Source organism: Lutra lutra, chromosome 7, assembly GCF_902655055.1.
Source record: "Lutra lutra chromosome 7, mLutLut1.2, whole genome shotgun sequence".
In the NCBI taxonomy this organism is placed as follows: Eukaryota; Metazoa; Chordata; class Mammalia; order Carnivora; family Mustelidae; genus Lutra; species Lutra lutra.
This window is the reverse complement of record NC_062284.1, coordinates 57,784,780-57,856,868: the sequence shown is the minus strand read 5'-3', so window position 1 is coordinate 57,856,868 and position 72,089 is coordinate 57,784,780. Positions and strand designations below refer to the sequence as shown.

General features: G+C 39.3%; 2 protein-coding genes, 1 non-coding gene and 1 pseudogene across 16 annotated transcripts; all 4 read right to left on the bottom strand.

The window, feature by feature from the left end:
* Nucleotides 1-37,276: 37,276 nt before the first annotated feature.
* Nucleotides 37,277-52,596, bottom strand: TMCO5A (transmembrane and coiled-coil domains 5A). 14 transcript variants are annotated; one of them, XM_047737682.1, is made up of 13 exons: nt 52,517-52,580; nt 51,904-51,971; nt 51,699-51,818; nt 50,476-50,550; nt 49,931-50,054; nt 49,487-49,537; nt 48,690-48,761; nt 45,451-45,507; nt 45,005-45,064; nt 44,510-44,574; nt 43,345-43,402; nt 41,088-41,128; nt 37,277-37,703 (listed from the first exon to the last, which is right to left on the bottom strand). In XM_047737682.1, exons 2-13 carry the CDS (start codon nt 51,936-51,938, stop codon nt 37,505-37,507), a joined length of 957 nt encoding a protein of 318 aa, XP_047593638.1. In that variant the 5' UTR covers nt 51,939-51,971; nt 52,517-52,580; the 3' UTR covers nt 37,277-37,504. The 14 variants fall into 14 exon arrangements, with proteins under 14 accessions (XP_047593638.1, XP_047593635.1, XP_047593634.1 ...); XM_047737679.1 differs by having other exon boundaries at nt 37,278-37,703; nt 50,476-50,625; nt 51,904-51,948; nt 52,517-52,596; XM_047737678.1 differs by having other exon boundaries at nt 37,278-37,703; nt 50,476-50,625.
* LOC125105927 (small nucleolar RNA U13) lies at nt 40,605-40,705 on the bottom strand. The gene has a single exon (XR_007129166.1). It is a non-coding gene; the product is annotated as a small nucleolar RNA U13 (small nucleolar RNA).
* Nucleotides 52,597-66,142: 13,546 nt separating the features above from the next.
* Nucleotides 66,143-67,253, bottom strand: LOC125104710 (hsc70-interacting protein-like; annotated as a pseudogene).
* Nucleotides 67,254-69,509: 2,256 nt separating this feature from the next.
* Nucleotides 69,510-70,101, bottom strand: LOC125104436 (tropomyosin alpha-3 chain-like). Its single transcript, XM_047737059.1, has one exon. It carries the CDS (start codon nt 69,993-69,995, stop codon nt 69,510-69,512), a length of 486 nt encoding a protein of 161 aa, XP_047593015.1. The 5' UTR covers nt 69,996-70,101.
* Nucleotides 70,102-72,089: the final 1,988 nt, after the last annotated feature.

Sequence of the window (72,089 nt, the reverse complement as noted above, 5' to 3'; positions counted from 1 at the left end):
GAATAGAGAAGCCAGAAATAGATGCACATAAATATGTTGAACTTACTTTTGGCAAAGGGGGAAATCAATTCAGTGGAGGGAAGATAGCCTTTTCAACAAATAGTCCTGGAGTGATTGGTCATTTGTAGGCAAAAAATAAAACTTAATCTAAGTCTCCTATATGAAAATGAACTCAAAATGGATCATGGAATTAAATATAAAATATAAAACCATAAAGCTTTCAGAAAAAAAAAAAAGAAAATCTTTAGGACTTAGGGCTAGGTAAACAGTTCTTAGGCTTGGCACTAAAAGCATTACCCATAAAAGGAAACTTTGATAAATTAGAATTAATCAAAATGAGAACATTTTTTTTTTCTCCTTAAAAGAGCAGATAGATGGGACGCCTGGGTGGCTCAGTTGGTTAAGCAGCTGCCTTCGGCTCAGGTCATGATCCCAGCGTCCTGGGATCGAGTCCCACATCAGGCTCCTTGCTCATCAGGGAGCCTGCTTCTCCCTCTGCCTCTGCCTGCCATTCTGTCTGCCTGTGCTTGCTCTCTCTCCCTCTCTCTCTCTCTGACAAATAAATAAATAAAATCTTAAAAAAAAAAAGAAGAGCAGATAGATAGAATGAATAGGTAAACTACAGACTGAGAGAAAATATTTGGAAACCATGTATCTGACAAAAGACTAGTATCTAGAATATATAAAGAACTTCTAAAAATCAGTGGTTAAAAAAAAAAATCCAATGAGGGAAAAAAGCCCATGAAGATCCATTTCACTAAAAAGGATATATAGGTGGAAAATAAACCCATGAAGAAATGTTTAACATCAGTAGCCATTAGGGAAATGCAAATTATAACCACAAGGAGGTATCACTTACACCCATCAAGATTGGCTAAAATAAAATGACATCAGCAAATGCTGGTGAGGATGTGGGGAAACTGGATCATTCATTTACCGCTAGTGGAAATGTGAAATGTCACACTCAGTCTGAAAAATATTTTGGTGGTTTCTTAAAAACAAACAAACAAACAAACAAAACCCCAAAACTAAGCATGCAATAACCATATGATCCAGCAATTGTACTCTTGAATATTTACCTCAAAGAAATGAAAACTTAAGTTCACATAAAAAACATACATGAATGTTTATAGCAGCTATATTCATAATAGGAAAAAAAAGTTAAATAACCCATATGATTTTAATGGCTCATGGTTGAAAAATGGGTCAATAGATGAACAGGTACATCCACTCCGTGTAATACTATTTAGCAATCAAGGAATGAACTATTGATATCTTCAACAACATGGATGATTCTTCAGAGAATTATGTTGTGTGAAAAAAAAACCCAGTTTTTTAAAAGGTTACAAACTATATAATATCTTTTATATAGAATTCTTAAAATGACAAAATTATAAAAAAGGAGAATAGATCAGTGGTTTCCAGGGATTAAGTAGGAGCCAGGGGTGGGAGAGAAGTGAGCATGACTATCGTGGGGCAATATGAGAGATCCTTGCAGTGATGGAACTCTTCTGTATCTTGATGGTATCAGTATTAGTGTCTTGGTTCTGATACTATACTATAGTTTTGCATGATGTTACCATTAGGCAACACTGAGTAAAGAGCTTATCTTTACTTGGTTTTCTCTGCATTGGGTTATTTTTGGTAATCTCTGTATTATGTCTTAAACTGTATGTGAATCTACAATTACCTTAAAGTTAAAAGTTTAATTTAAGAAATTAAACTGTTTTGAAAATAGACTCAAAATGGATGAAGGACCTCAATGTGAGAAAGGAATCCATCAAAATCCTTGAGGAGAACACAGGCAGCAACCTCTTCGACCTCAGCCGCAGCAACATCTTCCTAGGAACATCGCCAAAAGCAAGGGAAGCAAGGGCAAAAATGAACTATTGGGATTTTATCAAGATCAAAAGCTTTTGCACAGCAAAGGAAACAGTTAACAAAACCAAAAGACAACTGACAGAATGGGAGAAGATATTTGCAAATGACATATCAGATAAAGGGCTAGTGTCCAAAATCTATAAAGAACTTAGCAAATTCAACACCCAAAGAACAAATAATCCAATCAAGAAATGGGCAGAGGACATGAACAGACATTTCTGCAAAGAAGACAGCCAGATGGCCAACAGACACATGAAAAAGTGTTCCACATCACTTGGCATCAGGGAAATACAAATCAAAACCATAATGAGGTATCACCTCACACCAGTCAGAATGGCTAAAATTAACAAGTCAGGAAATGACAGATGCTGGCGAGGAGGTGGAGAAAGGGGAACCCCCTACACTGTTGGTGGGAATGCAAGCTGGTGCAACCACTCTGGAGAACAGCATGGAGGTTCCTCAAAATGTTGAAAATAGAACTACCCTATGACCCAGCAATTGCACTGCTGGGTATTTACCCTAAAGATACAAACGTAGTGATCCGAAGGGGCACGTGCACCCGAATGTTTATAGCAGCAATGTCTACAACAGCCAAACTATGGAAAGAACCTAGATGTCCATCAACAGACGAATGGATAAAGAAGATGTGGTATATATACACAATGGAATACTATGCAGCCATCAAAAGAAATGAAATCTTGCCATTTGCGACGACGTGGAGGGAACTAGAGGGTATCATGCTTAGCGAAATAAGTCAATCGGAGAAAGACAACTATCATATGATCTCCCTGATATGAGGGAGAGGAGATGCAACATGGGGGGTTAAGGGGGTAGGAGAAGAGTAAATGAAACAAGATGGGATTGGGAGGGAGACAAACCATAAGTGACTCTTAATCTCACAAAACAAACTGAGGGTTGATGGGGGGAGGGGGTTTGGGAGAAGGGGGTTGGGGTTATGGACATTGGGGAGGGTATGTGCTATGGTGAGTGCTGTGAAGTATGTAAACCTGGTGATTCACAGACCTGTACCCCTGGGGATAAAAATATATTATATGTTTATAAAAAAAAAAAATAGTCACAAAAAAAATCAATTAAAAAAAAAAAAGAAATTAAACTGTTTTGAGTTCGCCAAGAGAAGAGAGTAGAGAAGGGCATTCTAGAGGATGGATAAATGGAACTGTAAGTAGGTCAGCAAAACTGGATGGAGTGTAGGACATGTGCTGGGGTGGGGGGTGAAATAAGGCTGGAGTGGTCAGGCCAGGCCAAATTATAAAGTTAGAAAGAATTCTTTGTCTAAAGGATTTGAAAATTTTAAAATATATGAAGAGCCTTTGAAGAATTTTAAGTAGGAGTGTCACACAATCATATTTCTGTTTTCAGATAGTTGAAGATGATAGGAAGTCAGACAGACCAGGGGAGATGTGGGTTTAAAGGCTTGGAGGTATAGATGAAGTATAAGAATAGAGACAGAGAATAAAGAGTAAGAAAAGGTGGAAAGATACAATTTGGAAGTGGATATGAGGCTTTTGGTTTAAAAGGTGGAATGGTTTTGGAAATAGCAAAGAATTGGATTTGGAATAGCAGTAGATTGCTGATACAGAGTGGAGGTCAAGGAACTGTGATGTCAGGTTGTGTAGGAGGACATCAGATTCACCTAGATCTTTGAATGACAATAGCACCAGAGAAGAAAGGAAGGTATTGAGATGATCCAGGTACTTAAATCAGAAAGAAATACAAGTAGTAACTAGAAAGTCAATAATAACAGTGGCAAGGGAAGGAGTGGGAGCTACAGACAGATGATATAACCCTCAATGGAGGTGTGTTTATACAAGGGTGGAGGGATAATCGTCTGAAGGCAGCAGGGCAGAGCAAGAAAAATGTGATGGTTATCCCCATCTGAACAACCCAGGATTGGAAGTGGAAACAAACAGCTGGAGGGAGTGTTGGGGGGAAAGGTGGAAACTCAGGTGGTTGACGAAGAATAAGGATCCTACAGAGTATCATGAGAAGGGCTGATGGATTTGTCAATAATGGGAGGATGAAAGGTGGATTTGGGGTAATAGAGAACTGAACTGGGGAAGGAGATCAAATGAAAGACAAATGACCGGAGGAGTTTACACTTTGGGTCCTGGCAAAGGATGACAGTTAGTGACAGGCATGGCTGAATTAACTGGCATCCAGATGCTGCCTGGATTTCTGCTATCAAGTGGCTTTTTAGACTGGCAGAGGCATTAGGCCCTGGTGGTGTCTCAGACAGGATGACATCTGGTGTTTGTGTCCCAGTCAGTGGTTTGTAGCCTTCAGAAAGCAGTTTCTGCTGTAGTAAAGCCTAGTCCAATGACGGGAAGTGCAATTAGGCCAACATGAGACTGAAAAGAATTACCAGCCTTGGTAAAACTCTGGCTTTAGTAGGAAAGGTTGCTGTGGTTAAGCTTATCCCTAACATTCGAGGGACCTGGAACAAAAGGACAAATGAAGATCCCTGGCCTGTGGTTTATCCTGTTGTCTTCTTAGCCCTGATTTTGCTCTGCCCCAGGAGTCATCCTGGGGAATCCCCAGCCCATGCATCCAAGTTTTGTCCACTAAATCCTGACAGCTGTCTTGTGGCTGCCATTCAGGCCCAGAGGCGAGGACACTGTTGGCCTGGTTTTTGCTCAGGAGGTTTGTGCTGGGAAATCATCCAGGCTGTCTGAGTACCCAGAACCTCAGAATTCTGTAGTTAATGGATAGTATAGTCTTCCAAATGTTTGCATATGTTGTACAATAATTGCTTTTTAAAAAAAACATAAACATATCATCGCTATGTTTATCAGTTGGTAAGCATAGACATAAATGTATTTTAAATAGTAGCACAATTTTTGCTAAGTGATGGGGTTACCATTATTTATTTAACTAGTGTTAAGATTATTTCTACTTTTTTCACTATTATAGTGTTGGAATTTACCCATTCATTTCATATATGCTTATTGAACACCTACTGTTTTAAACTATAATGAACTTTGTATCCTTTTAGCAACTGAAATTTTGGCTCTTACCTGTTATAGCAGCTCATACTTCCCTAATGTTTTTAGTTTTTTAGGCAGATAATCATATCATCTGGTAAGAGTATTTTAATTTTATAAGAAACTGCCAACTGTCTTTTTTTTTTTTTTTTAAAGATTTTATTTATCCACCGGCCAGAGAGAGTGAGCACAGGCAGACAGAGTGGCAGGCAGAGGCAGAGGGAGAAGCAGGCCCCCTGCTGAGCAGGGAGCCCATGTGGGACTCCATCCCAGGACGCCAGGATCATGACCTGAGCTGAAGGCAGCCGCTTAACCAACTGAGCCACCCAGGCGTCCCTGCCAACTGTCTTCTAAAGTGACTGTACCATTTTGAATTTCCACCGATTACAAATTAGAGTACCTGTTGCTCCACCCCTTTACCAGCATTTGGAGTTGTCAACATTTTTTGGATTTTGACCAGTCTAATAGGTATGTGGTGGTATCTCGTTGTTTTCTAGTCCCATTTTGACCCTCTATATTCTAATCGAAAACTGTCTTTGTCTTGAGACTCTTTACTCTAGAATTATGTATTCCACTTTCCTCCTGTCATATACTGAGATGCAGAATGAGAGTAAGGAAACCTCGTAACAGAGGGAAATACAATAAGCAAGTTTAGGCTTATGGGGCAGGTGTGTGTGTGTGTGTGTGTGTGTGTGTGTGTGTGTGCATGCTGAATGGGCATTGCACCTCTGTTCATTAATTCAAAAATCCCTCTAACTCTTGGAAGACAGTTCGAATATATAGAGGTTGGTAGAGTGAGGGTCTGTGAGAAAACTTGTCATTAGAGTTGGTGAATTCATAAATTATTGTATCATCTCTTTTATTATTTAATGAATAGGAATTACAAGGAGGGTGAAAGTTAAATGAGTTTCTTAGGAAGAGTAAGAATAGGGGGACTGAAGAGAAACCAAGGGTATTTGGTAACTCATTATAACATCTTGAAAACTGGGTAGGTAGATTTTGAGACCCTTTTATATGAGAAAATATACATGAAGCAAAAATCAGGTAATATTCAAGAGACTTTAATTTTGTTTTTTTGTGTGTGTGTGATAGTATGATGACCTCCCAAAGATATCCATGCTTTCATCTCTAGAACCTGTGAATATACTATGTTCTACTGCAAGAGACTTCAAAGATGTGATTAAATCAAGGATCTTCAGGTGGGGAGATTATCCTGGATTGTCTTGTGGGTCTACTGTAATCACAAGAGTCCTTGCAGAAGGGAGGAAAGAGGGATGAGTTAGACAGAAAATGAGAGGCCAAGAGCAGAGGTCAGAGAGGAGAGATGAGATCCTGCTAGCTTTGAAGCTAGAGGAAATCACCATGAGCCAAGGAATGCAGCTCACTTCCACAAGGTGGAAAAGGATATGGATTCTCCCATAAAGTCTCCAGAAGAAATGCAGCCAGGAAAACCCATTGTAGACTTCTGACCTCCAGAGCTATAAGTGAATAAATTGCTGTTATTTTAAACCACTAAGTTTGTGGTAATTTGTTACAGCAGTAATGGGCTGTTTTACCCACAATACTTCTATCACCAAATCTGTGGGTTTTCCATACCAAGCAATTCTCTAATTCTCTGTGGACACCAATTGGGTATCCTACAATTTAATTTATTTCTGACACTAAATACACAGAGTACAGGCTGTACAGGTTTAGGGCTCAGACTCAAATACTGCTCTCCCTTCAGATGCCCTTCTCAAGTCCTAGATGCATGTACTGCAAACCAACTAGTTATAAATTGGGGGTTTCCATGACCTCCTCCTCAGGTTCAGTCGTTTGATAGAATAGACTGAACTCAGCAGAGTCCTTTACTTACTATTACTATATTTTGTAGAGGATATGATAAAGGATACAAATGAACAGCCAGGTGAAGAGGTGCATTGGGCAAAGTCTAGAAGAGAAACCAACAAGGTAATTAGAGCATTGGAGCTTCCAGCCCCATTCCTCCATCTCAAGGCAGGGGTGAGCTTCATCCTGAAGCTATCTAGTAGCCCACCAGGAGTCTCCTCATTAGCATTCATTCAGGTATGGTTACTGGAGGGCTGATTGTGAATAACAAAAGATATTCCTCTTACCTCTATTGCTCAGGAAATTCCAAGTGTTTCAGAAACTCCTGTGCTAGGAAGGGGGATGAAGATATCTATTTCTTATAATCATAGCATCATAAACAGCATAAAGAATCAAGTAAACATCATTTTAAAGTTTGGTATCTGGCAAAATAAAATTGAAAAATCTATTAGTGTGAGCTCTTGGAATCTTGATAAGTATATTTTGTTTATTTGCTATTTTCAGTTATTGTATGTTGAAATAATAGAATAGCTCATTGTGACTATCAAACTCAAAATAGGGGAGGAGAGGAAAAAATGAAGCAAGATGAAACCAGAGAGAGAGATAGAGAGAGAGAGAAACCATAAGATTATGACTCTTAATCATAGGAAACAAACAGAGGGTTGCTGGAGGGGAGGTAGGTGGGGTGATGGGATAACTGGGTGATAGACATTAAGGCAGGCACGTGATATGATGAGCACTGGGTATTAAGACTAAAGAATCACTGACCTCTACCTCTGAAACCAATAATATATTATATGTTAATAGATTTTAAATTTAAAAAATGGAGAAAAAATAGATTGAATTAATGAACATAGAGCGATACCAAGGCATCATGAAGGGAATCGGGTGTCTGAAAGGTCCCTAGGTGTTAGCAAGTTAGTATTGCTGAGACTAGAGCTCAATGATGACCCTGTGCCTGTTATTGATGTATTGCATCTCAGCTCCAAATCTGTCCTGTGTTGTCATGCTTGATAGCTGAGATGGATCTTAGAAGCATTTCTTTCTCTACTTCCTGGCGCCATGTTAAATTTTTTCAGTAGAGGGCAAAAGAGGAACCTGCAGGTAGGGGCTTCTCTTCCAAGGGCAGATGTATTTTTGCTCCTCCTTGTTCCTGTGGTGCTTGGCTATCCTGCAGGACACCCCATGGAGGTGACCTCCAACAGGTGACAGTGATATCAGCTGCAGGCAGCTGCTTTCCATGTGAGTTTTGTACCACCCTAGTGCGTGCCGTCCAGGTAAGGTCTGTGGGTGCCTCCAGCAGCTTCCCAGGGAATGCCACAGCAGCCTCTGATACTTTCATTGACACCCAGTCATGGTTCCCCGCCCATCAGCCTTAGCCTAGAGCAGCCCAGCAACTTCTCTGCCACCCAGTAAGCTGCAACCACCTCCCTCTAACCAGGTCTGATTTCAAACCTGGGGGAGGGGACCCCTTCCAAGTATGTTTCTTCCTTGGGTTCTCTTCACTGAGACCTCAGGTAATCTTTAAAGTTCTTTTGGTAGAGGAAATTAGCTACCATAGTTAATAATTATTTATAATAATTATTTATATTAAGCCATCCCTATTCAAATTTCTGTAGAGTTTCTATCTCCTTTGATATTAGGACACAAAGCCAAGAAAAGATTTCGTGTTCCACATGGGGGTGGGATAAATTGACGCTTTATCATCTCTTCTCTTCAGAATCCTTATCACGATATTATCTTTCCTTTGGATATTTTTGTTGTCATTCTAACATGGATTTTGATATTGTTTACAAACATTTCCCCAGTACATACTGTATACTTCCAAACTAGTCAGAGTGTCTAAAAGCAGTGCACAGTGAGCCACAATACACACACACACACACACACACACACACGCAATCACTGCGTTAGGAATTGAGACAATAGACCCAATTCTGACTCTACTATCACAAGAGTATCAGAAAGTGTGAGAGAGAAATCTGAACTTTTTTTCTTAGAGGGTCGATTAGGCAAAGTTAAGATATTTTCAGTTCAGGCCACCTGGGTGGCTCAGTCGGCTGAGCATCCGACTCTTGGTTTCTGTGTAGGGCCTGATCTCATGGCTTCTGAGATCGAGCCCCCAGCTGGGCTCTGCAGTCAGTGGGAGTCTGCTTGGATGTTCTTTCCCTGCCATTTCCCCCACTCCCTTTCTCTCTCTCTCTCAAATAAATAAATTTTTTTTTTTTTTTAAAGATTTTATTTATTTATTTGACAGAGAGAGAGATCACAAGTAGGCAAAGAGGCAGGCAGAGAGAGGAGGAAGCAGGCTCACCGCCGAGCAGAGAGCCCGATGCGGGGCTCGATCCCAGGACCCTGAGATCATGACCTGAGCCGAAGGCAGAGGCTTAACCCATTGAGCCACCCAGGCGCCCCTCAAATAAATAAATTTTTTAAAAAAATTTATATTTTTTAAATTTTAAATTTTAAATTAAATTAAATTTAAATTAAATTTAAATTTAAATTTAAAAAATTATATAAAAATTTATGTATAAAAATAAATAAATTAAAAAAAATTTATTTGAGAGAGAGAGAAAGAGAGAGGGAAAGAACAGACTCCTCGCTGAGCAGGGAGCCTGACATGGGACTCGATCCAAAAACCGCGAAATCATGACCTGAGCCAAAGGTAGACACTTAACCAACTGAGCCACCCATGTGCCCATTAAATAGATAAATCTTTTTAAAAAAGGATATTTTCATGAAGCTCAAAATTTCTATGATATTTGATCTAAGTGGTATGAATATTTGAACAGTAAACCGTTAGTGAAACAAAAGGACAGTTTTGAAAGCTAGTCACAGATTTCAAGACTGGAGAGAGACACATGTGACAATGAGACACAGGGAATAAATATTAAGAATGAAAAATGTTCTGGACTGGAAGCTGTTCTTGTGCCAAATTCACGGAAATCTAGAAAAATCCTCTCATTACCACCATGGCAGGTAGAAGCCATTCCTAGGCAAATACAGAGCAGACAGTTTTTTCAGAGTTGGAAGAGTTACATAGAAACACATGGGAATGATGTAAAGCTACAGAAATATGGTTGATGCTTCCCTTTTATTTTAAAGTCTGTGCTGAGCATTTGAAGACTGAAAGACTGAGAATTTTAAAAATCACCAGTCCTACATTATACAACAAGCAGACCAATGTGAATTAGATGAGTTTAGTGTTCAAAAGTTCAGCTGATGATGGAGAGCTTTGAAATAAAAAGATTTCAATAATTATTCTGGGCGGTTCAGGGTCTTAGACGTAGTGAATCACTTCTAGAACAAAGACAATCCAGCAAATGTAATGGGATGTCACTTCTGAGATTAGGTTTAAAAAGATGTTGACTTGGATCTCTCTCTCTTATCTCTCTTCTGCTCACTCTGATGAAGTCAGCAGCCATGTTGTGTGCCGCTCTGTGGAGAGAGACATGTGACAAGGAACAGAGGGCAGCCTCTGACCAACATGCAATGAGAATCTGAGGTCCTCAGTCTGGGAACTTGTGAAGAACTATATCCTTACCCATGCCTGCAGATGAAACCAGAGTCCACACCTTGATGAGAGCCTTGTGAGAGACTTTGAGTAGTGAAACAGCAAAACTGTGCCTAAATTCCCGATCCACAGAAACTGTGAGATAACAAATATTTTTTGCTTCAAGCCACCAAGTTTTGTTATGTGGCAATGGAGAATTGATACAAATATATAACAACAGTGCAGTTTCCTGTGTTTCCATAGTCTCCTATGGCTGCTGTAACAAATTACTAGAAATTTGGTGACTTAAAACAACAGAAATTTATTCTCTCACAATTCTGGAGGCCAGAAGTCCGAAATCTTTATCACTAGGCAGAAATCAGGGTGTTGGCAGGGCTGCACTTCCTCTGGAGCCTCTAGGGAAAAATCCTATCCTTGCCTCTTCCAGTTTCTGGTGGCTGCTGACATTCCTTGGCATGTGATCCTATTACTCCAGTCTTAAGGCCAGCACCTTCAAATCTCTCTCAGCTCCATTTTCACATTGGCTTTACTTGAGTGTGCGTGTGTGTGTGTGTGTGTGTGTGTGTGTGTGTGTGTGTGAAGAGTCTCTCTGACTCCCTCTCATAGGGATACTTGTGTTTGCATTTAGGGCCCCCTCAAATAACCCAGGTAATCTCCGCATCTCAAGCTCCTTAACTTAATCACATCTTCAGAGATGCTTGTTCCATATAAGGTAACATCTCTAGGTTCCAAGTTTTCAGATGTGAGTATCTTCGGAGAGACATTTTTCAGCCTGCTACAAATAGCTGATGTTTAAAAACCCTTATTATGTAACAGATACCATGGTAAACACTTTACCTGCATTTTTATTTACATGCACTTCATTACTGTGTACTATTACTCCTCAGTTATACACAACGAAACTGAGTCTCAGAGAGTTTGAGTGACTTGACTCAGGTCATATAGCTGGTAAGTGGTGAAGCCAGGGTGAACCCAAGAAGTCTCACCTCAGAGCTTCTACAGCTCAGCTGGATTGTCTCCCCACAGATTCATACCCTTAACCTAACTAATTAGAAGACGGTATATCTGTTTCACTGCGTATAATATGTGCAATGAGCTCCTAGTAACAGTGTGTCTTTTGATATCTTTATAATTTCCAAGTTAAGATAAAAACCTTTTAGTTATAATTAAGAAGAGACATTTGAACTGAGAAGAATTTCTGTAACATTTAGAATCAATATCCTATTGCCTAGAGCAGACAGACCACGTAAATAGCCTTTCTTACAGAATGGATCCTGGATAGGTTCTGTTCCTCTTTGGGTGTGCCACATTTACATAAGCCGGGTCTCTGGTGTGGGAGTCTGAAGAGCCAAGCTGGGCTCTTACCTGCAAGGCTCTCCAGGAGAACTGATTGCTTTGAGCACTTAGAGGCACTTCTCCATAATTTGTTTTGGATGGATTTATTTTATCTTTCCTGGGAGAGTGGGTCTAGAGATGAAATCTGAATGGAGGTAGAAAAGAGGTGAGTCTTATATCAATCAAAAGTTCGAAATGAGAATGTGTATAATGGATTCCAGATTAAGTTCTGCTCAGCATTTGCTATGCTATTTCTTTAACAGTTTGCTGATTTTCTATGTATGACCTGGTAGTCTAAAAATTCAGCTCACACAGTAACTTCAGCCCTGTGTAGGTTTAAGCTTTAAGTTTTTGAATCTCTTCCATATGTTTCTTTATGGAAACAGATTCCAAGTTTAAGGAAGTAACAGTGTCAGAGGCCTTAGAGCTATTTCCTGAGCTTTTGTTTTTATTGCCACTGCATTAATGATGGCAAGGCCATCCCTGCCCCAATGTGACATGCCTGAGCAGGTGTGCAGATGGCTAAAGGGCTGGGGAGATGGGACTCAGATGGCAGATGGTGATGCCTTGTCAGACTTCCAACTACACTTTGAACATTCTGTCCCTCCTCCGACATGCATCACTTCAGATGGCAACCTCATTTGGAGGTGAATTGTTCTTTGCGGTTTTTTTTTTTTTTTTTCCATGTTGGAATTGACCTCATGCCTGGCACTGTGTGAAATGCATTGGCCTAGTTTCTGCCCCAGAGAGGACAGAGGCTTATTGATATTTAGTGTATGCTTTGTTGTATTGATTTTAGAAAATAAAGCCTGAAGAGATCTTCTGATTTTATCAAGATTACCCAGTCACTGGCACTGTTGTATTTACCTTAAAGCAGTATCTCTCCAAGGACAGATGCTTCATGTATAAAGGAATTCCTCAGTCAGATTAGTTAGGATGATTTGTGGAAGAAAGCATTTTGAGGACAGATGAGGTGAGAAAATATTGATTTTCATCCCTCCCCCACTTTTATTGTCAATACTCACACCTTATCTCTTCAACCCCTCTCTGAATTTAGTAGATGTTTCTGGAATGTGAATAGCTTATCTCTTCAACCCCTCTCTGAATTTAGTAGATGTTTCTGGAATGTGAATAGCTTCCTACCTTGAGCTGGCTCTCTTCTTTGTCCAGGGGCTTTCTTTAGCACTCTGGGAACTTCTGGGCTCCCAGCAGGTACAACCTGGAAGTGTGGGACTGTTCATACCTTCAGGACAACTCTTAACCATCGAGAGGCTGGAGTTAATAGGTAAATGCCTAAGTCTCCCCACTCTCTGTGGAATGTTCTGAAGCCACATCATAGTTTCCCAGAGAGTTTCCAGCAGATGAGCTCCAGTTGCTCACTGCAGTAACTTGTTCACTAACATAAGTGATAAGGTTTTTCTCATTTCCCTATCTCAGTTTTCACTGTCTCATTTGTGTTCTCTTTTTGCCTCTTACGTAAACTGCCTGTACCTGAGTTCTTGTCTGAGAGTCCGTTTTTGGAAGAACCATTCCTTTGAGTAGTCCTAATGCATAGGTTTGAGAAGTCCTGGAGTAGAGGAATTAACTTAATCCTGTTCCCTAAACTTATAATTTCATGGTTTTTTTTGTTGTTGCTGTTTTTTTAACTATGAAGTTTTAAGTATCTCATGTTCTTTACAGTAGAATTCCTGAATGACTCTGGTTCTTGGAGTATTAGAGAGAGAGGTATTTCGTAAGAGTATCCCATGAAGGAGCCCACGGATTTGCCTTTTACAGCACATTTTTGTCTTTAGGTGGATACCCTTATCAAAAACCTCAAGGTCACAGCTCTGGAAGGTACCTTAGAGTCTAATTGCCTCATTCTGTCACTGGAGAAACTAAGATCTACAGTGATTCACTGTCAGCTAGTTCAGCCATTTGAGATTTTGTAAGGAGTGTGTAGAGAAAGAGGTTTAGGAAACTGTGGCTCACAGGTAAAACTCAGACTGCTACCTTTTTTTGTGTATCAGGCAAGCTAAGAATAGTTACTACATTTTTAAATGGTTGAAAAAAATTTTTAGAGAACATTTCATGACATGTGAAAATTAATATGAAATTCTGATTTCAGTGCCCACAAATAAAGTTTTATTGGGACACAGTCACACCCATTTATGTATTGTCCGCAGCTGCTTTTATGCCTCAGTGACAGAGTTGAGTAATTGTGACAGAGGCTGTATGATCTGCAAGCCTGAGATATTTACTTTTAGGTCTTTTACAGGAAAAGTTTTCCTATCCTTGCTTTAGATTCACAAGACAAGATGAAGGGAAGTGCATAGCCAATATATATATTAGCATCAGTCCGTAGAGTGTAGCACATAAGTCATTGAGTTGGGAGTAGTGTGTGACAGTCCTGTTCCTTGCAGCACTGCTAACAAGCTTCACTGGATTTTGGATAAATGACTTTATGTCTTTAAATATCAGTTTCCTCATTTATAAAATGGAGGGACTGGACTGAAGCCCTTTAAAACTCCCTTAAGATTGAACTGTGTTTTCTTAGGTTCTGTATTTGTCTGTGTGGCATCCATTAATCACAGGTATGCAAAAATCATGTTACAAACTCCCCAACCAATCCCAAGTCCACACCTCCAACCACCTCTTTTATTATCTAATTCTCATATCCCAGGCCAATATTTTCCTGCTCTAGTCAGTCAGGGTCAGGTACCAGACAACTAGAAGACCACTCCTTATAGTCCAGAGGCTGCCAGCATTACTCAAAGTAGCCAGTCCTAAGCTACTTTCCCTTTCCCGCCTTGCCTTTTCTGTGGAAAATACAACCAAGGCTCTAGGTTGTGTTTCCCCCCATTCCTGCTTCTGCCTCCTGATCCACTCTGGTGCTTCCCCATGTGTCCCTGTGTAGTGTGCCTTTCTCTCATTTCCAGGGGAACCATGAGTATCAATAAACTCTTTTAGTGGCCTTGACTTCATTCTCTTGTCACTTAGTCAGTCACCTTTATAAATTAAGACTTGGGTGCACATCGCTTAAGCACAAATAATTTATAAATCTGTGCAGTTATCTCAGAGTTCAGTGCATATAACTCAAGAATGTGATTTGTTCCTGATGTTCAATCCAAGCCAAATCCCCTTGATTGCAGCTCATTTCTATCACTCCTCATCTGTGAGAAAGCAAACACAGACTGCATCCTTGCCACACAGAGAGCCTTTGACTATTTCTAAAGTTCATATGACTTGTTAGTAAGTCTGGTGGTTTGCCTCCTCATAAATCAAGAGCTGAGAGTCAGGAAAACTTTCTCATCCCATCATTACGGTTTTTCAGTTGTCTCTCTCTCACACACTGCTCTGAGTCCCTGGAACCTCTGTGTGTTCTACTTAGCCCAGTATGAGTTGTGCTGTGTTAATTTTTTTCTAGATACTACCTTTGATTCTGTTAGGACCATATTCTTTTCAGAAAACTGTCTTTTGGTACTTCCCCACACTGTTGGCATCATCTTCCTTTTAAGAATTTTCTCTCCATGTGCCCCCTGTCAAGGTCAGTTATGATTTACAGGGCATGGGCATAGCACTGATGAGACCAGGTTTGATACAGTAGGAGGGATGGGGACTGTGGTAAGCAAATGGCCATATAAGTCTACTGACTTAACTGTTATTTCTCAGTTTTGAGCAGTTATTGTTACATGAGAATCCTGTCTAGTGATGACAAACTTGTGTTGACAAAACTTTTAGTTCTTTTTAAAATATTTTATTTATTTATTTGATAGAGAAAGAGAGGGAGAGTACAGAGGGAGAGTGAGAGGGAGAAGCAGACTTCGGGCTCGATCCCAGGACCCTGAGATCACAACCTGAGCTGAAGGCAGATGCTCAACTGACTGAGCCACCCAGGTGTCCCAAAACTTTTAATTTTTTAAAAGAATCCTACAATCTAGACTTTAGATGGCATCTCCAGGATTTTAAATATTTACAACAAAGGTAAATTTTTAAACACCATAAGAGGAACAAAAAATGCAATTGTGAATCAAGCCTATGAGCCATTACTTTGTTATGTCTGATCTATGATAAATGGAAAAATTCCTCCAGACTCATTCTTGCTTGTACCCCAGGTCATTCCTTGGCTCTAGAGCTTACGGCTGTCAAACTCTTTGACTTTTGTTAACATGTAGTTGTCCCATATGCTCTCTTCTCAGGATCTAGCTTCTTGCTATTTCAAGGGTAAATTAGCCAATCTAATGAACTTATTCATTCTAATGGGAATTTTTCCTGGGGTCTTTCCTTCCTTCTCTGCTTCGATGTTTATTTTATGAACAAAGTCATGGGGATAAGATGCTTAGCAGTTCTTGTTTAAAGTTGGGGATTTAAACAGGAGAAAGGATCACAAGTCCCCGGCAGGTCAGAGGGGGATATTTTCATACAATGGCAAGTGGCACCTTGTGTTATCTCCCAAATCATAAGTGGTAGCAAGCTGCCAGCCTCTAGGACCATGTCTGAAAACCTTCTGGACGTGTGTCATTGTACTCATTGCTTGTCATTGTTATCAGTGTCAGGTAAGGACTGCCTTACAGAGGACCATTAACAAACTTAGTCAGTTCTCCCTTTCTAAAGCTGAGAGTGTTTTTTGGTGTTGACAGGTAGCTGTGTTTTTAAAATTGTTTTCTATACACCTGGTAATTGGTTCCATTTGGCATCTTCGATGTTGCCTAAGCAGAGTTTAGCATACTTAATGAGATTCCCCTGAGCTTTTGAAACATTTAAATGAAACATTTAGATTCCACAAGAAGAGGCAGCTGGTGAGACTCGGTCATATGATCAAGGCGGAGAGCATATTTTTGGGTTTAGAAGTCAAAAACAGATTTTGGTCTTCTCTGCCCATTGGCCTGGAAGGCACCCACACTGAACCTGTCTTTCATTCAGTGACGCCAACGAAATGTCTCCTGCTCCCATCTTCTTTGACTTTAGCAGCACTTACAAGAACCCAGTGAAGAGACTTAGATGGCTAGTTGACCAGCTCTCCCCAGGCCACCCCAGCTCCCTCTCAGGAATAATAAGCTTCTGCGCCAGCATTGCACACACATCCAACAGTCCAGCGTGAGTCATTCTCCCCCGCCCCATCAGTAAAGATTGAATCAGAGAGTTGAAAAGAATGGTGGTTTGGTTCCATTCGTTTCCTCTGGGAAGCAGGGTGGAGATGAAGATTAGGACAAACTATTGGAGATGCTTATTTGCAGAATTAATGTATAGTCACTTAGACAAGTGATGTCTAGACCACAGTGAATATAGCTTTGTCATTAATGAGAGGAAAGTGGACTGTTTTTATTTCGTTTTTGGGCAATTTTTTTGAGGCTAGCACCACCATGTGGATAAAGTAGATAAGGCTTGCATAACAGGCCAGTCTTGTGCCTCTGAAAATTTGATTTTGGTATCTTGCCTGTTTTTTGCCTTTCTTCATTTCTTTCTTTCTTTCTTGAAATGTAGTACATTCAATGTTGTATTAGTTTCAGGTGCACAAGAATGATTCAACATTTATATTACGAAGTGATCACTATGCTAAATCTACCTACCGGCTCTTGCCCATTTCTTACATCTTTTCTGAGTCTTCATAGAGTAGAATAGTTATAAAAATATTATTTATTTGTAGCTGTGTCTTACTCTGCTGGGTTTTTAAGGACCTTGTGGTTCTACAAAATGACTGAACTACAGCCAGGAAGGTGACAGTGGGAGATCCATAGAGTAGCTCTGTATTGGGCAGAGGTAAATTAGAGATCTCGTTTTCGATTAGCTACTGGGCTTTCAAGTGGAAGTTTCTGATTTGGACTCTGAGAAACACCAGAGCCATTCCTGAAGCAATTTTCTGATCTGTATTGCTTAAGAGATACAGGCTGAATCAGAGTAAAGGAAGAGAAATAAAATCTGGTTGTAGGATGTAAAAGAATTTTACCAAACCACAAGGTTTGCTTCCTGTGGGGTGGGAAAGTGAGATGGAGTTTTTTCTGACTTTTGGAAAGAAGAGAGTCCTGTAGAGATCTCCATTGACTGTGGCTTTGAGTCTTAACAACATGGTGGAGGAGTGGTTGGCAAAGATAGGAGATAGAAGTCTACTTCCATGCCTTCTTTCCTGTGTAGCTGGCATCAAGATCCCTGGCGAGGGGCAAGTCTTGCTTCTCCTTGAGGTACTGGTTGGTCCTTCATTTCTATATTCACTAGGATGTTAGGAGTAGACTGTCATAGGTAGAGGTTGGGAGAGCTGTTGCTTATAAAGATTTAGCACCGTTTAGCACCTAATAGATCACTTTTCTAGCCTTATTCTTTCTTTTGCATTGTCCCCTGACCTCGAAAGGAGAAAATATTACCAGCACTTAGAAGATGAAGCTGTGGTTGTAGAAATTGGAAGAGTCAAAAACAAATCAGGGTGTGCTAACATTTCCTTTCTTTGATGAGCTACTAAAGTGATAGGAAAATGTATAGAACAGTCCTTGCCACCTACCACTTACTGTTGCCTTTATACCCTCTTCCCATAATCAGCCTGGCTCCTACAGCTCTGGATATTTATGTGTCTGGGATTTCAGATTAGAAGAGCTTCTTGTTATTGAATATGGGCTGCTGATGTCAGTCTGGAAGGAGTTTCTAGGGTTGAGTTGTGGAAATCTACTTTGTAGAAGGCCTTTTATCAAATTTAAGTGCCACAGGAAAATAGGTGGGCTAGCTGATCTGTGAAATGCAGATTTTGGATTAGATTAGAATTAGAGCAGAGATAAAAGAAAAAAGAAAAGTAGAGAAAACCAATAAAACCAAAAGTTAGTTCTTCAAAAAGGTCAACAAAATTGACAAACCTTGGGGAGGAGTCAAGATGGCGGAGAAGTAGCAGGCTGAGACTACTTCAGGTAGCGGGAGATCAGCTAGATAGCTTATCTAAAGATTACAAACACCTACAAATCCAACGGGAGATCGAAGAGAAGAAGAACAGCAACACTAGAAAGAGAAAATCAACCACTTTCTGCAAGGTAGGACTGGCGGAGAAGTGAATCCAAAGCGACGGGAAGATAGACCGCGGGGGGAGGGGCCGGCTCCCGGCGAGCGGCGGAGCAGCGGAGCACAAAATCGGGACTTTTAAAAGTCTGTTCCGCTGAGGGACATCGCTCCAGAGGCTTAACCGGGGTGAAGCCCACGCGGGGTCAGCGTGGCCTCAGGTCCCGCAGGGTCACAGAAGGATCGGGGGTGTCTGAGTGTCGCAGAGCTTACAGGTATTAGAACGGGGAAGCCGGCTACAGAGACAGAGCCGAGGAGTGACTCTCAGCTCGGGGTTACCTTGAACCAGTCGCAGGCTCGGTCAGCTCGGAGCGCGGCCGGAGGCCAGGGTGGCGGGAGTAATTGGGCGCTGTTCTCTGGGGGCGCACTGAGGAGTGGGGCCCCAGGCTCTCGGTTCCTCCGGGCCGGAGACCGGGAGGCCGCCATCTTCATTCCCGCCCTCCGGAACTCTACGGAAAGCGCTCAGGGAACAAAAGCTCCCGAGAGCAACCCAGCAAACCTGAGCGGATTACTCAGCCCGGCCCGGGTAAGGGCGGTGCAACTCCGCCTGGGGCAAAGATGCTTGAGAATCACTACAACAGGCCCCTCCCCCAGAAGATCAGCAAGAAACCCAGCCAGGACCAAGTTCACCTACCAAGGAGTGTAGTTTCAATACCAAGGAGAGCGGCGGAATTCCAGAGGAGGAGAAAGCAAAGCACGGAACTCATGGCTTTCTCCCCATGATTCTTTAGCCTTGCAGTTAAATTAATTTTTTTTTCTTTTCTTTTTCAATTTTTTTTTCTTCTTCTGCTAAATTTTTTTAACTTTTACCCTTTTCTTTTTTAACATTTTTAAACTAGTTTATCTAATATATATATATATATATATATATATATATATATATATGTATTTTTTTTTCCTTTTTATACTTTTTCTTTATTGGTTTTCTTTTTTTAATTTTCTTTTCTTTCTGTACCTCTTTTTATCCCCTTTCTCCCGCCCCACGATTTGGGATCTCTTCTGATTTGGCTAAAGCATATTTTCCTGGGGTTGTTGCCACCCTTTTAGTATTTTACTTGCTCCTTCATATACTCTTATCTGGACAAAATGACAAGGCGGAAAAATTCACCACAAAAAAAAGAACAAGAGGCAGTACCAAAGGCTAGGGACCTAATCAATACAGACAGTGGTAATATGTGAGATCCAGAGTTCAGAATGACGATTCTCAAGGTTCTAGCCGGGCTCAAAAAAGGCATGGAAGATATTAGAGAAAACCTCTCGGGAGATATAAAAGCCCTTTCTGGAGAAATAAAAGAACTAAAATCTAACCAAGTTGAAATCAAAAAAGGTATTAATGAGGTGCAAACAAAAATGGAGGCTCTGACGGCTAGGATAAATGAGGCAGAAGAAAGAATTAGTGATATAGAAGACCAAATGGCAGAGAATAAAGAAGCTGAGCAAAAGAGGGACAAACAGCTACTGGACCACGAGGGGAGAATTCGAGAGATAAGTGACACCATAAGACGAAACAACATTAGAATAATTGGGATTCCAGAAGAAGAGGAAACAGAGAGGGGAGCAGAAGGTATATTGGAGAGAATTATTGGAGAGAATTTCCCCAATATGGCAAAGGGAACAAGCATCAAAATCCAGGAGGTTCAGAGAACCCCCCTCAAGATCAATAAGAATAGGTCCACACCCCGTCACCTAATAGTAAAATTGACAAGTCTTAGTGACAAAGAAAAGATCCTGAAAGCAGCCCGGGAAAAGAAGTCTGTAACGGACAATGGTAAAAATATTAGATTGGCAGCAGACTTATCCACAGAGACCTGGCAGGCCAGAAAAAGCTGGCATGATATATTCAGAGTACTAAACGAGAAAAACATGCAGCCAAGAATACTATATCCAGCTAGGCTATCATTGAAAATAGAAGGAGAGATTAAAAGCTTCCAGGACAAACAAAAACTGAAAGAATTTGCAAATACCAAACCAGCTCTACAGGAAATATTGAAAGGGGTCCTCTAAGCAAAGAGAGACCCTAAAAGAAGTAGATCAGAAAGAAACAGAGACAATATACAATAACAGTCACATTACAGGCAGTACAATGGCACTAAATTCATATCTCTCAATACTTACCCTGAATGTTAATGGGCTAAATGCCCCAATCAAAAGACACAGGGTATCAGAATGGATCAAAAAACAAAACCCATCTATATGTTGCCTACAAGAAACTCATCTTAAACCTGAAGACACCTCCAGATTTAAAGTGAGGGGGTGAAAAAGAATTTACCATGCTAATGGACATCAGAAGAAAGCAGGAGTGGCAATCCTTATATCAGATCAATTAGATTTTAAGCCAAAGACTACAATAAGAGATGAGGAAGGACACTATATCATATTCAAAGGAACTATCCAACAAGAAGATCTAACAATTTTAAATATCTATGCCCCTAACGTGGGAGCAGCCAACTATATAAACCAATTAATAACAAAATCAAAGAAACATATCGACAATAATACAATAATAGTAGGGGTCTTTAACACTCTCCTCACTGAAATGGACAGATCATCCAAGCAAAAGATCAACAAGGAAATAAAGGCCTTAAATGACACACTGGACCAGATGGACATCACAGATACATTCAGAACTTTTCATCCCAAAGCAACAGAATACACATTCTTCTCTAGTGCACATGGAACATTCTCCAGAATAGATCACATTCTTGGTCCTAAATCAGGTCTCAACCATTATCAAAAGATTGGAATCATTCCCTGCATATTTTCAGACCACAATGCTCTGAAGCTAGAACTCAATCACAAGAGGAAATTTGGAAAGAACCCAAATACATGGAGACTAAACAGCATCCTTCTAAATAATGAATGGGTCAACCAGGAAATTAAAGAAGAATTGAAAAAATTCATGGAAACAAATGATAATGAAAACACAACGGTTCAGAATCTGTGGGACACAACAAAAGCAGTCCTGAGAGGAAAATATATAGCGGTACAAGCCTTTCTCAAGAAACAAGAAAGGTCTCAGGTACACAACCTAACCCTACACCTAAAGGAGCTGGAGAAAGAACAAGAAAGAAACCCTAAACCCAGCAGGAGAAGAGAAATCATAAAGATCAGAGCAGAAATCAATGAAATAGAAACCAAAAAACAATAGAACAAATCAACGAAACTAGGAGCTGGTTCTTTGAAAGAATTAATAAGATTGATAAACCTCTGGCCAGACTTATCAAAAAGAAAAGAGAAAGGACCCAAATAAATAAAATCATGAATGAAAGAGGAGAGATCACAACAAACACCAAAGAAATACAGACAATCATAAGAACATACTATGAGCAACTCTACACCAACAAATTTGACAATCTGGAAGAAATGGATGCATTCCTAGAGACATATGAACTACCACAACTGCCCCATATAAACAACCAGGAAGAAATGGAAAGCCTGAACAGACCCATAACCAGTAAGGAGATTGAAACAGTCATCAAAAATCTCCAAACAAACAAAAGCCCAGGGCCAGATGGCTTCCCGGGGGAATTCTACCAAACATTTAAAGAAGAACTAATTCCTATTCTCCTGAAACTGTTCCAAAAAATAGAAATGGAAGGAAAACTTCCAAACTCATTTTATGAGGCCAGCATCACCTTGATCCCAAAACCAGACAAGGATCCCATCAAAAAAGAGAACTACAGACCAATATCCTTGATGAACACAGATGCAAAAATTCTCACCAAAATACTAGCCAATAGGATTCAACAGTACATTAAAAGGATTATTCACCACGACCAAGTGGGATTTATTCCAGGGCTGCAAGGCTGGTTCAACATCCGCAAATCAATCAATGTGATACAACACATTAATAAAAGAAAGAACAAGAACCATATGATACTCTCCATAGATGCTGAAAAAGCATTTGACAAAGTACAGCATCCCTTCCTGATCAAAACTCTTCAAAGTGTAGGGATAGAGGGCACATACCTCAATATTATCAAAGCCATCTATGAAAAACCCACCGCAAATATCATTCTCAATGGAGAAAAACTGAAAGCTTTTCCGCTAAGGTCAAGAACACGGCAGGGATGTCCGTTATCACCCCTGCTATTCAACATAGTACTAGAAGTCCTAGCCTCAGCAATCAGACAACAACAGGAAATTAAAGGCATCCAAATTGGCAAAGAAGAAGTCAAACTATCACTCTTCGCAGATGATATGATACTATATGTGGAAAACCCAAAAGACTCCACTCCAAAACTGCTAGAACTTGTACCGGAATTCAGTAAAGTGTCAGGATATAAAATCAATGCACAGAAATCAGTTGCATTTCTCTACACCAACAACAAGACAGAAGAAAGCGAAATTAAGGAGTCCATCCCATTTACAATTGCACCCAAAACTATAAGATACCTAGGAATAAACCTAGCCAAAGAGACTAAGAATCTATACACAGAAAACTATAAAGTTCTCATGAAAGAAATTGAGGAAGACACAAAGAAATGGAAAAATGTTCCATGCTCCTGGATTGGAAGAATAAATATTGTGAAAATGTCTATGCTACCTAAAGCAATCTACACATTTAATGCAATTCCTATCAAAGTACCATCCATTTTTTTCAAAGAAATGGAACAAATAATCCTAAAATTTATATGGAACCAGAAAAGACCTCGAATAGCCAAAGGAATATTGAAAAAGAAAGCCAAAGTTGGTGGCATCACAATTCCGGACTTCAAGCTCTATTACAAAGCTGTCATCATCAAGACAGCATGGTACTGGCACAAAAACAGACACATAGATCAATGGAACAGAATAGAGAGCCCAGAAATGGACCCTCAACTCTATGGTCAACTCATCTTCGACAAAGCAGGAAAGAATGTCCAATGGAAAAAAGACAGCCTCTTCAATAAATGGTGTTGGGAAAATTGGACAGCCACATGCAGAAAAATGAAATTGGATCATTTCCTTACACCACACACGAAAATAGACTCAAAATGGATGAAGGATCTCAATGTGAGAAAGGAATCCATCAAAATCCTTGAGGAGAACACAGGCAGCAACCTCTTCGACCTCAGCCGCAGCAACATCTTCCTAGGAACATCGCCAAAAGCAAGGGAAGCAAGGGCAAAAATGAACTATTGGGATTTTATCAAGATCAAAAGCTTTTGCACAGCAAAGGAAACAGTTAACAAAACCAAAGACAATTGACAGAATGGGAGAAGATATTTGCAAATGACATTGGATAAAGGGCTAGTGTCCAAAATCTATAAAGAACTTAGCAAACTCAACACCCAAAGAACAAATAATCCAATCAAGAAATGGACAGAGGACATGAACAGACATTTCTGCAAAGAAGACATCCAGATGGCCAACAGACACATGAAAAAGTGCTCCATATCACTCGGCATCAGGGAAATACAAATCAAAACCACAATGAGATATCACCTCACACCAGTCAGAATGGCTAAAACTAACAAGTCAGGAAATGACAGATGCTGGCGAGGATGCGGAGAAAGGGGAACCCTCCTACACTGTTGGTGGGAATGCAAGCTGGTGCAACCACTCTGGAAAACAGCATGGAGGTTCCTCAAAATGTTGAAAATAGAACTACCCTATGACCCAGTAATTACACTGCTGGGTATTTACCCTAAAGATACAAACGTAGTGATCCGAAGGGGCACATGCACCCGAATGTTTATAGCAGCCATGTCTACAATAGCCAAACTATGGAAAGAACCTAGATGTCCATCAACAGACGAATGGATAAAGAAGATGTGGTATATATACACAATGGAATACTATGCAGCCATCAAAAGAAATGAAATCTTGCCATTTGCGATGACGTGGATGGAACTAGAGGGTATCATGCTTAGCGAAATAAGTCAATCGGAGAAAGACAACTATCATATGATCTCCTTGATATGAGAGAGAGGAGATGCAACATGGGGGGTTAAGGGGGTAGGAGAAGAGTAAATGAAACAAGATGGGATTGGGAGGGAGACAAACCATAAGTGACTTAATCCCACAAAACAAACTGAGGGTTGATGGGGGGAGGGGGGTTGGGAGGGCGGTGGGATTATGGACACTGGGGAGGGTATGTGCTATGGTGAGTGCTGTGAAGTGTGTAAACCTGGTGATTCACAAACCTGTACCCCTGGGGATAAAAATATATTATATGTTTATAAAAAATAAAATTAATAAAAAAATTAAAAAAAATAAAATAAAAGCAGAAAGTGCCCCCCCCAAAATTGACAAACCTTTAGCTAAATAACCAAAACAAAACAAAACAAAACTAAATAACTAAAATCAGAAATGAAAGTGCGGGCATTGGGGCGCCTGGGTGGCTCAGTGGGTTAAGCCGCTGCCTTCGGCTCAGGTCATGATCTCAGGGTCCTGGGATCGAGCCCCGCATCGGGCTCTCTGCTCAGCAGGGAGCCTGCTTCCCTCTCTCTCTCTCTCTGCCTGCCTCTCCGTCTACTTGTGATCTCTCTCTGTCAAATAAATAAAATCTTTAAAAAAAAAAAAAAAAAGAAAGTGCGGGCATTACCACTGATGCTACAGAAATAAAAATTATAAGAGAGTACTATGAACAGTTGTATGGCAACAAATTGGTAGCCTTGATGAAATGGACTAATCCTAGAAACACAAAAGTCTGCCAAATCCAGACCGTGTAGAAGAAACCTGTGTAAGCAGACTGAATCAGTAATTAAAAATCTCCAAACAAAGAAAACAACTGGACTTGATGGCTTCACTAGTTAGTTTAACACACATGTAAGGAAGCACTAATGTTACTCTTTATCAAATTTTTCCAAAAAATTAAAGAGGGAATGCTGTTTAACTCATGTTATGAGGCCAATATTTCCCAGATGATAAAGCCAGACAAAGATAATACAAGAAAAGAAAGCTATAGATCAAGTTCCTTTATGAACATTGATGTGAAAATTCTCAAGAAAATACTGGTAAATCTGGGGTGCATGGGCAGCTCAGTCCTTCAGCATCTGCCTTCAGCTTAGATCATAGTCCTGGGGTCCTGGGATCGAGCCCCACATCGGACTCCCTACTCACTGGGAAGCTTTCTTTTCCCTCTCCTACTCCCCCTGCTTGTGTTCCCTCCCTTACTGTGTCTCTCTCTGTCAAATAAATAAAATCTTAAAAAAAAAAATACTGGCAAATCAAATTTAGCCGCATAGTAAAAGAATTAGGCACCATGACCAAATGGAACTTCCTGGAATGCAAACGTGATTCAACATATGAAAATTGACCAAAATAATACAATACATTAAGAGAATGAAGGAAGGGACGCCTGGGTGGCTCAGTTGGTTGGACGACTGCCTTCGGCTCAGGTCATGATCCTGGAGTCCCGGGATCGAGTCCCGCATTGGGCTCCCAGCTCCACGGGGAGTCTGCTTCTCTCTCTGACCTTCTCCTCGCTCATGCTCTCTCTCACTGTCTCTCTCTCAAATAAATAAATAAAATCTTAAAAAAAAAAAAAAAAAGAGAATGAAGGAAGAGCCACCTAGTCATCTCGACTGATACAGAAAAAGACATTTGACAAAATTCAGCATCCTGTCATAGTGCAACATTCAAAAAACTAGGAATAGGAGGAAACTACAAAATTGATGCCATGTATGAAAAACCGACAACAAACATCATACTGTGAGGTAAAATAATGAAGGTTTTTCTCTGAAAATCAGAAATGAGACAAGAACGTGGCTTTTGCAATTTCCGTTCAATATAGTATTGAAAATTTTAGCCAGAGCAATTTGACATGAAAAGAAATAAAATATATCAAATGGGAAAGGAAGAAGTAAAATTATCTCTGTTCACAGATTATATGATCTTATATATAGAAAACTCTAAAGATACACACACACACACACACCTTTTAGAACTCATAAATTTAGCAAAATAACAGGATACAAAATCAACACACAATAATCAGTTGCATTTCTAGACATTAAAAGGAACAGTTTGGAAGGAAAGTTAGGAAGCCATTTACAATAGCTTCAAAATGCTTCAAATCAGCTTAACAAAGGAGGTGAAAGACTTACACAATGAGAACTACAGAACATTGCTGAAAGAAATTAAAGGAGATGTAAATCAGTGGGAAGATATCTCATGTTCATGAATCGAAAGACTTAATTTTATTAAGATTCCAAGGTTAACCCAAAGGGAGCTACAACTTCAATTCAATCCCTACCAAAATCCCAATGATTTTTTTTTCCCCAGAAATACAAAAACCCATCCTAAAATTCATATGGTATCTCAAGGGACAATGGCTAGCTGAAACAATCTTGAAAAAGAACAAAGTTGAAGTTCTCAGACTTCTTGATGTAAACCTTACTGCAAAGCTATGGTAATCAAAACGGTGTGGTACTGGCATATAGACAGGCATATAGACCAATGGATCTAATGGAGAGCCCAGAAATAAATCCTTGCACATACACTCAAATAATTTTCAACAAAGGTATCAAGACCATTCAATGGGAAAAGTTCAGTCTTTTCGACAAATGGTGCTGAGAAAACTGGATACCCACATGTAAAAGAATGAAGTTAGACCTTTACTTAACATGATGTACAAAAATTAACTCAAAATGGATGAAAGACCTAAACATAAGAGTTAAAACTATAAAACTTTTAGAAGAAAATATAGTAGAAAAGCTTCACAACATTGGATTTGCAATGATTTCTTAGATATGCAAATATACCAAATTCATAGGAAATAAAAAAACCAAATTGGACTTCATGAAAATTAAAAAAATTTGTACATCAAAGACACTATTAACAGTATTAACAGACACTATTAACAAAGACACTATTAATAGAATAGAAAAATATTTGTTATGTTTGTCCATCCAATATCTATTAAAGAACTAATATCCAGAATATAGAGAATTCGTAAAACTCAACAGAAAATTGAAGTCTGATTCAAAAATGGGCAAAAGACTTGAACAGATGTTTTCCCAAAAAAGACATACAAATGGCCAATAAGCACATGTAAAGATTCTCAACATAGCTAATTTTTAGGGAAATGCATATTAAAATAAAACAAAAAAAAACATTGCAATGATTAGGACGGCTAGTGAATAAAAATACTAACAGAAAATTAGAGTTGGGAAGGGTGTGAAGAAATTGGAACCCTTGTACACTCTTGGTGGGAATCTAAAATGGTACAATGGCTGTGGAAAACATTATGGCATTTCCTTAGAATTAAAAATAGAATTACTATATGATCCAGCAATTTCACTTCTGGGTGTATATCCAAAAGAATTGAAAGCAGGGTCTTGAAAAGATTTGTACACCCATGTTCATAGCAGCATTATTCACTGTAGCTAAAATGTGGAGGTGAACCAAGTATCCATTGACAGATGGATTAGCAAAATGTGGTGTATGCATACAATAGAATATTTTTAGCCTTACAAAGGAAGGTATTTTGACAAATGCTACAATACAGATGAACTTTGAGAGCATTATGCTAAATGAAGTAAGCCAGTCACAAAAAGACATGATTCTAGTTATAGGAGGTAACTAAATGTTTTATTTTTGATAACTGAGTTTCTGTGATTCTCTGAATTCTGCCATCTAATACTAGTTATCTGTGTAAATTGAGGCAAATCACTTAACTTCTCTGGAACTCAATTGTCTTGGTTGCTTTATCTAGCCCTTAAACTCTATAAATTTTGGAAGCTGAAGAATTACAAAGGCACATTACTTTTTATTGATTGGTTCTTTGGTTAGAAAAGGCTCCAACCAACACATGTTCTTGCTACAGAGAATATAGTAAAATTTTGTTTAAGTTTGGGAAGATTAATATGAACTAGTAAGAAACTGAATTTCAGGATGTATTTTATTTTATTTATTTTCTTAAGAAATTAAAAAACAATCTCTACACCCAGTATGGGGCTCAAACTTAGCAACCCCAAGATCAATAGTCAAATGCTTTACCAGCTGAGCCAGCCAGGTGCCTCTCAGGACATATTTTAAATAAATGCAGTCTCAAAAACAATTTGATTTTGGAGGGGGGATCATAGGGTAGCTGGATTGAGGCCATGTTTCAATTAATAGATAAGAATGAGCAAGTCAGGGGCGCCTTTAGCTCACTCAGGTCATGATCCCAGGGTCCTAGGATCAAGCTCTGTATCTGGCTCTCTGCTCAGTGGGGAGCCTGCTTCCTCCTCTCTCTCTGCCTGCCTCTCTGCCTACTTGTGATCTTTATCTGTCAAATAAATAAATAAAATCTTTAAAAATAAAAAATGAGCAAGTCACAACTTCAGCTAGTACACATCTGAATGAACATAGATTCTAATTTAAGGATATCCAAGGTAATATGGGTTATTATTCTGCCTTGAAATTCATGTTTTCATGAATTTTTGTGATGTCTGTAAAGGTGAAAAAGTCAACTTACTTGATTATTTTCTTAAAAATAGAATGAAAAGGAATTTTTTAAATTTCTAAAAAATATTTCTTTATTCTGGTAGAGTATAGCATTTTCTATATGTATCCACAGAACTCTAAAAAAATTTTAGTATATTGCTAGAACTCCTATAGAAGCTTACAAAATTATGTACTTTGGATGAAAGAAGATAGGAAAAAATATACAACTTTGGTTCATTTGCATTTTATATATATACATACATACCACATTTTTTTGATCCATTCACTTGTCAATAAATATTTAGGTTGTTTCCGTATCTTGGCTATTGTAAATAATGCTGCAGTGATCATTGGGAGTTCAGATATCTATTTCAAATGGTGATTTTATTTCCTTGGCTATATACCCAGAAGTAGGATTGCTGGATCGTATGGTAGTTCTAGTTTTTGTTTGTTTGTGTGTTTTTGGAGAATCTCCATACTGTTTTCCATGGTGGCTGTATCAGTTTATATTCCCATCAATAGTGTAGAAATGTTCCATTTTGTCTACATTCTGACCAATATTAATCTTTTAATTTTTTGATAAAGCCATTTAGTAAGTATGAGGTGATAACTTACTGTGGTTTTGTTTTTCATTTCCCTGATTATAATTGATGCTGAGCGTCGTATGTCTTCTTTGGAGGAGAGTCTATTCAGGTCCTTTACCATTTTTAAATTGGGTTATTTGTACTTTTTGTTATTGAGTTGTAAGTATTCCTTATATATTTTGGATATTAACTTCTTATCAGATATACTGTTTATAAAGATTTTCCTATTTTGAATGTTGCCTTTTCAATTTTTAAAAATACATTTTATTTTTTGAAGATTATTTATTTGAGAGAGAGAGACAGAGATAGTGAGAGAGCATGAGCGAGGAGGAGAGGGAGAAACAGGCTCCCCGCTGAGGACCCTGGGATCATGACCTGAGCTGAAGGTAGATGCTTAACCAACTGAGCCACCCAGCCGTCTCTAACAGTTGCCTCTTGAAAAGATAAAGTTGACAAACGTTTAGCTAGACTAAGAAAAGAAAAGACTCAAATATTAACAGAAAAGGAAGAGAGGACATTACAACTGATACCATAGAAACACAAAAGATGTTAAGAAACTACTATAAATAATTACATGCCAATAAATTGGATAATAGAAAAAATGGATAAATTCCTAGAAATACACAATATACTAAGTCTAAGTCATGAAGAAATAGAAAATCTGAACAGACTAATAAGGAAGGAAGTTGAATCAATAATCAAAACTCTCCCAACAAAGAAATGAGCAGGACCTGATGGCTTCACTGGTGAATTCTACCAAGCATTTAAAGAAGAATTTATACCAGTCCATCTTCCAAAAAATTGAAGAGAGGTGAACACAACAACTCATTTTATAAGACCAGCATTACTGTGATACAAAAGCCAGACAAGGACACTATAAAAAAACAAAACAAAATTAGAGGCCAAATCCCTGGTGAACATAGATGCAAAAATCTTTGACAAAATACTAGAAGACCAAATTCAACAAGACTTTATTTTATTTATTTATTTATTTATTTTTTTGCAGGCTCCCTGCTGAGCAGAGAGCCCTATGCGGGGCTCGATCCCAGGACCCTGAGATCATGACCTGAGCCGAAGGCAGCGGCCCAACCCACTGAGCCACCCAGGCGCCCCTCAACAAGACTTTAAAAGGATCATACACTATGATCAACTGGGATTTTCCCAGGGTTGCAGGTTTGTTTCAATGTATGAAAATCAGTAAATGTGACATACCACATTAGCAAAATGAAAGATAAAAACCATATTATCATCTCAACAAGTGCAGAAAAAGAATTGACAAAATTCAACATTCATTCATGATAAAAAAAAACTCTCAGCTAAGTGGGTACAGAAGGAATATATGTCAATATAATAAAGGCCATGTATGACAAGCCCACAGCTAACATTATACACAATGGTGATGAGCTGAAAGCTTTTCTAAGATTATGAACAAGACAAACATGCCCACTTTTACTACTTTTATTCACCATAGTACTGAAAGTCTTTGCCAGAACAATTAGGCAGGAAAAAGAAATGAAGGAATCCAAATCAGAAAGGTTTAAGTAACATTGTCTCTGTTTTCAGAGGATATGATCTTTAAAGATAGAAAACTCTAAAGACTCCACCGAAAAACATGTCAAAACTATTAAATTCAGTAAAATAGCAGTATACAAAATCAACATACAAAAATCAGTTGTGTTTTTATGCACTAACAATGAATTATTGAAAAAAAGAAATTAAGATAATGATCCAATTTGTAATAGCATCAAAAAATAAAATACTTTGGAATAAATTTAACCAAGGAGGTGAAAGATCTATATACTGACAACTATAAAACACCAGTGAAAGAAACTGAAGAAAACACAAATAAATGGAAATATATCCTGTGTTTATGGTTTGGAATAATTAATATTCAAAACAATCTACAGATTCAGTGCATTTGCTATCAAAATTCCAGTGGCATTTTTCATAGAAATAGAAAAAGCAATCCTCAAATTTGCTTGGAACCTCATAGGATACCAAATAACTCAAACAAACTTGATCAGGAACAACAAAGCTGAAGGCATCACACTTCCTGATTTCAAGCTATATTATTATAAGCTGTATTATTGCAGCTTTGGCTGCAGTAGTCAGAACAGCATGACATACAGATCAGTGGAGTAGTGGAGTAGAATAGAGAACCCAGAGTTGATCCCGTACATATATGGGCAACTGATTTTCAGCAAAGATCCCAAGACTACACAATGGAGAAAGGATAATCTCTTCAAAACGTGGTGTTGGAAAACTGGATATCCATGGGAAAAACAATGAAATTGGATCCCTATTTTATACTATATATTAAAAAGCCCCAGCAACTCAAAATGGATAAACTAAAAAGACTCAACTCTAAGACCTGAAACCATAAAACTTCTAGAAGAAAACATAGGGAAACTCATTGACATTGGGCCCTTTGGAGAGAACTAAGAGGAAAGAAGAGATGCAGAAGTTTCTTCTATAATCCAGACACCACCAGGAACCATCCTCTGGCACTAGCTAAGATTACCTTTCCTGCCATCTTCCATAGACCATGTAGTACTGTTTTTTTGTTCTTTTCCTGAGGATTTCTGCAAATCTTTTCTACTTTTCCATTCTGTAACTTATGGCTATTTCTTTTTTTAAATAAAGATTTTATTTGTTTATTAGAGTCAGCGTGCGGAGAGGGAAAAGCAGACTCCCTGCTCAATAGAGAGCCTGATGCAGGGCTCGATCCCTCATGACCCGAGCTGAAGGCAGACACTTAACCGACTCAGCCACCCAAGTGGCCCTTTTGGCTGTTTCTAAAGCTCTGATTCAGCGTTGACTCAAACTTGAGTCAAACATAATTGCTTTTCTCTCCAAATCACTTGTAAGAGTCCGCAAAAGGCAACTTGTGGAGGCATATATCTACAATGATGTGTGGTAGATTTTAATGGTGACTGAAGTAAGCATGTGGGAGCATACATTGCAGGGCCAGTTAGGAAATCATCTCAAATTGGGTATTAGCTTTTCTGGTTTTCTGAAAGTTTCATGCCCATTTCCATGAACTTGGAGTTTTGGGTATCTTCATGTTATTCAGCTTTCTCTGCTTCTTCCAGATGTGACAAAAATTCCTTGTATTTTATTATTATAAAGAGCATTTCAGCTCTAGCACTTATCACTCCCCCACAAGTCACACTTTGCATAACTGAAGATCTATTAAGGTGCTCTGCTAAAAAAAGGTTCGTGTATTTCAAGTGTTACCCTTTCTTTTCTCCACTTCTCTGTTAATTTTTATAGGAGCCGGGGGAGAAATATGGAGGCTTATTTCCCCAGAGTTAAGAATTATGACTTTACCTTAGAAGATAGGAGGGTATAGTTGGTTTTGTTTTTAAATAACAATTGCAACACAATCTCCATTATGTTAGTGCCCCCCTCTAAAGAGTTGGGAAATGCTAGTTTATTAGAAGGGCCACTGAAGGAAGACATAAGAGACTAGGTTCTTATCCTGGTTCTGTCATTAACTAGTTGTGTGATTTAGGGGAGAGTACCCCACTGGGCCTGAAAGAGCAGTCTCTAAATTCCCTGCCAATTCTATGAATCTCTGAGAGCCTCCCTGGCGTCTAATTCTTCTGTAATTGCAACCATGGTTGGGATTTCCCCCCTGGCAGGTGGGTGAACATCCCACCATTCTGGACCCTGCCCCACCCCTGGCTAGCTGTCTGTGTCAATGTTTGAGGTCAGAAACAATTGAATTTTTTATAGGTTAACCTTGGAACCAGATGCAGGCAAAGATTCTGATTTTTTCAACTCAGAACTTTAGTTGTTATATTTGCTCTCAGAACCGGCTTCCTTATTTGTGTACCTGGCATAATATCTACCTTGGAAAATCGTGTTTAATAATGCAAGTGAAACACGTAGGAAAGTGCCTGACATATAATATGCCCTCAGTAAATGGAATTAATTATTTTTAAAGATTTTATTTACTTATTTAGAGAGAGAAAGAGAGCATACTAAGGAGTGGGAGGAGCAGATGGAGAGAGAGAGAGAATCTCAAGCAGACGCCATACTGAACATGGAGCCCATCTGGGGGCTCGATCTCACAACTCTGAGATTTTGAGCTAAACCAAAATCAAGAGTCAGTTGCTCAACTGATTGAGCCACCCAGGTGCCCCAGTAAATGGAACTGATGGTCATTAACATCATATCTATTACAAAGGGGCTGGGCGAGTGTCCTGGCACTTTCTGGGTTTGCTGATACATCTTAGTGTGTACTCTGGTTACTCTACAGGTTGACTCCCAGACTTTGGTTTTGCTAAGTGGTAAATATAATCTGAGTGGGAGAGCTGAATGGCTCTCAGCAGCATTTTTTTTTTTTTTTTTTAAGATTGTATGAAGGAAGAGGAAGGCAGATTGAAGAGTTGGGAAGGGGAAGATTTTGAAACGGGAAAATAAGCATGACCAAAGGGGAATTTGATTCAGTTTCTGAAAAGTGATGAGCAACAGGCTCTTTTACCTCCTTTACCTCTGTCTCCATGAATTTTTTTTTTAAATTGAAGTATAATTAACACACAGTGTTAGAGTTGTTTCAGATGTCCAGTATACTGATTCAAAATTGCTTTTTTTTAAAAAAAGATTTTATTTATTTATTTATTTATTTGACAGACAGAGATCACAAGTAGGCAGAGAGGCAGGCAGAGATAGAGGGGAAAGCAGGCTTCCTGCCGAGCAGAGAGTCCGATGTGGGGCTCGATCCCAGGACCCTGGGATCATGACCTGAGCCGAAGGCAGAGGCTTTAACCCACTGAGCCACCCAGGCGCCCCTTGATTCAACATTTCTATACATTACTCAGTGCTCATCACAAGTGTGCCCTTAATGTCCTTTATTTCACCCATCCATGAATCTTCAATTTATGTGTTTTTATAACACTCCTAGAAGTAGCACTGTGGAGTGAGATCTATTTTGGGGATTTATCAAAGTGTGGAATCCTGCTTCATGGAACCTCATGGATCTGCCTCTTCATAGGCAGAGATTATGTAAGGAAATCCCTTCACTCAAGACAAACATTCTGAAGATTTTAGGCAGATTACAATTGTAGGTAGTGCTTCAGCTCTTGGGATCGGGTACTATATCTGTGCTTCTGATGTTCAAACATGGCTGGCTATGGCCTATGAACCTGTGAAAAATGGGACAGATTTGCCATTATTCTGGATCTTCCTCTGTCTGGTCTCATCCATACTTTTCCTTTGCAAAAAGAGGACTTTTGAGATCCTGCATACCGGGGAACAGTGCCCTCTGCTGTTCCTATGGGAACTGTGCAGGCGCTGTGAAATGGTGAGGGAAGAGCTCTGTTGCACAGCCAAAGCAAGCTGCTCTGTTTTCCGCAAGGATTTGGACAGCTGCTGCACCTAGAGCCAGTCTCCGCTGTAAAAACTCAGCAGGAGAAGCAACAGCAGCTTTCCTCCCCTGTACTTGTTTTTAGGCAGGCCTCCGACCCCACATTACATATGAATGCCCCCTTTCCATTTTCACTTCAAACACGGAAGAGTTTTAGTTTTGCTCTTAATAGAAAGAACTTTTAAAACAGTGATTTTAACCATTGAACCTTGCCTTCGAAAGAACTCTACTTTCCAGTATTATAAAATAAACAAGTCGATACCACTTTAGGAAAGCATAGTTGATTGCTGTGATGAAATAAAGGCATATACCATATAAACCAGTAGTTCATAGTAAAAAGTTTATAACAGTAGGGGATCAACATATTTTTCTTTCTTCCTTTCTTTTTTCTTCCTCCTTCCCTTTTCTCCTCCTCCCTTCCTCCCTTCCCTCCTCCCTCCTTTCTAATAAAGTTGTCGAAAATACCACAGAATCTCCTACAGTAAAGATATTACATGATGAAAACTATTTTGCTGAATTTCTCTACCTTCTGAGAACAGTTATTTTTTTTTGGCTGACCTCTGAGCAGACATTTGTGCTGTGAATCCTCTCAGCTACTATCTTCTGGGTATAACGGCAAACAACAGTCAATGTTTACTTTTACTTAAACAACAAACAGGGAAATTCTGTGGACTTCAAGCTGGTGTTAGGGGTTTATGCCCTGTACAGTAACTTTTGATCTGTTTTCTCAGCATTATTCCACTTGGCTACAGCAAAGAAAATTCAGTGAACAATGAAATCTATATGAAAAAAAAGTTTAAAAAATTTTTCTTAAGATAAATGACTCTGAAACCACAATGTGGGAGAGTACTGCTTTTTTTTTTTTTTCCCCATGATTCTGAGTTTCAAATTCCTGAGTTTAGAAGGTGTGGATTTCTTGCTTTATCATGTGGTAGGACACTGTAAATGGGAGCTGGCCCAACCTTATCTTTCCCTTCTGCCAAGAATGAAATCCAGGTTAATGTGGTATAGGCCGTCCAGCGGGAAGAAACTGCTAGCTTCTACTGGATCCCAAAATTCCATTGCCATTCACTGTAGGAATAAAGTGAATGCATGTGGTGCATAAAGTGAATAAAGTGGTTTATGCAATGTAGATCTTTATTGACATGGTGGAAGGTAACTCCATTTACGGTGGTAGATAAATAACTCAGAGATGTTTGTACTGACAGATTACAAGTGTTTTGTATTTTACTGTGATAATTGCCAGGAGAAAGGTTTTTTTTGTTTTGTTTTGTTTTCTGAAGCCTGGGATTAAGAAGTAATTTATGATTCTAGGTAACTTGTCAAGAAAGAGAGTTGCTCAATTTTACGGTATTTCTATTTGGTTACTTCTATTTAAAATATCCATCTAGGGTAGAAGATGCTTTAGGTCTTTCGATAGAGAATGGCTTTGCTGACATATGGTTTATTTAGTGATTGGCCTGTCATTCTTCCTCTCAGGCTAGCATAATCCTTGGATCTGATGGTACCTTCTACTGGGCATAGGCATGGGGAGTTAATTCCTCCTTTTTTTTTTTTTTTTTTTCCTATTGTGGGACTCATCATGTATGCACGTGACTTATCTTTTATTTCTTTTTACCTTCTTTATCTTTATATCCACAACACTACACAGCAGAAGGGATTTAATTTCTTTTTCTTCCTTTTCTCTTTTCTCTTACTTTCCCTCTGCTCTCAAATTTTGAGCAGTATGAAATCATTTAGAGGAACAATTATTTTGGAATGTAGATGTATAGAGATGTTGCCCAAACAAACCAGTTAAGACCAAGTTAGAAAACCTCTTTGTCTCTTTTCTTCTTATCTACCTCTCTAGGAGATTGGATATATGTTTCGTGGATTCATTCTTGACCAATCAGAGTACTTCCATTTCTTTGGCTGCATGGAGTGTCAGGCAGGGGTAGGCACTTGGCCCCAGCTAAGGCAGTTTCTCTGAAGTTTCCTCCTGGAACTGTTGAAAAGACTGATTTTGCCAAGGCAAAATCTTGTACTGTGGGACTTAGGCTTTTGGCAATGTCTTGCCACTAAAAGGAGAATGCTAATTCAAAGAGAGAGTGGTGAAACCCCTTTAATCTTGCTTTGAGACTTCTGGATCCAGCCATGCTGGGAACCTCAGATTTTTAGTTGCACGAGGCAATATACCAACCCCCCGCCTTTTTTTTTTTTTCTATGAATTTATAAATTAGTTTAAGTTCAGGTTCATTTGTAACCAAATAATTCTAATGTAAGTAGTGAGCAATCTTTTGCATTGCAGGCAGGGATCCAGTCTTTCAGATTTTAAAGATTTTTCTAGAAAAATTGGTCAACTCTAACTTCGCTTAACATCTATGACATTATTCTAAAAATGGTTTAGTTTGTTTACTATCTGGTACATTTAGCTTATCTGTAGTCCTAGAAATCTATTGACAGAGCTTTTTCCTGGGCAAGGTCAGCCTTGGAAAGACCGCATGGAAAGAGAAGGTGATCAAGTAGACAGACCTCAAGGGAAAACTGGAGAAAACCTTTTCCCTCCACGAATCCCGCCGTCTCTTAGTCTACAGATTCAGACACCACTTGCCTTTTTTTGCTCAAGGATATTTCTTGGGGATCAGTGAGGTAACATGTCCTCTGTCTCAAGTGTGAGAGATGGAAAGAAGAAGCATCTTAGCTTCCACAGGATGTCCCTGCTCAGTATCTTGGGCAGTATGTTGATAAGGAGATCTGGATTTATAAAACTTATATGGAAAAACAAGTAGCCCAGCAGTCTGATGAAAAATAGGGTGGTGAAAAAGACATATTGAAAAATCCTGAAAAGAGAAAGTTAAGATACTGTTAACCAGAGGTTAGAAAACCAGGAACAAAATAAAACATTGCTAAATGCATGCATTACTCCTTGCTATTCAAATTGTTGTCTTTATTACCAACAACGCCTTGTAAAGGCAGCTCCTTCCCATATGCTGGCTTGCCTGTTACTCTTTCTTCCATTACCATGTTTTATTTTCTTTGAACATTTATCACTATCTGAAATTATCTTGTTCTTTTATCTTTCATTTCTGTTTTGCCATCCTGTTTTCCAAAGCATTGGCAACAATTTGTAACCATAACCATGTGAGTCCATATTTTTTCCAACACTTGATAACATCAGATTTTAAAAATTTTGCCAAATGGGCGTAAAGTAATGGTCTTAATTTGCATTTCCTTGATGAACAATGATGCTGAACATCTGTTCACAGGTCTTATGTGTTTCCTCTTGCCCATTTATCTATTAGGTTGTTTGGATTAGTCTTACTGATTTGTAGAAGTTCTTTATATGTTCTTGATATCAATCCTTTTCCACTGTGTGTACTGTGAATATGTTCTCTCTACTTTAAAACGTTTACTTGCTCTAAGGTGTTGAAGAACAAAAGTTATTAATTTTAATAAGGTCTAGTTTATCAATCTTTAATTAGAATCAATGCTTTTTGGTCTTATTTAAGAACAATTCCCTACACCAAGGCCTAAAAGATGCTCCTATTTTCTACTAACACTTTATGATAGTTTAGAATATGTCCACACATTCTTTGGTATCATGCCCTTCTAGAGACTCTTCTTCCTCAGCATGTGGCCGGGACTTAATGACTTGGTTTCTAAAGAATAGAGTATCATGGAAGTTTGTGGCTTCCTGGATTACATACTAAAGGCATTGCAGTTTGCTCCTTACTCTTAGGAGGAAGCCAGCTGTCATGCTGTGAGGATACACAAGCAGCCCTGTGGAGAGCTCCATGTGAGGAAGAGCTGAGACCTCCTGCCAATAAGCTGCAAAAGTTGCCAGATGTATGAGTAAGCTATGGAGGAACTAGATCCCCCAGCCTAGCCAAGCCTTCCACTGACTTTAACTTTGGCCAATATCTTAATTGCAACCTGGTAATAGACCATGGACCAGAACTACCCAGCTAAGTGGCTCAGATTCCTAATCTGCAGAAACTATCATATAAATGTTTGTTGCTTGAAGCCACTAAGTTTTGGGACCATTTTTTGTGTGGCAGTAGATAACTGATGCCAAATTTTAAAGTTTTTTTTTTTTGGACATTTAGTCCTTAATACATCTGGCCTCGCTTTTTAAATATTCTGTATAGTAGTGATCTAATCTCATTTTTTCCTCATCTGGATAACTACTTTTTTCCCCCTACCATGTTTATTGAACAATTTTTCCTTTCCTCTCTGGCATATAATCACTGTCATACATCACATATTGAAGTTCTATATATGCATGCTCCTATTTCATTGATTGATTTTCCTATTCCTGTGACAGTATCACTATTGTATTTACTGCAGCTTCATAGTATTCCTGATATCTGGGAACGCATATTCCCCACTCCTTGCTCTTTTTAAAAATTATCCAGGTTGTTTTTGACTCTATTCTTCTATATAGAGTATATTTTAGAATAACTGTATTTAATGTAATGAAAACCTTTAGGGCAGTTTGGTTGGAACTGAACTAAGTCCTATTTAAAGAGAATTGATATATTTATGATATTATGGCTTTCTATCCATGATCATGGTATTTCTCTTCTTTCATTCATGTTACTTTTAATGTTTCCTAATTTCTATAAATTCCTCTGTGGTGGTCCTGATTTCTTTTTTAACTGATGAATTATTTTGGCCTTGTGGTTTTACTCTGATTTGCACAAGTGAATCTCTACTTTTTCCTTTCCTGTATTACCCTAATCCAGCTGTGCTGGTCTGCCGCCTGCTGCAGAACAAATTCACTACATACCTCCTCCAACCAATGAAAAACAGCCCCTTCCCCACCAGTTTCCTGAAATTTTTCTCTAGAATTGATCTTGGTGACAGGAGGCAGGGTTTGTTATAGTACAGCATCTTGGTCAGAATTAAAATGAGAAACACTTTACAAACCTCTTCCTAGTATTCTCCTTGAAGCTAAATACAGTATTCATGAAAAAGTTTTGGGATAACATTCCCACAGAAATCTTAGGAATAATCCAGCTTTCTTATTTCTTGAGTCAGTACCCAATATACCAGTGCCCCATAGGATACTGGAACAGAGCAAGAGGAGAGACCTTTTTAGTTTGATATGATGAGCTAGACTTTTAGGATGTTGTCAGGTTCTCTTCGGGATACCAACTCTTTCAAGGCAAACAGTTCCTATCCTGGGAGCCCACATGGGCAGTTCCATGCGAGGCACTGGTGTCAAATTATAGGCTAAGGCAGCCTGGGAGTTCTAAGGAAATTCTGCTAGCTGTTCTGGGAACATTGTATTTCAGGATAGCCAAATATGTAACACTTCACTTATCTGGTATGAGGGGGTATCCCCCATAAGCAAATTTTCCAGACAACTGGAGGTGATATTTAAGCACCAATAATTTTGTTAGCCATTTTGATGGAACTCTTTCTAAATCATATTTCATACCACTTTGAATATATGTCTCTTTGTGCCTTCTTAAACACATTATATTGAACATAATCTGACCTTTTTTGGAAATGCAAGGGTTTCATTGAATGCCAGTTTATTTTGCTATCACACTGATTTCCTCAGGACTAATATCCACTTGGTTGTTTGAATCTTGAGCTCTTACTCAGCTTAACAAGTATTTTTGAACAGTTATTATGGGCTGGGTACTGTTGGGTATGATTCTCTTTCACAATCATTTTTTTTCTCTTATTTACTATTAGGCTGGGGTATATGTACATTTACAAGTTCTCTACTATTTCTAATGTAACATGTTGACATTTTACAATATCGGGGGGAGGCACATCTGACATAATAGTGTGAAAACCCCTTTCATCATCCTATAAACCACAAAAGGATCTTCCCATTCATAATCTACTGATGTTTTTGGAGAACCAGATCCATCAAGCTAATTCAGATTGTTAAAGGGAAGATGGAGTATCAGTTTGCCATATTTCTCTTAGGCAACAAAATTCCTGTTTCTGATTACTACTAGGCTATTCACTTCTGAAACTGGGAAGTTGAGATTAGGAATTGCCTTTGGACAAGGAAGTCATACATTAGAACTGAGAAACATAGTCATCAATGACACTAGTTTTTTGACTTCACTCTGGGAGTATGTGTGTATACAAAGGTCTCCTTGTCTAGAGTTTATTATTTTCATTTTTATTTTTATTATTTCCAGGATGGCTAAGTGGAACTCCCAGTTTTCCAGGTGGTTTACTCAAACATATTTACTTACCTTTTGCAGAACCGTGTTCCCTTCTTTTGTAGAGAGTGATCCTGGGAGAATAAAGGATATGGATAAATAAGCAATTTCTGGGAGTTATCATCCCTATTAAATAATATTCAGTGAGCTATTAGTTAATGTTATATTTAGATAGTGTCTTAACAATTTTTTATATGCATAACAGATGGAATTTTTAAGACAACTACATATGTGTGTGTGTGTGTATAATTTTGTATCCCTCTTTTATTTATTGGTAGAAATAAATGGAGGCATAAAAAGGTAAGATGTGTCGGGGCGCCTGGGTGGCTCAGTGGGTTAAAGCCTCTGCCTTCAACTCAGGTCATGATCCCAGGGTCCTGGGATCGAGCCCCCGCATCGGACTCTCTGCTCAGCGGGGAACCTGCTTCTTCCTCTCTCTCTCTCTGCCTGCCTCTCCACCTACTTGTGATCTCTCTCTCTGTCAAATAAATAAATAAATAAAATTAAAAAAAAAAAAAAAGGTAAGATGTGTCATACAGCTAGTAAGTGGCAGGACCAGGCTTGGAACCTGGGTCCTCCAAATCTGCATTCAGGGCTCTTTCAACTCTGCTTTTACCTCCTACTTAATCCGTAACCCTTAAAAAAGTTTATAAGCTATGAAAACCATATACATATATTCTAAGAGAAGTTTTCAGAGCTATAAAAATGTAAAGATGAGGATATATCCTGGATTTCTGTGGCATCTCTCTTCCAAAATATTTTCTCAGTTATTTCATTTTCCTTTTAGCTTCCTTGTGAGATAAAAAATGAAGAGGAATTACAGTCACATTTTAAAATTGTGAAAATGATGCTCACAGAATTAGAATTAGAAAGAAACTTTTTGGTTTACAAATTTGGTTCTATAACTTGAGCAGCATGTCAACTGGTTGGTTGCTCAGGCGGACTCTGTAAAGATTGCTCAAACATCATAGGTCATCAAACCATGATAGAACTTTGGTAATCTTGATGAAGATAACTCTGCTTTTTCTCCAATAGTTGGTGAGAAGGGATGCTTTGATGAGTCATTGGGGGACAGATGGTAGGATATATCAGGGAGCATGGTAAGCTTGGTTCTAGAGAGGTGGGGTCCAGTTAATTTCAGGAGTTTTGTTTTTGTTGTTTTTGTTTGTTGGATAATATGCAAGGTTGGGACTAGAATGACTTGTATAATATACAAGGTTGGAACCAGAGTGAACCATGACTTCCCAGTGGGAACCATGGTCACTGTGAACGTGGTCTAATATATATCCAAACATCTGGATGACCCCAAGGACAATGGTTGTTTGTGGATATTTGCTTTTTAGGGAGAGATGACTTTTTGTTTTCTGACATTATGAAGACCATATACCCAATGATAAAATTTCTGGTGAATGTCAATTCTGGCTCTAAAGCCAATATAAGTTACAAAATTAAAGTCTAACAAATGTTTTATCTTTTTGCCCTATGTACTTGCTGCGACAAGCAGGCCAAGAGGCCTAGTGCTCTACATTCAACTCTGTGTCCTTTAGATCTCTGCATATATGCTAATGGCACCATGGTGTTAAATATGAATAGACACTGAAGCTGTATCATAAAGTAATGAATTCTTATGTTTTTTTTTTTTTAAGATTTTATTTATTTATTTGACAGACAGAGATCACAAGTAGGCAGAGAGGCAGGCAGAGAGAGAGGGGGAAGCAGGCTCCCCTCCGAGCAGAGAGCCTGATGTGGGGCTCCATCCCAGGACCCTGAGATCACGACCTGAGCCGAAGCAGAGGCTTAACCCACTCAGCCACCTAGGTGCCCCAACTTCTCATGTTTTATCTCATGGGTTAGATTAGCTGGTGATGGATGCCCTGGTGCTCTGTGTAGTGAGAGATTTGGGACCATGTTGGGATCACCAGGAAAGAGCACTGTGATTCTGGGAGATGGGAGAAGTGGTATATGCGTCCTGTGTTGGCTTCCTCTCCATACAGCGTACCCTCAGTTAATGTTCCTTCTTGCTTCCACGCAGAACTCTGTGAGGTCTTAGGCTAGTTTCTTTGAGAACACATTATTTGGATGGCGCTAAGAAAGGGAAGATCATTGTTCCATAGCATCTTCTTTGTGTGTTTAGGGTTGGAATGCTTTAGAATTATGTCTGATACTATTCTTGGAATCTTAGAAAATGCACATGAGAAAATTGGTATGTGTTTGGTGGCTGATAGTGTTTTGGAAACTCCCTTGAAGGCATTGACACAGAGAGAAGCTGAAGGTAGAGTGAAATGCTTACCTTATGATTTTGGCTGTTAGACTCTTTTCTTACAAAATTCATGCTCAAGACTTTTGATCTAGGGGAAAAAGAACCAAGATAGTGACTGAATAAAGTACATACAAATATTCATACTACATCATTGTTATTTAAAAACAGTTTTATATTCTAAAGCTATACTGTCTGCTATTGTAGCCAGTGACTATATGTAACTGTTTACATTTAATGACAATAAAAAAATCAGTTCCTCAGTCACAATAGTCATCTTTCAAGTACTCAGTAGGTGACTAGTGGCTACATACTGGATAGCACAGAAAGTTCCGCTGGGCGGCCCCATTCTAAAATCTTGGCTTAGCAATGGAGCCACACTTAATATTCAGGAAGGATCTCAGGAGACTTGAAGGTGTTCTTTAGGGGCAGGGACCTCCAAGTCCTGGTATTCTAGCCTCCAGGCCACAGTGTGGACTGAGTTTACTTAGAGGCCATGTGCAGTTTAGGTCTTTTTTCTTGATCCCAAGATTCTAAAATATTTAATAAATGGAAATGCTTCCCAACTGATTTACGATTTAAATTCTAAAGAGGGTCAGGAAATGAAAGTGAGGTTTTTGGCTTTAGTTTCTCACTATTTAGACTCTTTTGATAAAATCAAGGATTAATTTTTTTGGAGGGGGCTTTTCTCTGTTATTTCTAATTTTTAATGTTCATAGTTTCATATAGTATATAATTTGGTTTCTTACTATGATAGCCCTAGTTTGTATCTACAGATTAGTTTCATGTCTATTCCATATGGTTGAGTTTCTATATATTTTGGGGAGGTAAAGGTGATATTAATTTTAAGACTTTTTGGTAAAATTTAAGGAATGCCTTTCTTTATCAAGGTCCCAGACCAGTAACCCTTTTTACAGCATGTGTTCCTGCCTTTAATATAAACCCAAATAACTGGTAATGTGATAAAATTATGAAGGAAGGTGTGTTTCTGCAGTCTTTTAAGAAAGATGGGAGGACCTGCATTTTGATATGGGTGTGGTTTGTGGGGATCAACCAGCTCACTAAGAGAAGGGAAGGTTATATGGTTTTGGGGCTCACTCAATTCCGAATAGGAATTGGTCAGAAAACTTTGCTCTGACCCAGGCTGAGATGGAGTTACCACTAAAACCAGGATGTTGCTTTGTTTGCCAAAGCTCACACTTCTCTTTCAAGGAACCGAGTCTCTAGTTCTTCTTCTATTTTCCTCAGTGTTTCCTGGTACTTCTTCAAAGGGAAATAAAAGAAACCGCAGTTATTAGCCAGAAGCTTTATGCTCTTTCTAATCATAGTAAGCACGTTTTCACTACATTGTCGTGTGAATGGTTGGTATTCCCACTGCCATTGTGTCTCCTTTCCCAGTCCCCTAGCCTTCCACTACTCCAGGTCTCTCACTGCACTTTACCACTGGGCAGGTGCCTGCGGTTATCAGGATTATAAATAGGAAAAAGTGCTCATTATTAATTTAAGAGCACAGATCTTGTGAGACTAGGGCACTAATAGAATGATTCTGGTGGTAGAGTGTCATCCTCCCTAAAAGCCTTTGTAATGCCACCTTGAAGAATTAATGTTGTTGCAGTGTTCTTTAAAAAGCCTGGTTTCATTTCATCCTGTACCCTAACAAACCCATTGCTATCCCTTTATTGAGAAACTGTACCTTTATGCAGAGGGCCTGATCCTCACAGAGCTGAGCCACAAATGCATAGTCCTCCATTACCTGGGAAGCCAAAATTCAGTCTTAAATTTTGTTCAGTAAATTGCTATAAGAACAGTAGTGTACTTGGTGCCTCGTAGGTTCTAGGCCCTAAATGTGCTTTTCTAGTTGTTCTAAATATGTATTTCTGTACATATAAACTCATATTTTTTTAAAGGATAAACAGGCTATTCTTTATGGTACCAAAGAGAATTATTTGGGGACAGTTGGGAGAAAAATAGATACTAATTTATTGATACAGATTATGGAAGATATCCTATAAAAATGTTAAAGAGAAGGTGATCTGGGAGACTGTATTCACACAGTCTAGTATATTCCTTCAAACTGTGTGACCAAGGATCAAGATTTCCTTCCTTTGGGAGAAGTAGCATTGAAGGTATTGTCATTACCTTGGCCAGCTCTTTCTCTTGGTCTGCACAGGAAGCTTCCAGCTGTTGTAACTTGGCCTATAGAAAGCAAAGGAGACTGGTAACTCAGCCAGGCAAAAGCGGGTTCCATTCTGAAATGGGATCTTCAAGGTTATTTTACAGGTCATTCAAGTGCCTCAGGACCAATTTCAGATGTCTTTTCATTGGAGGGGATTCAAATTTGAGGTGAGATGACTCTTGACTTTGAATTTAAATGGTAAATATTAGCCAAATGGAGTACTGGAAGACATATTTCCCATGCAGAGATTACAGCAAGGACCAAGACCGTGAAATAGCACAAATTGGGCATATTCGAAGAAGTTATGTGGTGGGAACCTAGGGGAGATTTGTTTAGAATGAAGTGAGGTGGGGAAAGGTAGCCACGTATGAGATTACGTAGGGGTTTATAGCTTCTAGAGAGTTTGATTCTTTATTCTAATTGCAGTGAGAAGCCAGGGGAGAGCTTGAAGTTGTAAAGACATAATTCGGTTTGTTTTCTTTCTAAAGAAGAGTTCTTTCTGTGTGTGGAACGTGTATTGTTTAGGGGTAAGTGTAAAAGCAAGAGGATCAGTTAAGAGATGCTGCTTTAGCATCCAGGTGAGGGTTTAGAGTGTTTTTCAAAAGGGTGGTAGTTACAGTACTAGTAGATAGAAAGGAGCAGATGCATTTGGGATATATCGTATAAGCAGAGGGGACATACTGCAGTCTTTCCTCCTTTCCCTTTTCAGTTCTGTTGTTCCCACTCTCATCTAGCTACCATTATTTCATGTTTGGACTCTTCTCACAGTTCCTTTCCCCTTCAGGCAATTACATCTAGGACCAAATAACCAAATGTGCTAAGGGCTGTATTTTACTTATTTTATTGTATTTCAAACAGAAAATTTTTATTTATTTTTTTTCAAAATTTTATTTAAATTTTAGTTAGTTAACATGCAGTGCAATACTATTGGTTTCAGGAGAATTTAGTGATTCATCACTTACATACAAGACCCAGTGATCATTATAACAAGTGTCCTTCTTAATGCCCATCAACCATCTAGCCCAGTCCCTACCTACTTCTCTTTCATCAGCCCTCAGTTTGTTCTCTATTGTTAAGAGTCTCTTATGGTTTGTTTCCCTCTCTATTTTTTCCCCCTCCCGTATGTTTCTTTGTTTTGTTTCTTAAATTCAACATATGAATGAAATCGTATGGTATTTGTTTTTCCTCTGACTTTCACTTGGTAAGGGCTATATTTTAAAGATTTATTTATTTATTTCAGAGAGAGAGACAGAGAGTAAGTGAGCATAGAGGGAGGGACACAGAGAGAGAGAGAATCCTCAAGCAGATTACATGTTCAGCCTGGAGTCTGACACGGGGCTTGATCCCAGGACCCTGAGATCATGACCTGAGCTGAAACCAAAGGTCAGATGCTGAGCCAGTCGGGCAACAGGGCTGTATTTTAAAGACAGTGGTCTGAGTCACAAGTTGTTGAGGTAGGCATCCTATTAAACTACTGAACTGATCACCGGCATGCAGGAGGAACAGAAGCAACAGAGATGATATATATTTCATAGAATTAGAGATGCCACCTGAGAATTCTACAAAATAGGTGGGCAGAAGGGAGTAATTCAAAGGGTTGATAATGCTCTGGAACGTTTTAGGGCTGGGCCTAGCACTGCCAGGAAAATAATGGCCATTGTTGTGCTGGGAACTTTCTATCTAGAGTCTATTGGAGTCAGCTCACCTGACGTGGCCAGTATAGCCAGACTTAAAAGTGTCACCACTAGATTCTGGCAGGCTTACATTAGCAAAACACATTTTGGGCAGAAGAAGGAAGAACATTAATCTCCTGATTGTTGCAGAGTTATGGCAAGGGTAGTCAAGGAACTTCATGTTCCTTTGTAGTCTTAGTTCCAGTTTATTCCCGAGATACACACAGAGTCCTGATTTCTTTCTTCCCAAATAAGTTTCCTGGATGGGCATGCCCAAGCAAGCTTAGTTGGTGGCTTTGGACTTCCTCTTTTTTTTTTTTTTATTGCTATCAACACTGATTTGTCCAACAGAACATAGGGCAGTAATGCTCTCTTCTTTCATTTTCTATTTTCAGTGTGTCCATATCTTTGGAGGCTTCATGCACACAGTGTAGGCTTAAGTATGGGCTTAAATGTGGGTTTAAGAAGCAAGAAAGATTGAGAAATAGGGACAGTCTGTTTAAAAGCCCATTGTATATTATACTGTTAGGTAGTGAAACATAATTTTTATCTTTATACGAAGAATTCTCTCTTTATTTGTTCTTAAATATATAAAAATAACTATCAGTTTAAGAAAAAAGAAACAAGGAGCACCTGGCTAGCTCAGTCAAAAGAACATGCAACTCTTGATCACAGGGTCGTGAGTTTGAGTCCCATGTTGGATATAGAGATTACTAAATAATAATAATAATGATAATAGTAATAATATTTAAAAAAGAAGAAAAAGAGATTAGGGAGGCAAGGACAAAGAGATAATCCTAGAGAAATGATCAAGTAAGAATTTTATCTGCTCTCTGAATAAAAAAGTCTAAATCTTGTATCTTTGATCAGATGGGTTGTGGTTGTGCTCATGTTCTTAGCTCTGGAACACAACTAAGGAAATGCTAAGCACTCTATGATTCACTTAGCAGAGGTCACTCTATACTTGAAGGACCAACTGACTGAATCCTTTTCTGGATGGGAGTCAATGACAGGATGTGTAAATTACCTAGCACACAGTAGACTTACAAATCCAAACTCTGCCTGTGAATTCATACATGTGCTTCAGCCAGACTTTTAAATAATCACCTTAAAATCATGACCCTTTAATGTTTTAGAACTCCAAAAAAGAGAATATTTTGTATATACAGTTTCATTCATTTTCAAACTGAGGCTGGGAGGGACTGATTAAATTGCCCACCTTTGCATATCCTCTGTAAGTACCTCTGGGGCCAGGATTTAAATGAGGGATTTCAGCTACCTCTAATATTAATATGTATTTGTGCATTTGTATTCTGCTCTTTTTGATGGAGAGAGAACAAAAATATATGGCTTCAGACTGAAATTCCTTACTAAGGGCAGAGGAGAATTCAGCACTTAGCAGCCAAGGCTTAAGACTGGCATGGCTGAAACTACAAAGAATTTGTCCTAACTTTGACAATTGTTTCCACTTGAAGGTTTGTTTTCTGGTCATGCAGCCCAAACCCATTCGAGGTTGCTTTTTTGTTTACCTTTGACTCTTCTGGGGATCCCTTTGTTTTGTCTTGTTCACACTTCGTTGCCTTATGTAATTTTCTTGTAAGCTGTGGGTTCAACTAGAAAAAATAGATTTCAAGTAAAAAATATATCAAATTAAAAAATGTGGAAGACAAAGATATTCTCTGGTGTGTGGGGCCAATAACTTGGTCTTGATTGAAGCTGCCAGGAAATGGTCTCTTGGTGGATACTTGGTATATTTGGGAACATCTTTGTTCTACCTCCATCTTCTCATTAGTTTTGACCGCCAAGTAGAGTCTGCTCAAAGCAGGAGTACTTCCCTGAACCCCCTAGTCCAGGCTGGATTACTCAGGGCTCCAGGCATAGGTCAGAAAGTAGGGTAATCATAAAGAAGCCCACTGTATTTTAGCCAGGCATTGAGGTAGAGGGATTACCTGGACAAAGAAGAGGTAACTTTTTGGCATTAAGTGTTTTAAAAGTCTCTAGTAAAAGTAAAATTAACCTCTCACCATAAGGGTCCCAGTCAATCCCTTCAACAGATTGTCCATTGGAATCCATTTCTTGTGATAGAATGAGGAAGCCATGGGATCACGGACTACCTGGAATACCCTATGCACTCCTTTCACCGGACACTTGCAAGCCAAAGTCATGGCACTTAGCTCATGAGGTTCAGCCTCAGGAGAGTGGAGCAGGAGTAGCAGCCATCCCCAGCACAGGTCTCTCTGACATGTGGGATTTTGCATGATCTTTTCCCCTCCCTTGCCTCTTTGATGACTAGTGGATACCCAGGAACATGAGAGCTCTTCCCCACCTTTCTTTGAAGTTCTGCTATACTGTGGACCAGAGTCTCATTCTTCCTATCCTGTTGAGAAAAAGAAGCAGAGTATAAGTAGAGTATAAGTGTGCATCTGCACACCATCATCTGTTTTTATTCAGTTGATTGTTCTCCATTTCACCCCAGAGATATTTTCCTGCAGTAACTGTACCTTCCTGCATAATGGCAGGTGAAGGACCTGTGGTTTGATCTCAGTATGGACACACCAACTTACCAGGGATTGAGATGTCCACATGCAGGCCTTCCTAATATTAAATATTACCAGAGAAACCCTAACCTCCACACATCTCCTTCCCATGGAAGAACACAATCTGCCATGACTTTGGAGTTGACTATTCTTTGTGTGTAAAAAGGGGAGACTTATCTAACAGTGCTGAGGAATCAAACCTATCAAATTGCTCTTCCCTGCTTTTTGCTTACGAGTCTGGCTGTTTCTTCTTCCAGCTCCTGCAAGGCTTTTTCCCTCTCTACTGTGGTGCAGTTCTCCTTCTCCCACTCCTCATCTTCAGCCAAGTCTCTGGTCTGGGTGATCTCACTTTCCAGACTGTATAACATAAGCACACACTATGAGGAATGACAACCTTCGAACTGGTAAAGCACATGTCAGTTTTAAGGGTACTCAATGATAATAAATATAAAACTCAAGTTGGAAATCCTTTCTTTCCTGGAACCTTAGGATCAGAATCACTTTAAAGATAAGACAAGCAAGATTCCTATGATTTCCACGTCAAACACCCCAGTGTTCTTTCAGCTCAGGTAAGCATCACTCATTCTTTTAGGATTCTTTTTGAAAATTGCTATATTTCAGGGTTTGAGACATAGACAAACACCAAAGAATGAAGAAGAAACTCTTTTCATATATAAGATACAGGTCCCCAGAGTAAGCTGGAAAATTCAATTGTGTTTCATTTCCTCCACCCAGATCTTTGGATTAGGAATGTTCCTCATGAAGCCCCAACACTCACCTCTGAATCTCGTTTTCTTTCTCGTGGATTTTGAGAAGAAGTTCTTGATTTGCTTCATCTATTCTCTGCATGTCCCTTTCAAGGTCCATGTTCAAACTGTTAATGTTCCTCTTTGACTGGACCAATCTTAAGATTTCCACTTTCTCTGACCTATAAACTCAGCCCCCCAAATGGACAAGGGCCAGTTATCTTAAGATCAATAACCTTTGGACCAAAGAGAATATCTAGAAGACATGTAACTCATTAGCCTGGTTATTTCTGGTAGTGTACTTTTCCTTTTTTATATTTAGGAAATTGCATTTCTTAATTTCTTAATTATGAATTAAAATATAATTAATATTCTTAATTCTTAGTTTCTTAATTCTTAATTTCTTAATTATGCTCTACAGTTTGTTTCAATAATTCTTTTTTTTTTTTTTTTAAATTTATTTATTTGACAGAGAGAAATCACAAGTAGGCAGAGAGGCAGGCAGAGAGAGAGAGGAGGAAGCAGGCTTCCTGCCGAGCAGAAAGCCCGATGTGGGGCTCGAACCCAGGACCTGGGATCATGACCTGAGCCGAAGGCAGCGGCTTAACCCACTGAGCCACCCAGGCGCCCCTGTTTCAATAATTCTTAACTCATTCAGCAAGGGCGGTTTTACCCAGCCTTTCTCAGCCAAAGTGCTCAGCATTATAGTGCACCTCCACTTTGGTTCCAGGAGAAGTTCTGCTTCCTTAAATAGCCTTTTGCGTTGGAGAGAGTGGTTTTTCAAATTGTTCACAATGCTCTACACTTTTATCAAGTACTTCTGTTTGGGTAGCAGCTACATAATTTATGCGTGGACCCCACTTTATGCAGAGCCACAAGAAGTTTTCACCACCAGTTAGGGCTTGGTCTTTTCCCACCTCCCCCATCTGAAAACTTCTCCACTGTCGGCTATAAAGCGTGAGACTCTACTATGGGAGTCACTCCATTGAGCACACAGAAGTAATCCAGGTTCACTTTCATGAATGCAGACATCTTTTTTGAAGTAAATTTGAATGAAATAATAGTAACTTAATGCTAGTATAGTCTAGAAAGTTACCTGGCACGTGGGAACCTCTCAATAAATTTTTCATTTTCTTTTGTGGCACTTAAGTAATTGGTTTCTCTCTAAAATAATTAACTAGAAATAAGATAGTGAGGCAGAGAGACTTTGTTTTGAGTAGGCATGAGGGATGATTTTGGAATAGAAAAGTCCTACCTTGGAAGGGCTGGTTTGGATGGGGGATTTGCAATGGCTATCACTTCAGGAGGGCAATGGGGTGCTTGGGGCGGAGAGTGGTGAAGGATGGATGGATAGGAGCTGAAGGAAAGAGGGAGACTAGAAGATGAAGAAAGGAATCAACAGCAGTCATGCTTCATACCTTGGTTCTTGGATGTGGCTTTGCATAATCATGACTACTTACTCATAATCTAGCTGAGTGTTCTTGTGTTCTTCCATTGTAGATTCCCTAAAATACCAGCAGAGATGTATCTAATAAATCAGGGGAAACAGGTCCATTTATAAAACACAGTAACTGGCAGAGAGTCCCAAAAGATAGGAATAAAATTAAGTTAATTGGTTTCCTCCCTCCCACTTCTACATTTTGGACATAACAAAACTTAGCATTCTGAGTCTTCAGCACATGATATGATTATGCTTCAGTAAGGATATGGTGAAGATAAAGGGATAATGCTGGAAAATTCAATATATATCCTAGTATTGAGATGATTCACCAACACAAAATCCTTTGGAAATGTATACATGGCAATGAGAATCAACAGAGGCCATCAGTTGTTCTTAAATCTCTTCTTTTTTCTCTATGCCCAGCTACTTCTCTTAACACCCCATGGGCATGGATACATGTGCATAACTGCCCTGAAAAATAATCTCTTTGCTTTCTCGCCTGGCTTCTGCAAGGATCTCCAGATATTAAGATCTCTAGTATTAAATAGGACTCAGAAAAAATAAGCAGTAGTAAATAATGTGGCTTATTCTGGTACTTAGTTGCCTCATTTTCTCCAATAAACTCTACCTCCCTTCTAATGTATGGTCTTCTTGATTCTGCCCTAGTCTGTTAGCTTCTGAAGAGTTTAAACTTTCCCCACTGGAACCATCCAATAGAATCTCAGAACCTTCCACTGGGTCGAGTCTGCTATTGACATAGGATGGGTGGGGCAGTATGTCACAGTAGGGTGGGTAGCAATGGTTTCACATCATTTGTGCCAAGTTCAGAGCCTAGATGGGTACATGTTTCATGACTGAGTCTTCCCTTTGGTGGTGGTAGTTTCAATGGATCTGTCTAGGCAGTTTGAAGGGATAGTCTCTGTCTGTATTCCTCTGGCAGACTGAGCACTTTCCTTGTGCAAATGTGACTCATGTGGGAGCTCTGGGTCCTAACACCAGCATCCCAATCCCATAAAGTAGCCAACTCACTACTCACTCATTCAACAAACACTGAAACTTTGAAGGAGCACCTATCTTTGCCAGGCACTCTTCTAAGTACTAGGGAGACAGAGTGAACAAAATAGCCTAAAGCACCTGCCTTTATGGAGTTTACATTCTAGGTTATGTGTGTCGGAGAGATGCGACAAGCAACAAAATAAATGAGTAAATTTATCTTATCTGGTAGGTACATTTTGGCCAGATTCTGCACAATTTGTAACTTTCTATGTGTGTGTTAGTCACGGAAACCTGGAAGTTTCAGATCTTGACTTAATAAGGACTGCATTGAGTTGATTTGTGGGCCAGAGTGACTTCTTAACATACTGTAGTTTCTAACAAACTATTTGTAAAATTAATGGCCTCTGATGACCCCCATTACCATCTCCCTTCTTCCTGAAAGAAGGCATTTCATTGCTTTATGAAGCTGTACACAGAAGAGTAATTAAGTAACAATTCAGGCCAATGGCCTCTCCTAGGAATTAATGGTAGGGAGAGTTCATTAACCCCAGCTGGTTATAGCTTCTCCAGGAAATGCCCTGGACCAAGGTTATTGTAGCGATTAATGTATTGGATAGAGACTTTAACTAGGATAAAAATAAAGCTCTATCCATCTCCTTCCTGGGGAGGTTTTCTCCTTGAGGGGCTACCAAAGGCAAGCTGGTAGAAGCAGCAGAACCTCAAGCTTGGGGCCTTGTGTGGGATGAAGACAACAGATTGCCATTAGTGAGACCTGTCCTGCTAAATCAAAGTAAAAACAGGGCCTTGGGGGCAAATTAAGGTCCTTGATATAAGCTTTCCTGCTATTTGGGAAGTGGCTTTTGATTAACACCCAGTACAGCTGTTTCCACCTTGTTAACTTTTCCATGCCATACCTGCCCTGCACAGAAGAGTGGTGGACAGATGCAGATTTTGCTGCAGTCTTGCCAGGGACGGAGTGGCCTTTATGTGGAAGTCTGCTGTGTAGACACCCTCTTTCCACAGGCTAGACATTTGGACTCTTTTTCCTGGGGCTTCACCTTTCTGCTGTGAGGGCCCTGGTCAGATACAAGAGTCCCTGATAACCTGCCTGGGCTCTGGTCCTTTCTGCTGCCTCACAGGGATGGAGACATATTTCTTCTGTTCACTTCAGTTGTCCTTACTTTACTTTGGCAAAGTCTTCTCTGGTATTTTTATAAATGAGCCTGATTTTGAGGCTCATAGCCAGGCAAGGCTCTAGAACCTCATTTTAGATCAGTTTTCAAATACAGAATCAAGTATACTATTTTCCTTATGTCCTTACTTATTTTTAGTGACTATTTCTGTACAGTCTTTAGGCTCATAAAATCTTTGAATTTCCTTTCAGAAGACTTCTCAGAATAGCTTTCTCAAAAGCAGAAACTTGAACTAAATTGAAATGTGAAGCAAAGAGAGAGAGAGAGAGAATGTACCAGTAGTTAATGTTGTCATTATTTAATATCCAGTAAACTGTGGTAGTTTAAATTGATAAAAAGTCATGTATTTTCTTTTGAAACTAAATCTTTCTAAATTTATTGCATCATTGCTATTACAACAGCAATAAAGAACTAAAAATGAAAGTTCATCAAGGATCTCACTTCAGCAAAAGCCTTGCATTTTTTCCAAGTTTTCTTCTATTTTTTTTTTTTTTTGCCTGTTAACAAACCGTCTTTTATAGTTATCATAGAAGAGATATATTTTGCCTTTTCACGAACTTCTCCCAGGTTGCTACATACTTTCTATAATTTTATTTTTAATTGCTACATAAAATTCTGTTGAGTTGACAATATTCATAATCTGCTTCATCATACCTTTCTTACCATACTATTTATCTTTTTGCATACCTATCTTCTCTTGAATGCCAGGAGGGTACCTATATTAACTTTTTAGAGCTGTCATGACAGGTACTACCACAGACTGGGTGGCTTAAACAACAGAAATTTATTTTCTCACAATTCTGGAGGCTGTGAATCCTGAACAAAGTGCTGGGAAGGGTGTTTCTCCTGAGGCCTCTTTTCTTGGCTTAGATGGCTCTGTTCTCTCTCTGTCCTCACATGGTCATCCCTCTGTGTGTGTCTGTGTCCTAATCTCCTCTTATAAGGACAGCAGTCGTACAGGATTAAGGCCCAACCTAATGACCTCATTTAAAGTTAATTACCTCTTTAAAGACCCTGTCTCCAAATAAAGTCACATTCTGAGGTATTAGGTATTTAGATTTCAACATATGAATATTGGGGGGAGGCACAAATCAATCTATGTGAAGTACTGAACAGATGCTTTAACTGGGACCAAATTTATGAATGTTCAGGTTGTTTTCCCTTCCCCTAAATAACAACACTTGAAAGAACACATATGTATAGTCATTGTCTTTTACAGGTATAACCAGAATATCAAAGTATATATACACTTAAATTTTTACCAGTTTTGAATGTCTGTTCATTAGTGTATCAGTCAATGGCTTTTTATTTTACAGATGAGGAAAATAAAGACAGGAGAGATTAAATGACTTGTTGGAATTAAAAAAAGATTTTAAGAAATCTGCCAAACCTGAGACCATGCCTCTCCACATTTTCTGGTTCATTCCTCTGTAAGCCTAGGAAAATATAATAGGAAGAGGACATTTCCTCAATTGTGCACCTGGTATTAGGGACTAGCAGGTGTTCAGGGTGTCTCACCTGCTAGTGACATGATTTTTGTTTTCACTGAGGTCATTTCAGAGGTAACCATGCTTGATCTCTGCTTTAATAACTCTTTGCTTTACTTTAAATTTGCTTCTGTAGTTCGCAGTTAGGAAGCGATCACTAAATGGAGGATTTCCTAAAAGGGATAACTAGAGCCTCTGCAGCCTAACTTGTAGAAATGTTACACTGAAATCTAGTGTAATTTTATACTCCCTTCTCGTTTCTTCTGTGTTCTGTCTGCCATGTACTGGGAACATCTTTAAACTTACTGATTGGTCCCCTTTGATCATTATAGAGAAGTCTTTCATACATTGAGGTGTTAGGATATCTTTAACTTAACAGAAGTAATATTATGCTGGTATATTTATACTATGAATGCCTTATATTTAGCTTAACTTTGGCTATATAGTTCTTCATTCTTCATTTATTTAGCAGATATTTTTCTGAGTACCTAGGTGGATAACAGGGTGTCCTAAAGAGGACTCGAGTACTCAGTTGCGTGAGGCACTACAGTGTGATAAATGTTATAGTGAAGACAGCTAAAAATTGCTTTGGGATTCCGATGGGGAGCATCTCACTTTATGAGTTAGGGAAGCTTCAAAGGAAAGGTGCCTTTTGGATTGAGTCCTGTAGGAAGGGAGTAACTTTATAGAGAATTGGAAAAGATCCTCTAAGAGGAGGCAACAACAGGTTAAAAGGCACAGTGTGCTCAGTGAGTGGTGAAAATTCACTGTAGTTTCTGTCTGAAGTAGCACATTCCAGTGTGTGGTACATGAATTATTAGTTGTGTAACTGATAGTTTTATGTGGGTGGAACATGGAGATAACATTTTTGATTTTAAAAATAAATTTTAAGTAGTGATAGTTAAATATTTAGTAAAGCTACAAGTAGTACACTGAAACTTGATTTAGAAACATTGCTTTAAATGAGAATAGATTTATTGGGTAAAAACTACTTGGTTTAAAGAAAATATTAAGTAGACAGTTGTTCTGCAGGAAGATGAATGTAGCAAACATTGTGAAGGTAAAATGTGAATGACTAAAGTTTGGGAATGAGTGCTCTAAGAATGTATGTGGCATTGCGGGAAAGGGATAGCGAGGTCAGCTGAGGAGCCCTGCATAGTTGCTCAGGATGTTGGGCTTCATCTGGAGGTACCTCCAGAGACATTAGAGACTCTTAGGTAAAAGAGTGACATGGTCATTGTATTTGAGAAAGATAATTCTGGAGTGGTGAGGGATGGATGGGAGGAAGAAGGCCCCAGTGCTTTCCATACTGTACATTACGATCAGACATCTCAGGGGAGATATTTTACTTTGTTTCTATTTGGAATGGAAACTCAGGTTTTTATCATGCATTTTTTCCCCCACTGGAAATTGTATATTGGAGTATTTTCCCCTTTATATTATTTTCTGTTTGGCTTATAAAGGTGATATTAAATCTTCTTAGTGAATAGAGCCTTATCACACCTGTAATGAAAGGGTTTTTGTCCATAACTCCTCACTTTAACTTATAGCCATTGCTTTGAATATCTGCAGTCTGTAGATAGTTTGGCCTCTCCTTGTTCATTCAGATTGTTTTCACTGGGGCTAATTCTTCTTCCCATAAATGGAAATGTGATGATCCTGTGAATTTTCTGGTTGTTTTCAGTCACAAAATGATGTTCCAGTTCAGTAATCAAAGGATCCAGTAACAAGTCATAATAACAACTCTGCCCTTGGTGTGGAGTGGAGGTTTCTGCTCTCTGACAGCTGAAGCCTACTGTGGGTAGAAAGACAGTCTGGGCTTGTTGACTTAATCTCTTTCCACAGGGAGCATATCTACCTCTCCTTTCCACCATGTTGGCTACAATTCAGACCAGGTAAAAGAGGAAAGGAGACTTTAGTCCTTACTTAACTAATTCTGTTAGGCACTGGCACCCTGTCCCATGGGGCCTACTTGAAGTTTAGACCTGATGCTCTCTCTTGTGGATGTTCTTAAGAAGTTGTTGGAGGTTGCCTAACCACTCTCATGACATAATTGGAAACTCTAGCTCTTACCTGAACAATTGCATGCATGTCTAATTGAGTCATTCTTTTGCATCTTCTTCAGCCACTCAGACTTTTGTCATCCTGCCAGCTTCTCTTTGCTGATCACTTGCTCTCCTGGGTGGCTGGGACTGGCTATATAATTTGTAGAACATAGTGAACTGAGTTCACTTTGTGTAGAACTCTGAGAATATAGGGCCATATCTCAAAAATTAAGAATTTTAAGTCAATGACAAAACACGTCCATGAAGCTGGCCTTGCAGGTGGCTCTCATGAATGAGACCTAAGACAGTTTGGTGCAGGCAGACATACTCACATATTCTTTGTCTAAATAGGCTCTGGAACACAAGGCAGCTCCCACTTGTTTAGTCTGCTGTCAAAGCAGTTAGCTAACCTGTATCATGCCCTTAGATTTTCTAGATGACTCTCTGACAGTGCTCTCCAGTATTCCCTGTGTATTCAAGGACACCTAGGAAGCTCTCCTAATAGGCTCCTGAAAACCCTTTTCTTACATTCATTTCCTATCATTGGTAAAGTAAATCCCCACAAACTTTGTGGCTTACCACAATAAAAATTTATTATTGTGCAGTCCTAGAAGCAGAAGTCTGACATGGCTCTCAATGGGTAAAATCAAGGTGTTGGCAAGGCTACTTTCCTCTGGAGGCTCTAGGGAAGAATCTCTTTTCTTGCCTTTTCCAGCTTCTGAAGGCCACCTGCATTCCTAGGCTCATGGCCCCTTCTTTCTTCTGGGAAGCCAGAGGTGTAGAATCATGAAATCTCTCTGATTTTCTGACTTTTGTTTCTGTGATCTCATTGTCTGCTCTCACTCTGACCTTCTTGCCTCCCTCTTACAAGGTCCTTGATTAATAATTTTTGGTCCAGGATAATATCGCCATTTCAAGATCCTTAAACACATCTGCAAAGACCAGTTGTTATGTGAAGTAACATACCCAGAGAGGATGGGGACATGGGTGTGTTTGGGGGAGGGAGTCATCATTCAGCCTACCTCACTTATCTTGAGGCAAAGAGAGAAGCAGCCCTCCCATCCTTCCCTTTGAATTCACATCTCACTAGGGTAGGGGGAGTTCTATGCCCCATTGTGGTTATAGACACAGCACAGCGCAGCACTCTGAAGGAATCTTTCCTCCAATCTTGGCTCTACATTAGTTCTAAAAATAGGTGAAGAGATTAAGAGTCATCTAAGAAGTTCTCCAGGTAAACTATTTATACTCCAGTCCTTACCTCGGGTCTGTTTCAAGTTCATTTTTTTGTCTTATGCTTTCCTGATTTTACTGTTAAAATATTCCAGTTCCAATTAGTATATCAACACTGGCCCTTACAGAAAGTGTTAGAATAGCATCTAGGTAGGAAAACAATAATGGAACATTCCATTTTTTGAGTTAAACGATTCATTTCCCCTTGATGAAAAGTTAATTTAGAAAGTTCTGGAAAGTGATTCTTTTCTTCTGTGCCCTGCTTTGAGTCTGGATACCTTGCAGTTTCCACACTTACATGATTTAGAGTAAAATCTTAAATGTTATTTCAAGAACAAGTTTTTTTTTTCCTTCCTTTTCAAAATGGGATAGTCAAGTGGATAGCTGTGTGTGACCTGTTTGACTTTTTCCTCCACAGCCTGACAGCTCCAAGATTCAGTTCTGTGCCAGTCTGCAGAACCACTCCCCTCACTGATCTTAGGAATCTAACTCCTGTAGAATCTAGCCAGTCCCCATTCCTGTTCTCTCTGACTCTGTACTACAGCTTGGTATCTGAGCTAGTACCTCATTCCCAAGACCAGTGTCCTATTTTATTCCTTAGTTTTAGGGTTTGAAATTCTGTCACAAGCCTACCTGGGAACACAGTACTGATTTATCCTGCAATTAGACTATTTTTGTTGGAACCTGATGCATGGATCTCTGACCCTAAATTCTTCCTCAAAGCTGGGCCAATCCAAAGTTTCCACAGTTCTCCAAGGTTCTGCCTGCCCTAGTGCTCAGGTCTCTATAGTCTGCCTGCTTACTGGATTGTGTCGCTATTACCATTGGTTGGGTTTCCTTGGTTCAAATCACCGGCCTTGTCCCCCTCCTTTGTCTCTATACCGGCTCTCTAGATCTTAATGCTTTTTGTACAACCATCCTCCGCTTTGCTGCCAAATCAGAATCTTAATAGCTGTCCTTTCCAGAAGTTCTGTTTTACTCCTGTTTCAGCAGCTTCTCCTCCTGTGGAATATGCTACTGTGGATGGAATGCTTGTTGTAATAATATTAATGTATAAATTGGGGTATTTTTTTATGAAAGTGGAAAATGAGATTTTATAATGAGGATATAGTTTGAAAATTCTATGCATGGGATATAGTTTGGTGACAAAGCATTTTGGGAGCTGTTTCACAGTTAACATCGTGTTCTCAAAGAGTGAGTTATGCTATAGTTCAGGAGAGAGGGTGCTCATCTTTAAATTCGATCTTTTTCTTCTGGTACTCATTGATTTTTGTTTGGGTCCTTGTCATTTCGTAGACCTTTTTCCTATAAAAATGTAAATAAACAAAAATAAAGTGAATGTTTTCTTAAGCTGATTTTAGTTTTTAACAAAACATCTCTGAGAGGTCAAATTCAAGATAATTTCAGAATTCTAAACAGGTTTTATAACCTCTATTGGCAAGAGATCTGTATTTGCAGAATCCATAAAGCTTTTAAGGTATAGTTGATATTGAAACAATAATGACCCTGGAACAGGATATTTCCTGGAGATTAATGACCAGCTGGGAGGGGTTGATGGCCTGAGGTGTAGTTGAGGGCCATTAACCTCAGACAGTCATTAAAGCCCAGGAAATGTCCTATGTCTAGGTCGTTATTGTTATTATAAATTGAAAATGGAAAAAAGAAACAGGCATACAGATGATCTGAAGGGCGCCTCCATTTCCAATGGCTTGAACAGGGAGCATTCTAGGAGAATTTATTCCCCTGTCCATTAGCCAACCAATCTCTCTGAATCCTCTGTCATATTGCCCTTCAAGTGATGGGTCTTTGTGCTGGAAACCCCTGAATTCTCTAGACACCTGAGTAGAGAAAACAGTTCCCTTGTTGTAGCTACCTTTGTTCAGAGTGACTGGATTAAACAAATAGTAATGGTGAATAACTTTGCTCCTGGTCTTAATTGTACCCTACATTGCCTTCTACTTGCTTACCATGGGATCAGCTGTTTTCTTCTCTATTTAGCTGTAGTAAACTTCCCACAGTTAAATTTTAAGCCCTTGAATATGTTGTCTGTGCTTATTTCCCAGGTTGCTGAGGGCTGAAAGTGCATGTTATTTGCTTTGCAGTTGTGCTGTCTTTAGTCAAGCTACATAAGGCATCCTAGTCCAAGTCCTTATTAAATTTCTGAAAAGTACTATAATTCAAAGATATCTCCAATTCTCAACCAAGAAGCGATGCTTAGTTTTGAATGCAGTAAGTTTCAGCTTTTATACTAACCCTATGGTGGCAAATTCACCCTCCTTTTTTTTTTTTCCAAACAAAATATTCAAAATGGAGAAGTTACCGCTTTAGGGTTTCCACTTAGGTTTCATAACAAATAGTTGGATATGAAATACTCAGCTGGAATATTCTAAAACAACTTGCCAAATTTATTTTATTTGTTGGCTGTAAGAAATTTCATGTAAGATTTACCACCCCCTCCCCTGCAAAAATCAGAGCAGTATGACCTGAAGATCATCAGGCTACCATTTCATTTAGTCGGTAGTCACAGGTTTGAGTCGTGTGTTGGATCTGCTCAAATTCACTGATGACTGTAAAAAAATGAAGAAAATAAATAAAGAAAAACTCAAAATATTTCCCTTGATAACACTGGTCAGGAATATCAGCTTTATAGAAGAATAGCATTTCACTGGATGGTGCTAGGCTGCCAATATTGTTAGGAATTTTATAAATATACAGCCCATTCTCAAAAGGCTCTTTTTCTCCCTTAGTGGTACCTGAAATTCCTGTTGCTTATGACTTTGGTCTAAGATATTGAAAGTCCCAGTTAAAATACAAATGCTAACTTTTCAACCATTGATAATTACTTTAAGTTGTTAAATCTTCCAGACCACAAGTAGCCTGGGGATTCAACAGAATCAAAATGGTAAACCATTTTGATTCTGTTGAATCCCCAGGCTATATCTATATATTTATATCTATATCTATATATAATTTATTATTATAAATATTATAAATATTTATATAATTTATATATAATTAAAATAAATTATATAATTTATATAAATTATAAATAAATATATATAAATAAAATATATAATATATAATTTATAAATATAAATATTATAAATAATAAAGGGAAGTATCATAAAAGTATTCTTTTTTCAAATCCCTGTCCATGTAATCTATGAAATTCCTTTTCTTGTCAGGATCTTCAGAGTAATTCACATTCTCTCTGATGTTCCTGAAAGTCTTCTTGTTCCACCATTCCTTCTCATTTTAACTGGTTTTTATCAAACGTGTTTTTTTGTGCTAGTCTGTGCTCTTTCTAAAATCTCTTTATGCTGACATTTCTGGTAGGTGGGCTGACTTTCATGCAGGCTGCAGGATTTGTTGTTGCCTTATGGTGGCACAACCCAGGAAATGAATGTCATCCTATAGCATTGTTAGTGTTACTCTGGTGAAGTGTGGAAGGATGCTCTTCCCACCAGCTACAACTGTTTTTGTTTGTTTGGTTTTATTTTAACAATCTGATTTGAGTTTTTATTTATTTCATAATCTGCCTGTTGATTTCCTAATTTATTTTAATTTAATAATTCTCTTTCCTACCCCTTTGACTTCCTATATTGCCCCTTGGAGTGGAATTTGGTGCAAGTTATTATGGACATAGTACAAATGATGTCATCCATGGTGACCTATAAAATCATCCCCTGGCCCTCTACTGTTGTCTAATTCTAGGTATCTTGAATCTGCCTTTGGGATGAATCTCCTCCATATTTCACACTGCCGAAAAGTTCCAGGGGCCTCTCTCTGAGTGGTTATGTAACCACATTTCTACTCCACCAGTCACTGCTTATTTATGAAGGCCCTGCAGTCATCCTGGGTAGTATACACAGAAGCACCCTGCCGTATCTGAACCCTTGCATTGCAAGGGAGAGACTAGAGACACTTTGAGGATTCTGACTTCAGATTGTTTTTTCAAGTATTTTTATTTATTTTGTTGTGCTTCTCTAAGGGATACCAAAAGGTGTAAGTATCTTGAGTGCGCAACCACAGTATAATCTAGGCAAGGGAGAGAAAATGAGACATCAAATAATGACAATCTGGCTGCCCTTATTCTAAAAGAAGATGAAGGCGTGGGAATATAGGACTCTATTTGTTGGCGAGTTTCAATTTATTTGGGTATACATTTCTAATTTACTGCTCTTCTTCACTATATTATGGTGTAATTATGTTTTATAGTACTTCATTGTAAGTAATTAATAACAGGTACCTTAGTAATATGTTGGCTGGGTTGCAGAAGGTTTCAGTCACTTTTAGAGTAGTCTTGTGTTGTTTCAAAATCTTAATTTTAAATTAAATTCAAAGCTTTATCCCCCCTTCATTCTACACAGAATTGACTTCTCCTTATTCTAGCTTCCGGCCAGGAGTTTTTCTATCACGTTTAGCAAGGTAGAAGGAAGGAAACAAGGGTAAATTCTTCCTATTTAACTGCCTGTGGTGAGGTTGAGTTCTCTGACTGGTTAGTTGTCCTCATTTATTTGGTTCAAGGTAATCATTACTACGTTTTGGGGGCAGGTATGTTGTTGGTCCTTTCGTATGTAGGTTCTTCGGAGGGTTTCCAAAGTCCTTCCCTTCCTACTGTATAGTTCCTGATGTGTTTCTACGTCCTTTTTTAGGATATGTGCTGCCAAAGTAAGCATGTGTTTCTACTTCCTTAATCCCTCCAAAAGTTGTCAAAAACTGAGGTCCCTTTCCTGTCGGTCAGTCTGCTTGATGAAGTCTGGAAAGACAGCTAGAATTCAGCAACTTTTCTCCTGTCTGTTGACCCTTTGGAAGGTCATCCATCTGTGACATGTCAAATAATGGGGCAGATAGCTTCACAGCTCCCTCTTCTTCCACCATACTCTCCAATTCTCTATGATTCAGGTAGCCCTGGTATGCTGGCCAAACAGACAGCCAACTGGAAAATAAATCGCCCAGCTTCCCTTTCTGTAGACATCTCCTGTTCCTAACACGGATTGCTTTTGAACCCACTTTCCGTGGTTTTAGGTAACAAGGTAATCTACTTCCATTCTCCCTCTTGGAATAGTGTCTCTTTAAAAGGCTACTCTCCTCACTACCCTCAAGGTTCTCTTTTTACACTGCCCAGGGAGAGGTGGTAATGCTTGGTAGTAAGGCTTGTTCTAAACTGAGGTCTGTTAGTAAGCCCTGTAAGGATATTCTACGTATCCGAATATGGGGATCTTAGCATGTTTTAGTGTTCAGGTTGGTATTAGATGCAGTTCTGTGGAACTTAGAAAACTCCCAGTTGATAACCTGTTTCAATCCAGAAAAGGATTTTATGGAATAAGATCACTTTTGCTGTTCCTACCCTAAAAGAATGAAATCAGAGTCAGATAACCAAAGGTGAATAATATGAACCATTTGGGGGAAATTTGCTGGCTCAGAAAGGGTACAACTTGCAAGATATCCTACAAGGAGTCCAGAGGGATGAGACTCGTTTTAAGGACAGCTGGCACACTATCAACAGTTAACAGAGAAAACAAAAGTCACATTCTGCTCCTGTTGGTTCTGAGAACCTGATCTCCCTCCTGGAATGAGTAGAACTGAAAATATGAAAATAGAATTAAGTTTCAGGGGAGTGGAGCAGAGAAAACTGATGTGCTTTGAGTTCAGGTCTTCAGGCTCTGATACATTACACTCCAGGATGCCAGAACCAACAAATGGGATTTCTGATTACATTTTGGTCATCACTAAGAGTACTTGATTTTTTTCTGTTATTGTTGTTTCACTTTTTTCTTCTCGAAAGTACAATGAGAATTTACAGAGAAAATGACCCCTCCCCCGAAAAAAATCAAATGGAGGAAAAAAAGAAAAAGAAGGAAGGGAAAAGGATTTTGAAAACTGTAGCCTAGTAATTTTGATGTTACCATTAGTATAATTTTTGACTGGACTAGTAAGTAGATGGTTTATGAACAGTTATCAAGAGAGAGTGATCACTGAAAGCAGCATGAATTTGAGAACATTAGCTGGACCGATCAGATATATTTTCCCTTTTTTAAGACGAGTAATTCAGAGTAAAGTTGAAATATAAAGTATTCTAAATTCCATAGGGTGTCTTTTTTTTTTTTTTTTAAAGATTTTATTTATTTATTTGACAGAGAGAGATCACAAGTAGACGGAGAGGCAGGCAGAGAGAGAGAGAGAGGGAAGCAGGCTCCCTGCTGAGCAGAGAGCCCGATGCGGGCCTCGATCCCAGGACCCTGAGATCATGACCTGAGCCGAAGGCAGCGGCTTAACCCACTGAGCCACCCAGGCGCCCCTCCATAGGGTGTCTTAACCATTCTCTCATTGCATTTTTCAAAGGTATGATGGGGAAGTATGGGCAGATTGTTGTTTGCATAGGTGGATTCAGAGTTCTTTGAGAAAAAGCTCATTCATTTAACAAATAATTTTGAATCCTTGTTGTATTCTAGGCAATGTGTGTAGCCCTCAAGATAAGAGACTAGAGAATTGACACTCAGTAAGTGTCTGCTGTTTGCACTTATCCTAGGTGCCTGTCCATGGGATCTCTTTTACTTGTCTGAGAGGTGGGCTTCATTATCTCTATTTTCTATATCAGACAAGAACACAGCTAAGTAATCCAAGTCTACTGCAGCATTATAAAAATCATCCCTTCATCACAGTGTAAGATTTAAATGCATCTGCACAAGGGTGCACACTGTATAAAAGGAATAAGGTTGCTGCTGCCCTGCCAAGCACTTCTGCTCCCTACCCAGGTCCGACTGCAATGCTGGTGGTCCCAATGGTTCTATCAAAATAAATCGTGTTTGAAAAATAAAGCATTTAAAAAGACAAGTCACAATGCCTCAGAAACCATATCTCAGCTCAAACTTCATCTATTTAAATGTATTATTTGCCTCCCACTAATAAACCTTTATTTCACTTGTTATAACTGAGCAATAAATCTTCTGTACTGAAGTATCTTCCTTGCCCAATTAATCCAAAGGAAAAAAAACTGAAATGATTAGTAGAGAAAAATGTAGGGGCTACCACACCCTTTTAATATTTTTAAAATATTTTTAAGGTTTAAAAGTGTTAAAATTTGTAGTTCCTAGTAGGAAAACATTATCTGAATGAATACCCTAATGGCAAACCATTGTAGAATGTTTCAGTTACATGGGGACAAAGGGGTAGGCATTCTCTTCACAGCACCCCAGCTTTCTTCATGAGAAGGTCAGAGGTACACTGGTTTGTATTTTTGCAATATCCATTAGGTGATCGAAGTTGCTTTTTCTTCAGCTGGGGCTTTATTTGTCAGAAGGGCATTATGCTTGACCTCCAGATTTGGCTGACAGTTTACTGATGAGATTCATAAGCTTTGGGTTGTTCTGGTATTTTGACATATTCGTTGGGTTCTGGGCCACCTCCTGGAAGGCCACCATAACTTCTGGACCCTGCATGGCTGCAAGAGCTTCTGGATTACTAAGAATTTCATTGAGCCCAGGCATTCCTGCCATTCCAGGCATCTACCCTGCCATTCCAGGCATTCCTCTAGGAAAATTACCAGGCATTTCCCCCAGGAAAGCCACCTGGGAAAGAGCCATACTGAGTTCCTGATTGTCGTCTGGCTTCTTCCTCCTTCTAGGCTCTCTCATGTTCTTCCTGAGCCTTCTTAACCCTTTCTATTCTTTCTTTGATCTTTCACTCTTCACGTTTTCGCTCATACTTTCTCTCATGTTCAACAATTTTCTGGGCTCTCGGTTGAACTTCTTTCAGCATTGCACTAGTGTCTTCATCATAATCCAGTTTACAAGCAAGGGCAAGATCATGTGCGGCTTCTTTGCAATGGCCCAGAAGTCTGTGTGCTTTCCCTCGCCACTTATAAGGCTGAACTGAATCAGGATTTATTTCAATAGCTCTGTCACAGTCTCGAATGGCAGCATTTGGCTTCTGTAATTTGATGAAGACACTGGCTCTCTTGGCATACAGAATGGCCAAGCGAGAATTTAGTTTGATGGCATCTGTGAACAAGTCAATGGCTTTCTGTAGTTCACCATCATTTAGGGCATCAATGACCGCCACTTTTTTATCATTTGCCTGATCCATCATTTCCTCATTTATCTCTACATTTTCATCTCCCATTTCTTGAGGGGCATCAGTATCTGGTTCAATCACACCTTCCTTGCCAATTTCTAGATCACTTTCCTCACTTCATGGTTCATCTGTCTTAATGTTTTCCTCTGCCTTCTTACTATCTGGTTTTTCTTCCTTGATACTGTCTTCTGATTTAGTTTTATGAGTGGCAGGTGGTATTTTACCCCCCATGTTTTCCACCCACTCCTGCAGGAAACGTGTTTCCTCAGTGTGCAGAATGCTTGGATCCTGCTTACACATTTTCATGAAGGCTCGAAGCTCGCTCACTTTGTGGGGGTCCATGGTCCAGAGGCAGTGGGAGGCAGCAGGCGCAGCTGAGGTTGGGACTCGATTCCAGGTGCGGGTACTCAAGTATTGGAGTCTTAAAGTGTATAAATACACAGTGTGTCTCTGTGTATTTATATATGTCTTTCTTCAGTCTCTCCTTGCCCTCTCTGTGGGGGCTAATTTCAGATTTTGCCCAGGAAGCTCCTGAGGTTTTCAGCCAACAAAAGTATGTGTGCAGAATTATATTTCCACAAGAGAGCTTGAGGGTGCTTCTCTTATCTCATCTTTGCTTCTGTGCTGGATGATTATCACAATTTTGGGTAAATATTTAGGTGAAAAATGGTATCCAAAATATGCTTCAGTTTTACTTCTTTGATTATTAATGCAATATATTTAAAATTTTTCCTATTTATTAGCCATTTTATCCTCTTATTAAATTGTTCACTTTTATGAGGTAAAATACCAATTTATATAAGTAATTTGTATACTTTGTCATATACATATTTATATAACATAATATGTACATGAGAAACCTCACCATAAAGGGAATTGGGTAGGAAAAGAAACTTTAAAAGATCAGCACACTGGATGCCTGGGTGACTCAGTTGGTTAAGCATCTGCCTTCAGCTCAGGTCATGATCCCAGGGTCCTGGAATTGAGTCCCACATTGGTCTCCCTGCTCCTTGGGGAGTCTGCTTCTTTCTCTTCCTCTCTCTCTCTCTATCTGTAATGAATAAATAAATAAAATCTTTAAAAAGAAAGTTAAAAAAAGATGAGCCCACTGTCAGCCCACAAACTGTAGAGAGTTTTCAGGGTGGCCAGTGTGCCCCAACCCCCTTTTCTCTTTGCCCCCCAAAAAGCAACACTTCAAAAGAGTGTAAAGTTTAAAGACTGTTCTGTTCATAAGCTATTCAAGATTTTTCCAGCATTAACTGATACAAAGCATGATGAGACGGCATTTTTAGAGAGAGCAGCTTTAGACCCAGAAAAGGGTGATGAGGTGAGTTTATTTAATGTGCCAAAATCAGTGGCAAACGCAATTTTCTTTTTTCTTTCAAGGAGGCAGGAAAGCAAATAAATGGTCATTTCAGCATAAGGGGAACATGATGATTCACTTTGTGAGTGGTTGGGAAAGGGATAAAGATAGGACAGGGAGTTGGTCTCAGAAGTCTCACAATCTTAATTTGTTTGTTCACTTCTGAAAAAAAAAATAAAAAATAAAGTTTTTCAAAGATACCCTAAAGCTGAAAACCTGAGCCACAGTCTCTTTTGGCTAACTCCTTCTGGAGTAACCTTTCTTTTCTTCCTTCCTTCCTTCCTTCTTCTTCTTCTTCTTCTTTTTTTTTTTTTTAAGATTTCATTTATTTGTTTGAGAGACAGAGAAAAAAAAACATGAACAGGAGGAGGGGTAGAGAGAAGCAGCCTCCCTACTGAGCAGGGAGTTCGATGCAGGGCTCCATCCCAAGACCCTGAGATCATGACCTGAGCTGAAGGCAAACACTCAACAGACTGAGCCACCCAGGCGCCCCTGGAATCCCCTTTCTAATTTGGCTGGTACACTGAACAGAGCAATGAAGTTTCCCTGAGTGGGTCTCTTTCTAGGCTCTGGTTCTCAATAAGGCAGGCCCCTGCCGCTTTCCCTCTTCTGTGGTGAGGGCAGTATGTGTTAAGCTGAAAAAGTTACTTTCCAAATGTGAGAAAGGGGTTAGACTGCTGCTTCAAAACTGTGGAATTATTTGGAATGTTTTGCAAATGGTCGCTACATCGACAGCAACAAAAAAGGTAATTACAAAGTGTGTACATCACAATATACTTTTTAAAAAAAGATTTTATTTATTTATTTATTTATTTGAGAGAGAAAGGGAGAGAGCGCATGGAGGGAGGGGCAGAGGGAGAGAGAGAATCTTAAGCAGACACCCTACTGAGCACGAGCCTGTCCTACGGCTCCCAGGGCTAGATCTCACAACCTTAAGAACATGACTCTGAGATCATGACCTGAGCTGAAATCAAGAGTTGGCCACGTAACTGACTGAGCTACCTAGGAGTCCCCATTACAACATACTTTTAAAGACACTTCACATTGTGCCTACATTCCCTTAAATATTATTCCCAAAGATGCTCAGACTCAAGACCGACTGAAATCTTTAGGGAGAGGCAGAGACTGGTGAAGAAGACACAGGAATTAGGGTGGGAAAAGCGGCAAAAGGTGAAAACAGCCTTTCTGTTAAAGATGAGCCGTCAGTTTCAAGGCCAGTTTTGGGCAGGCTGGCCTCAGGCTGGAGCCAGTGTCCGTGGGGAGGAGCAGCCACAGGGTGGGATTGGGGTGCTATACATATCATTCAGGTCAGGCAGAAGCTGCTCTGGCATCCTTCGTGTACAGAGGTGCTCCTCTTTGGTGCATTTCTGCTTATCTTCCAAATCAGTTATCGTCTCTGGCTTGGGTACTGAGCTCTCCATAAACTCAGCATCAGTCTCTGCCTGCTTGAATTTAACAGTGAGAATCTTTATTTCTTCTTCTTTGTCTCCCTTTTGAGAGTATTTTTCTTGTGCATCACTCAGCCACTTTAGGTTCCAGTCCGTCTGTCTTATCTGCTCATCCACCTCCTGGCAATGGGAGTCTGCCAGCTCAGCGCATTCCTCTGTGCATTCCAGGTCCCCCTCAGTAATCACCAACTTCTGAGCCACCCCTTCATACTTCTGGTCTGCTTCTTCTGCAGTATGCTCAGCTTGTTGGAGTTGGATCTCCTGGAGTTCCATCTTTTCTTCATCTCTTAAGGCTCAGCTTTCGGTAACCTTCATACCACTCTTACTCTCATCAGCAACTTTCTTGGCTTCCTCCAGCTTTTGCAGGGCATGGTCCAGTTCCTCTTCAGTGAGTTGGATCCTGTGTTTCAAGGAGACCACCTGAGCCTCAGCCTGCTCCTAGGCCCACCTTTCTCCTCCACCTCCTGCTACAGGTGCTCAGCCCTCTCCTCTGCCTCATTGGCTTGCACTGCAGAGCCTGCAACTTGCACTTCACTGCTTCAGTGGTGGTGATCCCGGCCATGGTGCCCCCTCCCAGCCCCTGCCATTGCTCAGCTTCCTGCCTCCTCTTCTCAGAGCCACAGCCGCTTCTCTGTAATGCTTTTTGGTTATATGAGACAGAAAGCCACTTCAAACTAGCTTAACAAAAAAATGGGAATTTCCTGCCTCACTGATGGCTCCTGAGGACTGCCTTATGTATTGCTGAGTTCAGGGACTTAATAGCATCATCCAGACTTAGACTGTCTGTTTCTCAGCTTGGATGTCCCGGGGACTGATGTAATTCAGGCAGACCTTTCCTCTTTGTGACAGAATGATGATGCAGAGATCCAGTCTTCTCAGTCACTCAGTGAAGGAAAGTTCTCTTTCCTAGTCACTATAGTACAGTCTCTTAAATGAGTCTCACTGGGTGGACACAGCCACGTGCCAATTCCTGAAACAGTCATCTGCCCAGGAATATTGGATGTGGGAATGGCCATATTTACCTTGTCCATCCACTTTTGGAGGGATAGAGACAGTCTCAAATAAGTCAAGAGGGAGCACATTGTTAGCCCAAAGGAAACTGTTCTGCTAAAAAAAAATCTAAAAAAAAATTAGATGTCTGTTATAGTTTTAATTTTGCTCAAGCTGTTTTCTGATATAAAGACAGATATTATGTGGTCAAATTTAAGTTTTCCTGTAATTTCTTATCTAACTTTAAAGCTTAAAAAGTCACAGAATCAATAAAATTACTTTCTATTTTCTTCAAATTTTTATGGTTTATATTTTTGTGATTATCTTTTAAATAAACTAGAATTAAATAGACTTACAAGCAAAATAAATTACTAAATATTTAATATTTATTATTGAAACTGATTTATCACATTTACAATATATAAATTTTTTTTTTTTTAAAGATTTTATTTATTTATTTGACAGATCATAAGCAGGCAGAGAGGCGGGCAGAGAGAGAGAAGGAAGCAGGCTCCCTGCCGAGCAGAGAGCCCCATGCGGGGCTCGATCCCAGGACTCCGAGATCATGACCTGAGCCGAAGGCAGCGGCTTAACCCACTGAGCCACCCAGGCGCCCCTACAATATATAAATTTTAATGAACACTACTTTCTGTTTTTAAATAATTTATTGACTTTTTTCCTATTTTTTTAAGATTAATGTTTAAGTAATCTCTACACCCAGTGTGTGACTTGAATTTATACTCGCAATATCAAGAGTTGCATGCTGTACCAACTGAGCCAACCTGGTGCTCCTTTTCTTTCTATTCTTACGCCAGCACTATAGCGTTTCAGTTATTGTTGCTATGTAATATGCTTTGATATTTGGTGGGATAAATAAATGGCAGATAGCTTAAATGAGAGGGAATAGAAAAACCTGGAGTCAAGAGTTTTACCTACCACAACAGAGCCTGTTTTTACGCAGAAGAGGCTGCCTGTGCAGTGGGCTCTTTTGGAGCTGAGGTTAAGGATAATTGAAAGGAAGGGAGTAAAAAAGTGGGGACATAGGGCCATGGAATCCAAACATCACTACGGCTTTAAAATATGGCAGTGCCTATGTATTATAGAAGATGTTGTCTTCTCTAATTAGAGCTCAAGGCAAATTATTATGTAGGCTGTTTCTTTTTAGCACATTCTTTTTTTTTTTTTTTTTTTTTATAGTTCTCACTTGCTTTTGACATCTCCAAGTTAGGCTGTTGATGCCACTCATGCTACAGAGAGTGACACCAGTTAGACGTTAGGCTTTATGAGCTTGCTGCTTCCAGGTCTATGCTAGGGAGAGAAGGTGGTACCTAGCACTGAGAAATAACCTCTCACAGTCACAGTGAGCCCTGTCATGAG

Coding starts and splice junctions, on each gene's coding strand:
- TMCO5A (XM_047737679.1), bottom strand. CDS start 51,938: ATGGAAGAACACAAGAACACTCAGCTAGATTATGA. Junction 51,819..51,903: donor AACACTCAGCTAGATTATGA/GTAAGTAGTCAT, acceptor TTCATCTTCTAG/TCTCCCTCTTTCCTTCAGCT. Junction 50,626..51,698: donor TCCAAACCAGCCCTTCCAAG/GTAGGACTTTTC, acceptor CTGAGTTTATAG/GTCAGAGAAAGTGGAAATCT.
- LOC125104436 (XM_047737059.1), bottom strand. CDS start 69,995: ATGGAACTCCAGGAGATCCAACTCCAACAAGCTGAGCATACTGCAGAA.